The sequence below is a fragment of the Beta vulgaris genome, chromosome 4 (assembly GCF_026745355.1).
Source record: "Beta vulgaris subsp. vulgaris cultivar EL10 chromosome 4, EL10.2, whole genome shotgun sequence".
Classification (NCBI taxonomy): Eukaryota; Viridiplantae; Streptophyta; class Magnoliopsida; order Caryophyllales; family Amaranthaceae; genus Beta; species Beta vulgaris.
In genome coordinates this window covers 22,254,377-22,326,465 of record NC_079205.1, presented here as the reverse complement: position 1 = coordinate 22,326,465, position 72,089 = coordinate 22,254,377, and the positions used below count along the sequence as shown (strand labels likewise).

General features: G+C 36.9%; 2 protein-coding genes and 1 non-coding gene across 8 annotated transcripts; all 3 read left to right on the top strand.

The window, feature by feature from the left end:
- The first annotated feature begins 21,254 nt into the window (after positions 1 to 21,254).
- LOC104907358 (probable sugar phosphate/phosphate translocator At3g14410) lies at positions 21,255 to 44,021 on the top strand. Of its 4 annotated transcripts, XR_007273304.2 has the most exons (9): positions 21,255 to 21,484; positions 23,114 to 23,221; positions 23,321 to 23,358; positions 25,396 to 25,508; positions 26,861 to 27,122; positions 27,205 to 27,473; positions 27,851 to 27,991; positions 43,317 to 43,365; positions 43,488 to 44,021. XR_007273304.2 is itself a non-coding variant. In XM_010696276.4 (8 exons), exons 1-7 carry the CDS (start codon positions 21,383 to 21,385, stop codon positions 27,970 to 27,972), a joined length of 1,014 nt encoding a protein of 337 aa, XP_010694578.1. In that variant the 5' UTR covers positions 21,255 to 21,382; the 3' UTR covers positions 27,973 to 27,991; positions 43,551 to 44,021. The 4 variants fall into 4 exon arrangements, 3 of the variants coding, with proteins under 3 accessions (XP_010694578.1, XP_048498892.1, XP_010694577.1); XM_010696276.4 differs by lacking the exon at positions 43,317 to 43,365 and having other exon boundaries at positions 43,551 to 44,021; XM_048642935.2 differs by lacking the exons at positions 43,317 to 43,365; positions 43,488 to 44,021 and adding an exon at positions 41,343 to 43,104.
- On the top strand, positions 36,654 to 36,725 carry TRNAG-GCC (transfer RNA glycine (anticodon GCC)). Its single transcript has one exon. It is a non-coding gene; the product is annotated as a tRNA-Gly (tRNA).
- Positions 44,022 to 47,521: 3,500 nt separating the features above from the next.
- On the top strand, positions 47,522 to 54,327 carry LOC104907357 (glycolate oxidase). 3 transcript variants are annotated; one of them, XM_010696273.4, is made up of 12 exons: positions 47,522 to 47,760; positions 48,747 to 48,907; positions 48,992 to 49,116; positions 51,768 to 51,814; positions 52,502 to 52,579; positions 52,674 to 52,798; positions 52,884 to 52,950; positions 53,037 to 53,099; positions 53,273 to 53,342; positions 53,457 to 53,557; positions 53,676 to 53,780; positions 53,901 to 54,327. In XM_010696273.4, the coding sequence occupies exons 2-12, from the start codon at positions 48,771 to 48,773 to the stop codon at positions 54,093 to 54,095; spliced, it is 1,113 nt and encodes a 370-aa protein (XP_010694575.1). In that variant the 5' UTR covers positions 47,522 to 47,760; positions 48,747 to 48,770; the 3' UTR covers positions 54,096 to 54,327. The 3 variants fall into 3 exon arrangements, with proteins under 3 accessions (XP_010694575.1, XP_010694574.1, XP_010694576.1); XM_010696272.4 differs by having other exon boundaries at positions 47,526 to 47,760; positions 48,737 to 48,907; XM_010696274.2 differs by lacking the exon at positions 47,522 to 47,760 and having other exon boundaries at positions 48,796 to 48,911.
- The last annotated feature ends 17,762 nt before the right edge of the window (positions 54,328 to 72,089 follow it).

The following is a 72,089-nucleotide window of genomic DNA, read 5'->3' as shown; positions in this document are numbered from 1 at the left end:
CACAATCATAGCGTCGCACCACTTCGCTCGCACAAACACCCTCGACTTCGCACCTTCGCTCACGCAAACCCTCGACGCTCGATCTGGCGGTTCACCTCGAACACCCACGCATAAACTAGAGCACTCACCACTACTCGCACAACCTTCTCGCACCTCGAACTTCGTCGAAGGCGACGAACTTCAGAGGAGGGCGACAAGGGAGAAGGAGAGAGGAGAGAGAATTTGAGAGAGAGAAGAAACAGCTAAGAAAGAGAGAAATTGAGAGGGACGGCTGAGAGTAAGAGAGAGAGGGATTAGGGTTTTTCTTATTTTTTTCATTCTTTTCTTTTTTCTCTTTTCTTATTTATAGTGTGGCCATCCTAAGTCTAGTAGGACTTGGTTTATTTTATTTATTTCGAAATTAAAATAAACCGAACTATAATATAATTGCGTTATAGTTGTAAGTGTACCCAAACTGTATTATATTTTTTTTGTAAATAGTACTAAAATACTTTTCGATTCTATTCTTTGTATTTTCTTATTTATAAAGAATACCTGCAAAAATACGGAGTATTACAGGTCATTGGTGGAAGGAAAAAGGGCAAAGTTTATGGTTTGGGGAGTGCTTTAACTATGTTTTTCAAGCCTCCTATCTCTTCAAAATCTAAGGAGCCAACATGTAGCCCTTCCTTCATTTCTCAATTTAACTCTCAAATTGAAGAATGCAAAAAATAGTCGAGGAAAGTAAAAGAGTCGCATTATAAAGCCTAAAATTGGCTCAAGCTATCCAAGATAAGTATGATAGAGATAGTGCCGGGTGGATAAAGGAGAGAGAGGAGTACCGTGAGAGTATATTACAATTTGAAAAGAACATGATGGAGATGTCACAATATCTTCAACAAAATAATTCAACAAAATGAAGCCCACGAGAAGGAATATGTATTTTTAGGTTAGAAATTCATTTCATTTTTTTTTAGAAAAAGCCCATAAAGGGCTGCGTTTTTTAAAAAAACGCAGCCCTATAAGCCATAAAGGGTTGCGTTTTTTAAAAAACGCAACCCTTTATGGATAATAGGGCTGTGTTTTTAAAAAACGCAGCGCTTTATGGTTTATAGGGATGCGTTTTTTTAAAAAAACGCAGCCCTTTATGGCTTATAGGGCTGCGGTTTTTAAAAAAACGCAGCCCTTCACTAAAAGGGCTGCGGTTTTCTTTAAAAACGCAGCCCTTCCAGCGCAGTCCTTCCTTTTTTTTCCCCTAGTGATGCCTACTGGAGATATCATAAGGTGTACCAAGTTGTTTAGAGATCTACCTTTCAAGATAGGAGGCTGTATTTTTCCATCGGATTTAATAGAATTTAATTTGGGAGACCTAGATGTAATTCTTGGAATGAACTGGTTAAGTCCTTACAAGGCTAATATCGACTGTAAGATACATAAAGTAGTGTTGAGAAACCCTTTGGGAAAATTGACCTCCTATAGACGTTTTGGGAAACTAAAGAAGTTTGGAGTTATCTCTGCTATGCAAGTAAGGAAGTTGAATTAAAACTTGAGGATGTACCAATAGTGAACAAGTTTATGGATGTGGTTCCGAGTGATATTTCAGGTATGCCACCTGCTAGAGCTGTTGAGTTCACCATAGACTTAGTTCCTGGAACTGCACCTATATCTAAGACACCCTATAGAATGGCACCTTCTGAGATGAGTGAGCTGAAAATGCAATTGCAGGAGTTATTAGATAAAGATTGTATTAGACCTAGTGCATCACCTTGGGGAGCTCCTATGCTATTTGTGAAGAAAAAGGATGGAAGTATGAGGCTATGTATTGACTATAGGGAGTTGAATAATGTAACCATCATAAACAAATACCCTTTGCCTAGAATAGATGACCTATTCGACCAATTGAATGGAGCGAGTGTATTCTCAATGATTGACTTACGTTCAGAATATCATCAATTGAGGGTAGGTAATAAGGATATACCTAAGACTGCCTTTAGAATGCGTTATGGTCACTACGAGTTCACTGTAATGCCATTTGGGTTAAGCAATGCTCCTGCTATATTTATGGACTTAATGAATATAATCTTTCATGAGTTTCTAGATAAAATTTGTGGTGGTTTTCATTGATAACATTCTAATATATTCGAGGAATGAAGCTGACCATGACGAGCACTTGAGGATTATTTTGGAGACATTGAGGAAAAACCAATTATATGCCAAGTTCTCTAAGTGTGAGTTTCGATAGGAGAAAGTAGCGTTTTTGTGTCACTATGTGTCTAAGGAAGGAGTTTCAATAGATCCTGCTAAGATTCAAGCCGTGAGTGAGTGGCCTACTCCAAAGAGCGTATCAGATATTAGGAGTTTCTTAGGTCTAGCTGGCTATTATAAAAGATTTGTGAGAGATTTCTCGAAGATAGCGAGGCCTATGACCAACTTGATGAAAAAGGAGTCCAAGTTTGAGTGGAGTGAAAAGTGTGAGGAAGCTTTTCAGATTTTGAAGGATCATTTAACCTCTGCACCTGTTTTAACCCTACTTGATGGGACTGAGGGATTTGAGGTAGATAGTGATGCTTCGAAGAGTGGTCTAGGATGTGTGTTACAGCAGAATGGTAAGGTAATAGCGTATGCGTCATGTCAATTGAAACCTTATGAGGCAAATTATCCTACCCATGATCTAGAGTTAGCTGCCATAGTGTTTGCATTGAAAATTTGGAGACATTATCTTTATGGAGCAACTTGTAAGATATTTACAGACCATAAGAGCTTAAAGTACATTTTCACCCAAAAAGACCTGAATATGAGGCAAAGAAGATGGCTAGAGTTGATAAAGGACTATGACCCAGACATCCAATATCATGAGGGGAAAACAAATGTGGTTCTGACGCCTTGAGTAGGAAATCGAGTCATAGCTTGAGCGCTTGATAGTCCCTAAGGAGTTGTGTTGAGATATGCAAAGGTTGAGCCTAGAAATTTTAAATCCTGGGGAAAGTGGGGCAAGACTTAGTACCATTTCTTTAGGATTGTTAGTCTTCCACGAGATCATAGAGGGTCAAATTGGTGATGAGCACCTAGATAAGATCAAGGAGAAAATGAAGCAAGGTAAGGAATCTAATTTCAGGATTCATGATGAGGGAGTCTAAGGTTTAAAGGGAGATGGTGTGTACCACAGAAGTTTAATGACCTTAAGAGACGCCTTATGGATGAGGGGCATAATAGTCCATATTCTGTGCACCCTGGGGGTGATAAGTTGTATAAAGACCTTAAGGTTATCTATTGGTGGCCAAATATAAAGCGAGAGGTAGCTGAGTATGTGTCTAAGTGCCTAACATGTCAGAAGGTGAAGATAGACCATAAGAGACCTATGGGAAAGGTTCAATCTTTAGACGTCCCTGGATGGAAGTGGGATTCTATTTCTATGGACTTTGTGACTGTCTTACCTAAGACGAGGAGTGAAGATGACACCATTTGGGTTATTGTGGATAGATTGACCAAATCCGCCGTGTTTATACCTATTAAGGAGAAATGGAAAAAGAAGCAGCTCGCTAAGACCTACATTAAGCATGTGGTGAGACTACATGGAGTTCTAAAGGATATTATTTCTGACTGTGATTGGAAAAAGGTCCAATTAAATCTTGGGACAACATTGAAAAAGAGTAAAACCTTTCACCCTGCGACTAATGGCCAGACCGAGAGGATTAATCAAACTATGGAGGACATGTTGAGAGCATGTGCGATTGATTTTCAAGGTAGTTGGGAGGACCAATTAGATTTGATTGAGTTTTTTCAAAATAGTAACGCGAGCATCAAAAGGCACCTTTTGAGGCCTTATATGGATGGAAATGGAGAACTCCCATTTGTTGGAATGATTTTAGTGAGAATATCGTCTTGGGTACAGAATTCATTGAAGAGACTGTTAAGAATGTCAGATTAAGGGTGCGTTCTATGCAACTTATTGGACCTGAACTTATTGGAACTTATCTGAACTGAACTTATTGAACCTGAACTGAACTTATTGGAACTTATTAAACCTGATTGGACCTGATTCAACTTATTGGACCTGATTGGAACTTATTGGACCTGATTGAACATGATTGACCTTATTGGACCTTATTGGAACTTATTGACCCTGATTGAAACTTATTAGACCTTATTGGACCTGATTGAAACTTATTAGACCTTATTGGACCTGATTGAAACTTATTAGACCTTATTGAACCTGATTGAAACTTATTTGACCTTATTAGGCAAAAACTGACCATGAATAACATAAATATTACCACTAACGTAAATACTACCCCTCAAAAAATTTTATGGAATAATAATTATTATAATTCGTCCTTTAAAAAATAATGATTATTAATTATCTCTTATGATAATTAATTTAACAAAAAAATTACTATTTATATATTTGCCTATACATAACTATAATTATAATTATTATTATTATTATTATTATTGTTAACCTTAATTATTTGATCATGATTATAATATTATTCAATAGCAATATGAATAATCAAATAATAGACAATAATACAAGTATAACTATACATTGTGGTACTTTGACAAAAAATTCTAATAATAACATAGACAGCTAATAGTAATATGAATAATAAAATAATAGATATAATACAAATAAATAATAAAATAATGGACATAATACAAATAAATAATAAAATAATAGACACTAATACAAGTATAATTCTATATAATCATTATGGTACTTTAATTAAAATTCTAATAATAACATAATCCGCTAATAGTGATATGAAATTATGAATAAAAAATAGTGGACAATAACACAAATGTTTATTAAACATTGACTATTTGGACCTTATTGGACCTTATTAAACCTGATTGGAACTTATTGGACCTTGTTAAGGGTGTGTTCTATTCAACTTATTGGACCTGAACTTATTGGAACTTATCTGAACTGAACTTATTGAACCTGAACTGAACTTATTGGAACTTATTAAACCTGATTGGACCTGATTCAACTTATTGGACCTGATTGAACCTGATTGGAACTTATTGGACCTGATTGAACCTGATTGACCTTATTGGACCTTATTGGAATTTATTGACCCTGATTGAAACTTATTAGACTTTATTGGACCTGATTGAAACTTATTAGACCTTATTGAACCTGATTGAAACTTATTTGACCTTATTAGACAAAAACATTGACCATGAATAACATAAATATTACAACTAACGTAAATACTACCCCTCAAAATTTTTTATAGAATAATAATTATTATAATTCGTCCTTTAAAAACAAAAAAATTACTATTTATATATTTGCCTATACATAACATTCATCACTAATATATCTAATAGTGTTGTTTTAATTTTATAAAACACTAGTAGAAAACCAAAAAATTAATTTTATAATATACTAGTAGTTACTAATCTAAGCTGAGCAAAAGGCAATACAAAGGGAAGAATATTTACTTTACTAAAATAGGATGAAGAATATATGGGCATATATTCTATCAGTATATCCAAAATTGTTATTATTGTAAATTACGATTGTAGACAAATTGAGTTGTACAAACTCTTGAGTTCGGTTGAAAGCTTGGATTTGAGCTCAGTTTGTGCTCAACTCTTAAATAAGCTTGAATGTGAATTGTAAAGTACATAGCTCAGGACTACAAGGGATCGTTAGATTGTCTCTCCAACAAGGTTGTATTTTCCAGCGATATAAGCGGGAAATGTTCCACATTGCAAGATTTGTTTGACGATCGTAGTTTTTATGAAGGAAATTTTTGTTTGATTCAACTTATGTATTTGTTTGATTCGATTGCTTATGTAAATGTCGTATGACTTTTTATTAATTAATTAATTTTACTATTCAAAAAAAAAAAGTACATAGCTCAGATATGTCTGCCTCCTTTTACATTGCTAGTTATTGGTGATTTTGTTTGCATAAATTTTGTAGGGGTTGTTCTATGATGTAGAAGATGAAGAAAGATACTCCGATGAAGAAAGATACTCCAGTGATGATAATGAAGCAATCAATTGATAACATTTATATCTTTCATAGTTATTAGTAACGAAAACATGTTATCTCTTGTTATTTAAAGACGAATTGCAAAATATTGTAATTATAATAATTATTATTATTATTATTGTTAACCTTAATTATTTGACCATGATTATAATATTATTCAATAGCAATATGAATAATCAAATAATAGACAATAATACAAGTATAATACTATACATTGTGGTACTGTAATAAAAAATTCTAATAATAACATAATCAACTAATAGTAATATGAATAATAATATAATAGACATAATACAAATAAATAATAAAATAATAGACATAGTCCGCTAATAGTGATATGAAATTATGAATAACAAAATAGTGGACAATAATACAAATGTTTATTAAACATTGACTATTTGGACCTTATTGGACCTTATTAGACCTGATTGGAACTTATTGGACCTTATTAGACCTGATTGGAACTTATTGCACCTGATTGGAACTTATTGGACCTTATTAGACCTTATTGGAACTTATTGCACTTATTAGACCTTATTGTAACTTATCTGAACTTATCTGAACTTATCTGAACTTATCTGAACTTATTGGACCTGAAACTTAATTTTTTAAGTTGAACAGAACGCACCCTTAGACCTGATTGGAACTTATTGCACCTGATTGGAACTTATTGCACCTGATTGGAACTTATTGGACCTTATTAGACCTTATTGGAACTTATTGCACTTATTAGACCTTATTGCAACTTATCTGAACTTATCTGAACTTATCTGAACTTATCTGAACTTATCTGAACTTATTGGACCTGAAACTTAATTTTTTAAGTTGAACAGAACGCACCCTTAAATTCAGGCTAGAATTCAAGCTGCGCAAGATAGGCAGAAAAGTTATGCGGACTTGAAACGACGCGAGGATGAGTTCGCCATAGGTGATAAGGTGTTCTTGAAAGTATCACCCACTAAGGGCGTTATGAGATTTGGGAAAAAGGGCAAGCTAAGTGCCAAGTATGTAGGCCCATATGAGATTTTAGAGCGCATTGGAAAGGTAGCCTATCGATTGGCACTACCCATGGAGTTTCAAAAGATGCATGATGTATTCCATATTTTCCAACTTAAGCGCTATATCCCTGATGAGCGTCATATCCTAGAGCCTGAACGAGTTCAGATTGATAGTAGCCTCACATACGAGGAAAGCTTTTCAAGATTTCGACAGGAAAGTGCGTGGTACACGCAATCAGGATGTCCACATCGTGAAAGTCCTTTTGTCTAACCACGAGTCTGAAGAGGCAACGTGGGAAGCCGAAGATGAAATGAGAAAGAAGTATCCAGATCTATTCCTTGAGGTGAGTTACGAGGGCGTAACTCGTTTTCTTTAAGGGGGGTAGAATGCGATAAATTTCGCGCTTTTTGCGTAGGGTTTAATGAAATTTTCATTCATTTAAATTTGTATGCCTATGTTGGGCAATTTGCACATGTCAGTGCAAAAGAAGTAGATTCTCCGCATAAGAAAAGGTGTTCATAAGAACACAAGTGTTTTAACACTAGGAAAAGTGCACAAGTGGCACGATTTTTTTTTCCAACTTTCGAAGAGATGAGTTCAAACTTTTGAAAGTATGTGAGTTTTATGTCAAGTTTCGGGATGAAACTTCTTTTAAGGGGGGTAGACTGTAATCCCCCATAATTTTAAAGGATTTTATAAATATATTTGAGTATTTATATATTTATATTTAAACATAAATTAGTTTTAAAATGATTTGACTATTTAAAAAGGTTGACTATTTTAAAAGTCAAATGAAATTATTTTCGTGACTTAATAAAGTTGAAAATATTTTAATTAAGCATGTTTTGATAAAAGTTTTAAATACTAATTTATATTGAAAAAGAAGTCTAATTGAATTGAGGAACCTAAAAATCCTAAAAGGATAAAAGAAAAAAGAGTCATGTTGATGATTAAAGTCTCAAATTATTATCTTGTTCATCATCAAATTTCATTAAACCTTATCTCTTTTTCCTAAGCCCAAAAAGGAAGCCTTTTATAAATATCCTAATACCCAATTATTTTTCCCCACACAAGATTATTTTTCTCTTTCCTCCTTCCTCATCACACGGCATTCTCTCTCTTCTCTTTACACGTTCAATTCTCTCTCTCCTCTTCACCGGTTTTCAATTCTTCTCCCTCCCAAATCTTTTCTTCTTCATCAAGTAACGTTTCTTCTTCAACAAGAAACGTCACAAAGCCTTCAAACTTTTCAGAAAAGTTGTACGCCTGCTGCTGCCGTGGTCCTTGATTTCGGGCGCTTATCTTGTTCTCCTCTTTGTTGGTTGTTTTCTTTTCTTCTTCCTCAAGTTTCCATTAAAGACTATATTTTTATGTTTCTTTTGTTGTTAATCATGATTATTAGTTTAATTTATTGTTTCAATATGTAATCTTGATTTATATATAGTTTATATTATAAGAATTAAAAAAAATCAAATTTGCTATTATGATTAGATTGTAGTTTTAATCATGAAAACATGAATTTTTAGGGTTTTAAATTGCTAGAAAACCATAGTAGCATATTAGAAACTATGAGATTGACTTAGAATATGATTTTAAAGATGTCATATATGTTTAAAGGAGGTTTATTAATTTTTAAAGTTGCTGGAATATCAGGATGGTTTTTATTAATGGAGTTTTAAGAGTTTTAATTACTAGTATGGTAGTACTATGCTAGGAATCAAAAATAATTGAAGTTTTGATATTAAAATCAACTTTTAAACGTATTTAAAGGGGATTTTAAATATTTTAGAGCTGCTGTAATTTTTATTTAAGATTATTAATTTCGGTTATATTGATTTCTAGGCGGAGAATATTTCGTAGGGGACTTTTAAAGAGTTAAAAGTGGCCTACAGGCTAGTTTACACGAGGTACGTACATAATTGTGTGCTATGTGATTAGTATCATGTTTTAAGAAATTTTAGTATCAGGTATAGGAACTTATTATGTTCATATATATATATGATTTCTAGTATTTGATTGTTACATGTTTTATGCCTGTGTGCAAGCATGTGATTTGAGATTTATCATGAGTACTAGAATGTATGTTTGTGTGAAATAATTGATACAAGCATGAAAATGAAGTTTTATTTATTAATTCGCATGAGGAATTAATATATGTTATAGAGTTCGAATTATGTTATTCATGTATTCCCTGACAAGTTTTATTTTCACTATCTTATGAGGATTGTGGACCTTATTTGGTAAGTTGATAAGTTATGCCTTTGTAAAGGCAAGTTTTATTGTTGGCTAGGTTCAACAAATAAGAAAGTTCAGATTAAAAAGAAAATAAAGTCTTGGATTGTAAGTTGTGATCACTTATTAAATTCTAAGATAAAAGAAGTTCAGTTGTGACTGTTTGGTTATTATTTTTGTGTTGCTTGTATGTGAGTCATAACAAGTGATAACTGGAAATTTACGTAAAGTGTAACGAGAATAGTTATAGACTTTAGACTGGTGCACGTCTAGAGTTAGACATTAAGGGTTGGAGTACATGGTGGTAGCCCATGGCTTTTCCAGGAATGAATTGATCACCATCCCTCTTTTATTTCAAAGGTTCATCGATATTGCAGGTCATTTCTGGAATACGTGGTAGCTCCCGTATTTCGTCTTCTTAATGAAGGCATTAGTAGATAAGTCAACTCGTCCCAATAACTATTCCATTAAAGTAATAAAAAGATGTTTAGAGTTTAGTTCAGTAAGAGTTGTCTGCAGGATGTTATATGATTATATTATTATTTATCCCTGCACGTTATTATTTAGCATCATGTTAGGAATGCTTACGTTTTAGTATGTAGTACTCAGCTTTGCTAATTACGTGTTTTGTTTGTGATTGTGATCATGACTTTGCCTTATTGATCATGTGATGATCAATTTTGGTGAGCAGATTCAGTATAGCATTGACATTACAGGTTCGCATATATGCATCATTGGAAGCTGCAATGGAGAGAATGTGTAACTAGTATAGTTTGCTTTCTGGGTTTATTAAGAACATATTTTATTGAGTTTGTTTGAGTTGGTTAAATTAGATTGTTTAAGTTCTAAACACTTGTTTATTTATTTATTGAGTTATAATAAAGTTAATGTTTAGTTAATTATTTTCCGCTGCAAAATTCTGAATAAGTCGATACGTTATCACGCGGGCGATAATACTTGGGTAATTCTCTACTTGTACATTATAAAAGTATTTTCTAAAAGAGAGAATTATCAGGGCGTTACAACTTCAACCCTTGCACTGAATCATCACCACCAACAACATGAATTGACCAACTCATAAATAATAAGAGGATCGAGTTATCAACACAAAACTAAATACGAATAATTGAAGCAAAAGATATAAATTGAGTCAACAAAAAAAACATAAGAACAAAAATAAGGGACTTAGTTGGACTCCCTACAAGTGATGAACAATGGGGGGAGTGTGGGACTTGTTCTACACTCCTGTGCAGTCCTACTGTGACGACAGTAGTGTCCTTATAATTTTTGATAACTCAAGTTGGCGGAAGGTTTCGTATGATCTTGGGGGTATCCATACTAAGGTGATGGATGTGAGACGAAACGAAACTGTATTTGCATTTCATGTAATAGACTAAGTTGTCATTAAGGATTAAGTATCTCGTATGATTCTAGTAAGATGACGGTGCCCGTTCGCTGCCAACTAATAAAAAGTAAAGAATGTAATGCTATTGTAGTATCGTGTCTAGGATGATCCTTATTGCTCTGTTTATGCTTTACTATGTACTCAGCATAGCTGATTGTGTGTTACTGTATTGTTTGTTCACCTGTGATGAACCATTGATGTTACAATGGGGAGCAGACTAGGTATGATGGTGTTGCTGCATAAGGTTGAGCATTCGGGGGATAGTTACTAGTCTTAAAACTTTTAAGCGTTTTGGTTAAGCATTATAAGATTATTATGATTTACTTAGTTTGCGGTTTGAATAAAAAGGGGTCGATGATTCCCGAGTTGTAGTTACATCTTTATTTTCGCTGTAGTTCAGTTTTCGTCACAATGATTTAAGTTAACATTTCTTTTCCATAAGCCTTGCGTTTCACCGCGGCGGTAACACTCCCAAAGTTAATGTGACATAGTCATAGACGTGTATGGATTTTGGGGGTGTTACACAACCTCTGGCTACACATAGTTGGGATCCTTACAAATTCCTTAATTCTTCTCAAAGTCACTAATCTTCTTAGTACATTCACTTTGCACAGCCAACATGAATAATTAACTACTTCTTAGTTCACTTTATAAATCACATGTGGATATAATAAATTAAAATGTAATCACACCAAAAATTATGGTAGTTTCAAAGTTTTAGATAGACTTTCATGCCATAATTTTCACACTCCTGCATGCTGACCATTACACACAAATAGAGCATGTGTAGGCTCGTCTATGAGAACCGAATAACCAATATTATTCCTGCTATACATAGTGAGGAATTATAAAAAAAATTGAAAAGCAATATCAGGTGCAAAAATAAAACTTACACGCATAACCAACCAAAATCTATTTCTCAACACCTTAAAACAACACAAACTAACAAAACACTAACTTGAACTCCCTACTTCCTGCTCGTATTTATAGCAATTCCCAGGACTTGCACAACGATAAATCAAAATTGATTACATGCATGTCTAGAGACTATTCACCTTTAGTAATCACAAACTTAATTAATATTAATACAATATAAGTGTTTACCATAGTGTTTCTTCTCCTTTGACCAAGGATCTCAAGCAGACTTTTTGGTGGCCGCATATGAAGACGGATGTTGCTAAGTATGTCTCGAGATGCTTGACTTGTCAGAAGGTCAAGAGTGAGCACAAGAGGCCTCAGGGGATGATCCAGCCTTTAGAGGTTCCTACATGGAAATGGGACTCGATCTCAATGGATTTCGTTTGTGGACTTCCGAGGACACCAAAGGGGAATAATATGATCTGGGTTATTGTGGATCGTCTTACCAAGTCTGCTCATTTCGTTCCCATGAAAGATACTTGGAAGCATGAACGATTGGCTACTGCTTACAAATAGCACGTGATTAGACTTCATGGTGTTTCGAGTGATATTGTTTCGGACAGAGATCGCAGATTCTTGTCTAACTTTTGGCAGAAGCTTCAAGAAGCTTTGGGGACTAAGTTGAAGATGAGTACAACTTTTCATCCTGCTACGGATGGTCAGACGGAGCGCACTATTCAAACATTGGAAGATATGTTGAGAGCTTGTGCCTTAGAGTTTCAGGGCTCATGGGAGGATAAACTTGATTTTATTGAGTTCTCATATAATAACAGCTATCATTCTACCATTCAGATGGCACCATTTGAAACTTTGTATGGTAGGCGTTGTCGTACTCCTTTGTGTTGGAGTGATATTGGTGAGTCGGTTGTGATTGGTCTAGAGATGATTCAGGAGACTGTTGAGCAGGTCAAGCTCATCCAGCAGAAAATGAAGGCGGCGCAAGATAGACAGAAGAGCTATGGTGATAAGCATCGTCGCCATGGGGAGTTTTAGGTGGGAGAGAAGGTGTTGCTTAGGGTCTCTCCTATGAAAGGAGTTATGAGATTTGGGAAGAAGGGCAAGTTGAGCCCTAAGTTCATTGGTCCGTATGAGATTTTGGAGCGAATAGGAGAGGTGACTTATAGATTGGCATTGCCGCCAGGCGTTGATCGTGCGCATAACGTGTTCCATGTTTCTCAGTTGCGGCGATATATTAGTGACCCTTCGCATGTGCTACAGCCAGAGTCTCTCCAGTTAGATGATAACATGACTTATGAGGAGTTTCCAGTTCAGATTCTAGATCACAAAGTTCGTAAGACTCGCAAAGGTGAGACAAAGATTGTGAAGGTAACTCGGAGGAGTCTACTTGGGAAGCTGAGGATGCGATGCGTCTTAAGTATCCCTATCTCTTCACCCAGGTAAATTTTTAGTTACGAGGACGTAACTCCCTTTTTAAGGGGGGTAGAATTCATACTAATTCGTGCATATTATTATTGATGGTTTCTATATTAGTAAGTGTGAGTTTGGTCATTTGAGTTTATCTATTAATATGTGAAATGCTAGTTGAGGTTTTATACGTCAAGTGATGGTAGCTGACTAAAGTATATAATTGACTAAAGTATAGAGTCAATGTGTTATCTTAATGTAAAGGAGTATAGGCTTGTCTTTGGGTAATATTTTAAGTTTCGAGCCGAATATTTAAGTTTCGGGGCGAAACTTATTTTAAGGAGGGTAGATTGTAACACCCCGTATTTTACACCCGTTTAGTAATTATCTGTATTAATTTATTTGCTGAAAATAATTTCAGATTTCTGTTATTAAAAACATATTTTTTTTTACTAACTTTGACTTTACCTTTGAAGTGGTTAAAAAAAAAAAAACTAATTCCTAAATTTCCTAGGTTAATCAAGTCAAAAAGAAAAAGAAGAGAGAAAGTAAAACTTATAAGTTAGAAAGCCACGGTTCTTTTGTTTTCCTTCTGTACTACTTTCCTCTTCTTTCTCCTTCAACCTCTTGTTACACCCAAAAGAAAAAAAGAAAACAAACTCAATACTTCATCAAAGCTACTACTTTCACTATCAATCATCATCACACTTCAATTCTTGTTCGTCCCTGTAATAGTTCTCAATTCTTTTGTGGGTTTTTCAAAGAGATTAATATTGTGCTTCGGCTTGTGATTTTCGGGTCGAGATTGGATCAAAAGAATAGTTTTTCGGATCTTTTCTGGGTAATATTACTCTCATTATTTCCCTTTAATCAAGTAAGTTATAATTTCAAGTTATAATTTCGTATTTGGTTGATTATATGAATTTGGGGATTGTTAAATTAGGGTTCTTAGATAAATTGAATTGGGGGAAATTTATAGTACAGGAAATTAACATGATTGATTCATGTTTGGTGGTTGATATGACTTAGTTAACATGTTTTCAGATTTATTTTGCAATATTGTCGGTTTTGTAATTTACCCGAAAACTATTGTTATGTGGATTGTTTGCAGCTGTCGAATTTTTGGTACAATACTGTAGTTATTTGGTCAATGAAAGATATCAAAAATTAGCATGAGTGTATGTAGTAGTGTGATAGCTAACTTTGGGGATTATAGTTACGGTGTTGTGGTTGTGAATGATTATGCCTAATAGCTTTTGAATAATTGAAATTTAGTCTGTTTGGTATTGTTTTGTACCTCAATATTTAGGGGGCAGTAACCTTACTATAATGGTGGAATATTCATGTTTCTCTTTTTTTTCATTTGAAGCGTATAATGTTAAGTGGTAATGAGTAATGGACAGAATTAGCAAGATTTCACTCTAAAAGGATAATGTACTGATCATTTTAATGACAAGAAAATATAATTTGCTCTAGCACCTTCCATAGCATGCCTTCTTTTAATGCTAGGCATAGAATGATTGGATCATTGCCCCCTGCTAACCGTTCAAGCAAGTAAGCCATTTGATACTTTGCCCTCTCCTAGTAGTAGTGAAGTTGTACCTTGCATAAATACCACTTATATATATGAAGTTATGACTAAGCAGTAAGTTGTCCCTTACACATGTGGTATTGAATGGCATGATATCGTTTTTTTTTTTTATGATAAGCTTTTGCAGTATAGCTTTAATTAATGGGTGAAGTTTCTTAAGCCAAGACATTTAGGGTCAAGTCAAGCCTAGGCGTAACAATATGTGACTTATTGTTATATTATTATATTGTAGATTGTGGGTTCGTAGATGAACCTTTTTGACTCGATATTGAGATCCATTAATTGTGATTGCTGATAAGGTAAGATTTCTTACTGTGCTTGTACAGATGAGTTGAGAAACTGTTTTATAATGTTTGGAAATTTATTTTGACAATGAGATTGTTTTATGAAGTTTATACGTTGAGATTTAAATGATTTTCGATATTTATATTGAAAGAGTTTATGAGATTATTCATGAGATTTATATTAAAAGGAGGAAGTTCCTCAATGTTACCAAGTTGAGATTTTGAAAGGAGGAAGTTCCTCACCCTTACGAGGGTTTATAGAGTTTTATTGTGGGGTTGCCGGTAAACGGTATTCTCCGAGTTTGGAAGTATGTTGAGTTAACAGTGTCTCAACAATATATTTTAGTAGTTGGGTGTATGTTGATCAATACACTTGCCATTAGTCTTCCTTCTTGGTTCGTTATCAAGTCAATAAAACATGAGAGTAGTTGGGTTTATAGACTTTGGTGTTTACCTTGTCTAGTGAGCCTAGCTAGCTCATTGGATTTTTCTATACTTCCTACTCACAGATTATGAAAGATTATATTTGAAAGTTTTACATAATAGTTCAGAAAGAAAGAAAGATGGTTATTAGAAAGTTAATTTTATATATATAATCTGTACACCCTTTTAAATGAATTTGTAAGATATTCCCATATATCTTACCTGCACATTGAATAGTTTTGTTTTATTACAATATTAAATCTTGCTCAGCCTTTGACTGATATTACAGTGTTTAATGTGCAGGGACTTGAAGATAGTTAGCTCCAGTTAGGTTAAAGAGTGCGTTGGATCCCTTTTGATTTAATAGGACTTTAAAAGACTTCCACTGTTTTTTATTTATTCGACTATAAGATTTATGTTCTGGTTTGTAATAATTATTTTACATTCTATTTAGTTGGTCTATAATAATTAGTTAAAACTTTTGGTTATTGTTTTAGTTAGAACCATTAGCCTTGCGGTTATTATTAATAATTATTGCGGCGTAGCACCTTTGGATTTCCGAGTTTATTTTTATTAAGTTGATTTTAGAAGTATTGGAAATTCAGGGTTGTTACAAATAGATATTGTCCTCTTTGGGCCCTAGCCCACAAGGATTTGCTTTGACGCAGAACTGAAATCCTACCCAAAAGGCTTCTACTATGTTGAGGTGTCCACCTTAATATAAAGAAGGCTTCATTCTCCTCAACTTCCGATGTGGGTAGCCAAGATCTTAGGCACCTTTTCCCCTCCTTTAAACAGTTTGCGTCCCTGTAGGCACTACATGACACCGAAATGAGCCTTGACTTTAATACCATTTGTAACATCCCTGAGGCCCACTAGTAGATATTGTTCTCTTGAGGCCCTATCCCACAAGGAGCACATGACAACTTTGTCTCATCAACAAATCAAACAAAAAAGACAACGAAATTAAACTAGTTACCTCTTAAGACCAATGAAGAGCAATAAAGAGAGAAGAGATAGTTGGAACTTTATTTGTCTTTCTTAGCCTCTTCTTCCTACAATTAACAAAACCCACATTGAACATTAATCATTTAATTTAATTAACAAAAACAAAATAAACTTAAAAACAAGATTAATTCAAACTTAACTAAGCAAAAATTGACTAAACCCAAGAGTAATGAAGAAAGAGTAGGGCATTGGTGGTAGTGGTAGTTGCTGCCGCTTGTGGGTGGTGGTACTGCATAGTGGTGGAGGAGCTCCACACCCTAATCCCACTCAAATGGTGGAGAATAGAAGAGAAGAGAAGAAAGAGAAGGGTGGTGGTGGTGGTACGCAAGGTGGTATAGCTGCATGGTGGTGGAGCAATGATGGTGTGCAAATCCACTCGAATAAATGGAGGAGAGAATGAAGCAAGGTGATACGGCTGCGTGGTGGTGGAGCAAGGTGATACAGCTGCGTGGTGGTGGAGCAAGGTGATACAGCTGCGTGGTGGTGGAGCAAGGTGGTGCGCAAACCCACTCGAATGAATGGAGGAGAGAATGAAGCAAGGTGGTGTAGCTGCGTGGTGGTGGAGCAATGGTGGTGTGCAAACCCACTCGAATGAATGGAGGAGAGAATGAAGCATGGTGATGCAGCTGCGTGGTGGTGGAGCAAGGTGGTGTGCTGCATGGCCGTGGCTCTGGTGATGGGCCGGTGCTCCCGCGTTAGGGCTCCAATAAGCTCGATGCTCCGGTGTGTTAGGGTTGTGCGAGTGAGTGAGATGGAGGGGTTTCAAACTTCTTTCGAGGGATCAAGTAAAATTCGTGTCGTGAGAGAGAGGGATGAAAGCGTGAGCGCAATTAATTTTAGTAAAGGGAAGGGCTATGTTTAGCCCTTCACCGCAGCCCTTCGAAACCGAAGGACTGCGATTTTTGGGCTAACCGCAGCCATTCAAAGGGCTGCGGTTTTAAAAGGAATCGCAATACTTTAAGTGAAGGGATGCGATAACCACATCCCTTCACTCTTAAGAGCTACATTTTTTGAAAATCGCAGCCCTTACAACGCAACCCTTCCATTTTTTTTCCCACTAGTGTTATAAGCTAAAATTTCGGTTGCTATATGTACATAAGAGTAGTGCCCATCTCCTAGCAATTTCAAAAGTAGATGCATGAATATAACACCCAAATGCATTCCAAAAATTCAAGCTCTTGCATTAGTTCCTAGACAAACCACTTTGGGGAAATGAAGAATAACGATATGAACTGTTACTCCTTGAGAAATGTAGCTCGTGTATTTCAGCTTGGGCTCGTTTATGGACTGGAGAATCGAAGTGCTCGTCTAGTAAAATCTACTCACATCACCAAGGTTTTCTTTTCTCTCTCTCAAATAGTGAGCAAAGAAAGCTATTCGAGTGCTCAGATTACAAATAAACGAGCAAGTCTTTGAGTAACCTACTCGAGTCACTCACTTCTCCCTCGTCACGGAAATCATGAGGAACCTGCTCGAGCCACTCACTTCTCTCTCCTAATCGAAATCATATGGTCAAGTTCACAGTTGAATGAGTTGGCATCGACTCGGCTCGTCTTGTCAAAACTACATCTCCTGCTCGAAATCATGCGGGTAAGTCTGTACTCGACATCATCACATCATTCCCATGTTTTGAGCCTCCTCGACCGCTCTTTGTAACTCCCTCAGCCTTTCAGTTCTCGTTATTACATGGGATAACCACAACCTTAGCTTTGTTGAAGAAGTTATGTGAATATGAAACCAGACTAGCTTCTTCTCTCTCGAGGTGCTCGAAGAGGTTATAAAAGTTACGACTACTTTCCTTTGAAGGACAACCATCGAGCTTGTTAGAGGAAGTTTTGCATGACAATGGTTCTTCCTCGAATTCCAAGGAGACATGGTGTAACGCCCCGAAACTTCATAACCTTAATAAAACACAATTGCTCATACTTAGCAGCGGAAATGGAACTTAAGCCTGTGGGATATGACCCACTAATACAATGCAACCTTAAATAGTCCTTGATAACTATACATAAATACTCGACTCAAATAATAATAATAATTTCTCCAACACCAGATACCGCACACTTTCCCTTGAACATGTTCCTTTTTAACAGCGCACTTGCAATGGCTATGCTCATCAGCTCATACCTAAAACAGAAAACAAAACATCATGAGCCGAAGCTCAGTAACATACTACCCTAACAGCGTAAATTCATTTCAATTCATTTTATTTGCAAACAGGGAGAAGAGAATATAGTAAAACATAGTTCAAATTCATAATGAAATAATAGCAAAGTAAACAATTATAAATAGCATCTTGATACTTCATAAGTTCCCATTATCTTTTCATCTTTTAACATGGTAACTGGCGAGTATAGACATGTGGGACGTCTCCCACCATGTGATGACCCTCAAGGAGCCCAGCTCCCTTTTTGGGATACACCACCATGTGATGATCCTCAAGGAGCCCAGCTCCCTTTTTGGATACACCACCCTGCGATGATCCTCAAGGAGCCTCACTCCCTTTTTGGATACACCGCTCGCACCAAAATAGCATGCGGTACCCCTCAAGAAGCCCAACTCCCTTTTCGAGTGTACGGCGGGTGCGAAGGCACGTGCACGACCATAAAGTAGATACGCGTAACATTATACTGTCATAACCTCTTTCACTTTTATTTATCATGTTTCGTTTGTTTAGCATTCATTGGCATAAGCCGTAGATCTTTCATGAATCATACTTGAGCATCAATAACTCATAAGATCATCATTTACGAAACTCATTCGAAAACAATTTAATCCCACAATCCATATAAGAATCACATTGCAAAATTCTTAACATAATTATTATAAACATCTTTTCACAAACACATTTCGAAGGGGATCGTGGGTGTTAGCAATAGATGTTACCTCGATTCCTGCTTAATAACCTTGAAAGCCGGGGGAGGCTGTAATATCCTTTCCGTTTAATCTAATCATGAATGACGCAACAAAATATAAATATTCGATTTATTTTAACAACTGACCTTTATTTATTAGTGTTACTTTTATTATGGAGTATCGTTGGTGACGTTACAAAGATTCACTATTTAAGCTTTTATTATTAAATTTACTTACGTTACTATAATTAACAGAATTATAATTTAACTTATCATTTGTTTATACTACTAGGTACCTTATTCAATTCAATAAGTAAATTAGATTCAACAAGTTCTATAATAATTTAAGTTATCGTAGCCCAACTAATCATAAGTTACTAATATTCATTTATTATTTGCAAATTACAAGAGTAAATTGATAATTACTAGGTGATGTTATTGCTATGTTTTCTTGTCAATTCGTAATATTATACGTTTATCATCATAAATAATTGTCGTAAATTTATAATTTTATATACTAGCTTAAGTAAGTCTAATAATTTCATATTACAAAAATAAGGTGAACCATTGGTGATAATTAACTTTTATAGTTTAGGTCTTATTGCTTGATTAGAAAAATTAATTAAAGAAGTAACCTAATTAATTAGTCCATTAGACTTAATCAATATTAATTATATGGATTTTATTGGTTAGTTGAACTAAAACTAAAACCAGATTTTAGGCCCATAATAACTAACAATGACTTACACTTGGGCTCAAACTACAAAAGGAGCCAAAATTTAAAACAGAAGACGTGAAGAGGTATTTTCATACCTTGTGCTCATAGAGCAGTCACGAAAAACAGGGGAAAGAGGTTAGGTGCGGCGGTGGAGCTCCGGTAGCAGGTGGCGGCACAGAGGGTTCGTCGGCTTCCGTCAAGCAACTACGTCTGGTGCAGCAGTGGCTGCAGCTTGAAGACGACGAAGGTGGGGAGCGAGAGAGAGAAGAAAGAGAATGAAGGGGCGAGCGAGTGAGGGTGTAGGCGAGAGGAGAGAGGAGAGAGGAGAGAGAAGGCGGCGGTGAGGTGGTGCTATGGTGGTGCAGGAATGCGTGGCGCCGCGGTGGTACGAGGGTGGCTGACTTCGAAAACAGAGGAGAGAGAGAGGTGGTGTGGGGCGAAAATAACAGAGGTTTTAGGGTGGTTTTGGAGGCGTTTTTCTGGCGAAGGTGGTGGATTTCCGGCGATAACTCAGGAGGTTTGAGTGACTGGTTTGAGGGATAGACATGGCTATTTATAGCCATTGTTGAGCTTCAATTTCTGCCCAATTGGATTGATGAATTGAATGAGAATGAAATGGGTTATTGGGTGATTTGGTTTGATTAATGAATTTTATACGGTTTTTTCACCAAATACCCCCGAGTTTTCATGAAATTCACCGGGTACCCCTGCACTTTTGAAAATACACGGGGTACCCCTCAGTTTTTAAATATTACATCCAAATACCCTTAACAAACATCAAACACACCAGTGTACAAATATATGAAATTACTTACTTGACATATTTCGGTGTGGGACTGTAATTGTACATATTGAATTTCATTAGTGAACAAACATCAACACACCCAGTGTACAAAGATTGCAAATTACTCACTTGACATCAACTTCATGAATTGGGTTACTTTCAGCTGGGGGGTTGTCATTGTACAATTTGATTTTATTAATGAACAACCACGAAGCCAAGAATGTACAAGGAGGTTGAGTGTGTAAAAGAGGGAAGTGGTGGATTTCGGTATGAGACTGTAATTGTACATATTGAATTTCATTAGTGAACAAACATCAACACACCCAGTGTACAAAGATTGCAAATTACTCACTTGACATCAGCTTCAGGAATTGGGTTACTTTCAGCTAGGGGCAGTCATTGTACATTTGATTTTGTTAATGAAAAGAGAGAAGTGGTGAACAAATATATGGGGGACATCAAATCAGTTATTAAATGGTGAACAGTAATTGTCAAATCAATTACTTTTTGTATTTTCGACATATACACTGGATGTAATGGGAATGTATATTAACTGTCAAATCAATTACTTTCTTACCTTGCGTTTTGGAGCTGGTGTAGGATGTCTAGGATCTACTAATTGCCAAATTTCTCCCCGCGCGGACGCGTGAGGCGTGACAGTAAAACATGCAAATCACTCCTGCAAGAATAGAACGTAGTCAGTACTCACTAGTCAGTGTCTTAATATTCACTCCAGAAAGTAAAACCCGCTAGATTTTCTCACTACAAATGTAGTATCGACTTTCGTCCTTCAATTTCTCCAAAACCTCAATCAATGGCGGATCCAGTGAACAAATCTTCCAAAGAAGGAGCTTTAACGTACATCTACCTTCTCATTTACATCGCGCTTTCTAGTGGTCAGATCTTCTTCAACAAGGTTTTTCTTCTCTCTTTTTTTCGCTTTCTTTTTCTTTAATTGATTAGTTAATTAATTGATTTCTGTATTGATTTTCGATTTGTGGATCTGCCTAGGTTTGTTATTATTTAATTTGCAATTGCAATTGCTGATATGATTTCCTGAGTTTGCACAATTAGGAACTTTCTGGTTTACGGAATTTGATATTTTAGGACAAAATCCAGCTTGCGAGTTCATTTGGATTGTTTAGTTGAAGCTACAAGTATTTTTGAGTTTTTTTTGAGGATATGAAATGAAAGGAAGTGAACAATTTAGTTTCTAGAATTTTATTTTTTTTTAAAAGAATTGAACTGAGGGTTTTTATGAGGGTTTTTGGTTGGCAGAGGACGTTCAAGCCGGTAATATGGAGACATTCTTGTCCTTCACAACATTTCAGTGTCATTTGAATTTCAGGAGTGTTTGTGATGTTTGGGTGTTCGCAACGGGTTAAAGGAAAACCATTTTCAGGGTTTATAGAGGTGTTGATGTATGCAATCTTACCTATAATAAGTTGGGATTGCATTTTAAGGCTCCATGTATTGTAATTGGGGAGTGCGGGATTTTATGTATTTATAGACGTCGTTATTATATGTATTGGTTGTTGTTATTAAGTTGCTAGTTTCCTGAATTTTAATAGCGGTGTGATTAATGTACTTAGATGTTATTCTTAAACTAGACCAAAGTCACTAGGAAGTATAAGCCCTTAATAGTTAATTGGAGACTTTTTCTCCATGTTTCCATCTCCATTTTCTAAACTTTTCATGAAATGTTTTTGGACTTTGATTTACGAAATCACAGTGTGAAATGGACAGAAAAAGCTCAGAAAGGGCTAGCACAAAAACAACCCACTATATTAATGAGAAACTAATGGAAAGATACCAGGTTAGATAACGAAAAGTACAGAGAAAAGCAGCCCTCCCCTGAAATAGGTGTTTCATGATTTATTGTACTAGGTCCTTCACCATGTTTTGTGATGCTATGACGCAGTTGTGAATAAAAATTTCATAAAATATGCAATTCAAACTCCTGTTGCTCCTGTATATCAAAAGATCATAGGAAGGCAGGAAGCTACGGGGAGGGTGCTTGTTCATATCTTTTCTGGGCATATTGGACCTTACAACATCACAAGTTATGTTTAACACATGATCCTGGAACCTGATCTGGAATACAATCAAGCAGCCCTCCTGCTCCAGCCAATGTAATTGGTCAGAAAGAATGTGCAGGTCTTGGTAGAGATTTTTCATGGATTCAACTCCACTAAACCTGGTTTCTATAGTCTATAGCATGCTAACATTTGAAACTCCACCTCATGTAGTCATGCTGAGTTCTTGATACTCTCACATGGTCTGGATACATATTCAGGAGATGCTCGAGTGGATGGTTGGATATGTATCGGTTTTTGCCACTTGCGGCCAGATCTCACCTTAGCACGAAATAAACCTTTTAGAGTGTTTATGTCAAAGAACAATTAATTTGTAGGAGTCTATGGCTCCACTGCTTTTTATAATATTGCTTATAATACCCATGTGTGCACAATTTTATTCGACATCTTTGCAGTTGATTTAGCTTGAAAAGCTGAGTCTGAGATTTGTCTTAAATTTTTATATGCAGTGGGTTTTGTCATCAAAAGAATTGAACTTCCCATACCCTCTTGGGTTGACTCTTCTTCACATGGTCTTCTCCTCAGTTTTATGTTTTGTGCTCACAAAGGTTTTTAAGGTACTTTTCTTGTATAATTTTCTGAGTTTATCTCCATGTTTGAATTTTGATCAAATTCTTTTCACTTGTCTTTCTGGCTGAATAATTGTCTCCTTCCAGATCCTGAAAGTTGAAGAAGGGGGCATGACCATGGAAATGTAAGAATAAATTGTACATATTTACTACTTCAATTTAATGTATTGCTATTCGTTTTTATTTTATTTCCTATGCTGTAGAATAATGTTGGTGTTGGTGGTTAAATCAAAGAGAGAGAACAACATTTAGTTAACCCTGAAAAAAAGATATTACTAGACTTCCATTTCTAATTTTGGCACTATTCATAAGTAAATAAAATCTTCCAAAACATTATCCAATATATAAGAAAAAATATAGTCATATGGGGTTTTGTTTGATTCGTCTCATTCTGTACATTACGAAAATCAAACTTTTATAATTTTTTCTAATATATAATTAAAAATATTAATGATACAAAACGTGCATTGCCAAACGTGAAAAGGAGAAATGGAAACTCTATTAGGGGACGGAGGGAGTACTTCTAAAATTGGTTAAGAATTGTCAACATCACCTCCCATGGCATGCCTCTTCATGTGTGGCCTAACAATTCAAAATTATGACTAGATCACACGCAATGTTTGTATTTGGCTGTCAATAGTAAGAATATTGACTTGCACTTGCGCGCATGCGTATTATTATGATGAGCAGCAGCCAGCAGGAGTGTAGACACTTGAGAATGACAAGTTATCTCATTCATGAACAACGATTACAAGTGATCTAGTCAATATAGAAAGCTCAATTTATCCAAAACAATCTTTTGATGAACACTGCATGAGTTCTTCAAGTTTCTTTACGGATTAGATGTGCAATGCAAATGTCATCAAAGCATTGTGTCACTACAGCTTCTTCATGCCCCCTCAATCCTGAAAACGTTTCCCTTCCAACTCCAAAAAGTTACAAGTCAAATTTAATTCAGTGCATACGATGTTCTCGAAAGAAATTGTGTTGTGCCACACTGTTACTTGACGATGAAGTAATATATGCGAGTGAGAATGACAATTGACCCTTTACATAAATCTGGTAAGATAGCTAATCATGTCCTCCGTATTTGGAGCATGTCACTTGTATTGATATTGTCCGAACCTGGTCTTTACGCAAAGTTCTGTGTAAAAAGAATCCTAGCCTTCCCGAGGAGGTTGGCGATAGACGTGCTATGAACTCAGATCAAACTTTGATAAATAACAGCAAAATAAGTCCAAGGAGGGTAGATAGTATTGCATTCAATCGATGGCCAACAACTTCACACAATGCTCATCATTTGAGAGGATGAGTGCTCTCCCAAGGTTTTCTATCTTTCAGTACTTTTCCCAATCAATTCCCCCTGGTACAGTTTCTCCCTTTTTATTCCAAAGCACACCCACTACCGACAACAGAAATATTAAGTAAAAGACAAGCGTGCCCTTTTTTTGAAGGTGGTAAGATATTTCCAGCACTCCTCTGCTCATTCTCCAGCTCAGTACTGCTGGGAATATTCCCCAGCTCAGCGTCACCTCTTTTTGCATTGTTTCTTCTCTTGTAAGTCATCAGCACAGGTTGTTTAGGGTGAGTCACAGCAAGAGGTGGAGAAGTTATTCAACTAAAAAGGATTCGCACGAAACCACTCCTGAAGAGCCTCTCACCAACACCCTAGAATCAATTATTTTGTGTTCTCATATAAAATTGCAAAATCATAGCGCCACCATGTATAATTTTTCTCTTTTGTGTATCTATACTTGCACTCTGATTCCTTTATTCTATTTTCTTTTTTAGTGCTTATCGGTTGGTTTATATGAATCTATGATTCTTCACTATAGACCTTTACAATAGGCCTTTTTTCTCAAATAAGCTTTTACTTGTTTGACAATCTCCATAATAACCTTAAACTTAACAAAAAAAATTAGCTCATGACCCTTCTCCTTTTTATGACAGAAGACTGATGCCTGTAAGTTTTGACCTTAGAATTCTCTTGATTTCAGGTCACAAGTATTTCATACAATCTTCTATGTTGAGTTGAACAATTAGCATCTTGTATCAAGCTTTTGCTTTGTCTACATTGATCTTCTGTTTCCTGTGGTAGGATCTGTGTTTCATTGGACCTTATCGTACCACGTTTATGTAATATTGAAGTTTCTGTACTACAGATATACTACATCAGTCATTCCGATCGGTGCTATGTTTGCAATGACACTTTGGTTGGGAAATACAGCATACCTATATATTTCTGTTGCATTTGCGCAAATGCTGAAAGCCATTAGTAAGTCTATCATATTTTGATCTTGTAGACCTTTTGACATGCTGCTATTCGTATGAATTTTAATCTTGCAAAAAAAGTATCCAATATCTTTTCTTAAAACTATGGCTATTAAGTTTTTGTCAACCTTTTGATTGTCATTCTTTTAATTAATATAGTGTTTACACGTGAATGCATCTTTGTGTCCACATGGAGTCTTCGACCTGGGGTCACCTTGTCGAAGACCCTGTGCCTCCAATAATTAGCCATTTAGTTCCTCTTTAGCACCGGTACTTCTTCTTGGTCACGTATCCGTACCCAATACGATATGTTTCCTATACGGATTACGCATACCCATGTCTTAAAATGTCAAAATTTTGCCGTTTTCCGTCCCCGTACCCGAATTTGAACCCGGTACCGTCTATGTGCAAATTATTAGTTCCCCTACGGGTGAAGTCTGAACTGGTGACAAACTTTATCATCCAAGAATCTTCTTAACATTATCTTTGAAGCGCGACCGAACCTTGTCGAGACCACTTTTAGAGGACTTTTGGGGTGCCCTTAAACCGATTTCATTTACTTCCTTTAGAAGCTTATGGGAGATTTTTTGACAAGATAATTCTAACTGGCTGATGGGGGTAACAAATGGGCAATGCGGGTGCTGAGCTACTCCCCCCCCCCCCCAGGACCTACACACTTACCCATGGAGGATACAGAGTCTTAACATCCATGTCTTCACCGGCGAGTAGATACCTGCAACGATATTTGCCCCACCTCCCAATTGGAATCCATTACCCTTTTATATCCACCTAACCGCATTAGAAGTTAATTACCCATGGGAGTGGGCTTGGCTGGGTCTGTAAACTATCGTTAGCGATGCAATATTACGAAGTTAAAGACTAGATGCATATCTTAGAGAAATGACTTTTGTTATGTATATAGGCGGTGTGGGTCGATGCGCTGGAGGACGGTTGAATGTGGTGTTAGGTGGGTGTATATGGGGAAAGTAAATTCTCAAATCCAGATGTTACACAATCCCATGCCAAGTATAACTTCTGACCTCCATACCTGCTCACAACCAACCAAATTTTTGTTCCTTGCCATTCTCATGCACAAGTGCCTGCAAATATATAGGGTCAGTAAGTGTGAGGCTTGGAAAAGTTGGTGTCGGAGGCGGTAGTTTTGCTATCAAAGGCGAGGAGAATCCAGCATGCTTTGATCATGCTGCGAGCATCCTGTTTTGGTCTTTCTTATATAACTGTGAGGATGTGCATTCCATCCTAATTCAGTCCCTTCCCTCCGGCCCCAAAAGGATTAAACCACAAATAATCTGCTAGTGGTTTGTGATGCTGAAAATTTATACATGAATCATGCAGTGCCAGTAGCTGTGTTCATCCTTGGAGTGGCTGCTGGGCTTGAAGTCATGAGCTGTAGAATGCTGTTGATAATGTCAGTCATAAGTCTTGGTGTTGTAGTTGCTTCGTATGGGGAAATAAGTATCAGCTGGATTGGTGTTGTTTACCAAATGGGAGGTGTAGTTGGAGAAGCCCTGAGGCTGATCTTTATGGAGATACTGGTGAAAAGAAAGGGTTTGAAGCTGAATCCTATATCTATCATGTACTATGTCAGTCCCTGCAGGTACGTCTATCTCCAGAAAGCTTGTATTTTGTCATTTATTAATTGTCCTGTGTTTGTTTACCTGAATTTTCTTTTTGGGCAGTGCTGTTTGCCTATTCATTCCATGGATATTCCTTGAAAAGCCAAAGATGGATGCAAGTGGAACATGGGATTTTCCACCTCTTGTGCTCATACTCAACTGCCTTTGTACTTTTGCCCTCAATCTCTCAGTTTTCCTTGTCATCTCTCATACTAGTGCACTCACCATTCGAGTTGCTGGGGTGGTGAAGGATTGGGTGGTTGTGCTACTGTCTGCTCTGCTTTTTGCTGACACGAAGTTGACACTTATCAATTTGTTTGGCTATGGAATTGGTAAAGTCTCAGTCTTCTGTCTATCTGATTGGTTGCTGCTGATAATAACATATATGTGGGCTGCATTTATTTAGAGTATTTTGCTTATATCTAATGTTCCTTAAGCTTGCCTAATTCAAAGCACGTGTGTGCTTCCCTTCGTCGTAAATCTGTACCAAACTAGCTTCCTGAGTCCTGACTTTCGAATTGAAGAACACTAATGTTAATGAATTTCCAGCTTGCTTTGTAATTGTATTCTTTTTTTTTTTTTTGAATAGTTTGTAATTGTATTCTTGATCAAGTAGTATGAGTAATTCAAGTTCCCTTATTCAGGGCAATATTTATTTTGGTGCTCCTAATGTGCATACAACAGTGCTAAGAAGATTTTTTTTGTGTAGCTATTGCTGGTGTCGCGGCATATAACAATCATAAATTGAAAAAAGAAGCTACTCGAGGAAGTTCAAAAGAGTTGCAAAGTGAAGAATCAATACCAATGGTCTCTTCATCCTCTAACAAATAGCCATATGAGCTGTGGCTTGGTAAGTGATTTAAACTTTTGTACTAATTACTAGATTTGCCAAACCATGCACAGCCATATCATTTTCATTATAATTAGTATCTCTTTCTTTTTAGCGGGAAAAATGAGCATAATTCAAAATGCTGTTTTGTATGCAATGAATAATTCTTCCTCCGTTTCATCATTATTGCAACATACTCCTTGGCACATTTTTAAAGAAAGCTATGGGAAGAGGAGAGAGATATAGATAAAATTGGGATCCATGTGATTAGGGAGAGATAGAGAGAAGATATTGGGGGTGTTTGGCAATTAGAGTTTTGGAGCAAAAGGAGAGGTTTGGACCATTTTTAGAGTTTTGACTAGTCAAAAACTCTAAAAGGGGTGTTTGGTAAAAGAGAGTTTTAGAGAGAGTTTCGGAATGAAAACTCTCAAAATGAAAAAGCTCCTATTAGGAGCTTTTTCTTTAGAGGATTAGGTAGAAATATGTTTAATGACTTTTTTGCCCCTAATAATAATACTACACATATATTAAAATGTCTATAAATGTCATTTTACACAAACAAATGGCAATAAGCTTTTAGTAATCAGTTTATTTTTACCAAACACATTTATAAAAAAAGTTGTCAAATCACCAGTCAAATCTGCTGAACAAAAAGTTAAAACTCTAACATCAAACTCTAAACTCTAATATCTAAACTCTAAACTCTATTTGCCAAACAGGGCCATTATTAAATCAAGAAATGTTGCAATTAATGTTACTTCCAAATGAGAGAAACATTGTAACTAAAAACGAATAGTGGAAGTATATAATAAAAAAATAGTATCTGAAAAGTGAAAATACGAGTGAATAGTAAGGTTATATGTAGTTAGTGCTCTAAATTTTCTCAATGTTATGCATTATTGAATTTCTCGTATATTCTGTAGCATTTACCATAATTTCATCATTGAGTACTGGCTATCTTGATCACTCTTTAGATTTCATCAAATGGAACTTAAAATGCTACACTAAACTTTAGGTGCATGTTTTTACTTTGGTAAACACTAATTATATAGTCTTGACCTATGTTACTCCGACGCATTCATTTACCTCAAAAATCGGGTGTCGTGTCCGACACTTTACTTCACTTCACTTCACTTCACTTGGATGCTTCATTTTAAACTAAAAACTTGTCTTTTTTCTACAAAATAGCCGAGTCGGACACTTCGACACCCGTATCCGAGTAGATACTTAATCCTTATCTGAGCAATATAGGTCTTGACTTTTGATACAATCCTGGTACCCCGTTTCACAAATGTTCCTATTTTTATCTTCGAATGTCTCGACTTAAAAATTTGATATTTAAACATCTAGTAATGTCTTCATTTCATAAGCGGGTTCTCACCATAATTGCGGTTCTCATATGAACTTAAACCGATGCGTGTGTGATTTAGCATGTCTGATTTTGTTGAAATTTTCTACATAATCGTCGTTCATTACATTGGGTTAAAAATTTGCGTGATAAATTTTTGTGAAAACCTACTCGTATGATATAAGTGTATAACTATATCTCTATGGATAATGAATAAGGATCAGATAGAAAATTTCAATTATTACTTTGAGAGTTGTACATGTTTCTTTTGTTTTTAAAAATTTTGAAGTTAATTTTCACTCAAAAAAATCTTGAGTTACATTAGGGTTTCTTTTGTTAAAAATTCCATGACTTTTTTGCCCTCTTTAATTATATTGGAATAACTAATACATAAAGGGTATTTAAAGAATTTCAGGTGGATACCAAATTCCTCTAGAGTTCCCATATATAAACACTAGTCTTATATGCACGCAATGAAAGCATATAAAAATTTAAATTAATTGTGTAGAAGAACTGTCTTTGCATTTGGTTTTTTTTCAAAGAAATTGATGTTCAGTCTAAATGTGGTTTATTTTTCCGTTTTTCCATTTAAATGAAGCAGTTAATTATCCCCCTATTTTTTTTCCTTTTTCTATTTTTGGGTGTACCCATGTATTGCCATATATATATATTCATGAGAATGCTCCTTACATGAGAATGCTCCTTACATGAGAAATGAGAATGAATTTCAACCACACGATTGGATAAGAGTTACAACACTTATTCATTAGAGTTATATCCCTCAAAAAAAATTTGAATTCAAAAAAAAAATTGTTTTTTTTTGAATTTTTTTTTCAAATATTTTGTTTTTGGAGTTACATCACTTTTTCATTAGAGTTTCATCACTTATTCATAAGAATTATAGCGTGTAAACTTCATTCTCATTTCTCATATAAATATGCATTCTCATATGAACTCACTTCTATATATATATATATATATATATATATATATATATATATATATATATATATTAATGGTGATAGTCGTGTATCGACAAGCGTAAGATATTATATGTTGCAATAGAAAAATAATGTAGGAAGTATTAAGTTAAGATGTGCTCCCGACTCCCGACCCAAAAAAGCAAATTGGCAAAGTAATTTGAAGAGATCTCAAAATGGAAAACGAAAGATTTCATGAAATCATACATTTGAGTTATAAACTTAGCTAGTTCTATGATGAGCTAAAGCTGATTGTAAGAAAGAAGAGAGAGAGAGTTTGAGACAGAGGAAAAGAACAGAGAGAAGAATATTATTGATTGAATAATTAATTATTACAAGTTAATCATCTCTTTATATATACAGACAGAGAAAGCAATAAACTGAATAACAGAATGTAAGAATCTGTTAGAGTTTGTTATGCTGATGTGTCACTAATGTTGTTGTCATTAGTTGAATGTATGAGAAGTTTAGCAGGAGAATCAGTATGCTTAACATCCCCCCTCAAGCTTGGCAGGTTTGGAAACATGCGAAGCTTGATAGTAATTTGCTGAAATTGTGCAGAAGGGAGGACTTTTGTAAATGTATGAGCTAGCTGTTGACCAGTACGCAAGTACGCAAGCTTAAGTAACCCTTCCATGACTTTGTCTCTTGTTTAGTCCGTTCATGGAATACAGGATTCCTAGCTACTACCTTCGTTTCCTAAAGATCTTCCTTGTTACTGTTCCTACAAATACCAAGGAGGATCCATTTGTGTGGGTGTGGGGTGGGTAAAGTAAGAGAGAGAAAAGGGTTAAGATAAATAAACAAATAAAAAGGGGTTGAAGTAGGAGAGAAAAAGGGAATAAAATTGAATTAATAATGTAATTAATGGTGGACCATATGACAGGGACATGAGAGGGTAAAAAGGGGAAAACAAATTCCAAATAAGGAATAACGTAAAAGAGGGAAGATCTTTTGGAAACGTACTTAAACGGAAAGAGGGAAGATCTTTAGGAAACGGAGGGAGTATGTGTAAGGCTGATTGATTGTCACAATGAAGAGTGATAGGAGTGAGATCAAGCACCTGAGCAATCTAACCATCCTGCAGCTGGCCATGGCTCTATATTCTGCTTCAGAGGATGACCTGGATATGGTAGCTTGTGTCTTACTTTTCCAACTAACTGGAGAATCACCCAAACATTAAGAGATAACCTGATAAACCAGTCAAAAATAGTTGAAGCTTGAGTGTAGGTGAGCCTTTTAACAAGATGCCTTGACGAAGTGTATGAGAAACAGAAAAAAGAACATGATGAAGTGCATCTATGTGAGGTTGTCTGGGGCTTTGTATAAACTGGCTTAACACGGACTGAATAAGAAAGAGTTTGTAAGTAAGTTCAATTTCCCAACTAGGCACCTGTATGAACTAGGACCAGGTAGAAGATCTAGCTGCATATAACTTATGATTCAAAGGAAGAGGTGTGACAACAGGTTTGAATTTGGTAATACCAAAGGATGAAAGAAGTTCCCTAGTGAATTTCTTTTGTGTCATAGTGATCCCCTTGGGAAGGTAGCTAATTTCCAAATCAAGGAAGAAACTGAGCTCTCCAAGGTCTTTAATGTTGAAGGCTGCATCAAGATGTTTGAGAGCAGGAATACTGAAGAGATCATTGCTTGTTATGATCATAACATCAACATACATAGCAGCAATGGTGATGAGGGAGCCATTGTGTTTGATAGAGGCTATAATCATTCTTGGACTGAGTAAAGCCATCAAACAAGAGTGCTTTAACTAGCTTTATAAACCATTGTCTTGATGCTTGTTTTAGTCCATATAAGGACTTTTTAAGCTTGCAAACCTGATTTCTAGGATTTGGAGTGCCTTTAGATTACTTCATGTAAACTTCTTCATGGAGGTCTCCATGAAGAAAAGGCATTAGGTGTCTCGATTGTAGGTGACAAGGTTTCCATTTAATCAATGCCATACTTTTGGTTGAAGCCCTTGGCTACCAACCTAGCTCTTTGAGCTTATGCTTAGTCAGCCGAATTTGCCCAGAATTTATGAAATATGCCTCCATAATCAGGGAGATATCCGAAAGGAGGCCGACGATCGGGAAAATAACAAACAAGAAAAATTAGATGGGAGATTTTAGTGGGACAATGCGCCTTCGTATGCGGTCGCACCAAGAGCTAGGTTTTAAAGGTACTTCAGCATGTATAAAAGCAAAAATAGGAGTAGAGGAAGGAGCCGGTTTTCAAAGAAGTCAATCGGATCATTCAATGTTTATAAGGAGGTCGAAGCCAGAGGCTCCCTTCTTCTGAAGAAGACTGAAGTCTCTACTTTTGTCAACTTCATCCATCAAAAGGATGCATTAATAGCCATGGGAGTTATTTCTAAATTGTATGAGGTAAATGAACCTATTTACACCCCAAAAAGGTAAAAAGATGTGTCTGTCAGGTTCGGTTCTTCTTAGTTAAGTTGGGCGGGTTCGACCAGAAATGCTATGCTTACGCACAAGACTACCCCTCTTCCCGAAAGCTTCGCGGAGACTACTTTACGACGACGGACGACCGCCCGTAGGGGGTTTACTGCACAAGCCTGGCCCAAACATGCCTGGTCTCCCGGGTCCCTCTGAGCCAACAGCCCTAAAATCTCCTGCATACTAGCCTTCTCAGCTTCACAAAGACCACCAACAAAACTTTTATCTAGGTTAGCTTCTAGTCCTTCGCATATACTATACTCAGCTCTTCGCTCCAGAGGCTTCAGAGAACTTTGAAAAGCTTGATATAGCAGTATAACTGAGCGAGTATCCGCCCTAGAAAAGAGCAAAAGATCAGATGCAAACATCATATGAGTTATGGCTAATTTCTCTTAAATCTCACATTTCGATGTCACTGCTGAATGTGGTTGCTTGAAAGGCCTAGCTCCAATAATTTGGACTTCTTACTTCTTCTCACTCAACTTCCTTAGAGAACAGCGAGAACTCTAAAGAAATAACAACCCTAATGGGTTCACCCATCAACTGCTAGAAAACCTTTTTTTTCAACAACGAAGTAGCAACTACCTTAAATCAGCTATTAATACGGTTAGCCCCCTCGGGAAGAACCCAGAGAAAAGAGCTATACAAGAGACATTGTCCATACAAAGACTTGAGGTGACTAGCCTTAGCTAACAGCAGAGGTATTCTCAACCGGTTACGATCACAGTAAGAGTTCAACTAATCTTATTTATATACACGATTTCTTGCATTCAGTTGAATGTGCGAATTCCCTCTCATCTCATCTGTGGATTCAATGACAACAAGTTTTAAATCTTAATGCAGGCAAGGGAATGCCAATTCACTTACTTGAACAAGTAAGGAAACATTTTTTCAATTATGACTTTATGGGTCGGAGCGTAGACGGGCGAGGTGTTGCTGCGTCTTGAAATCCTAATTGCCATGGTTCCGCTGCGTCACAAAGAGCCATTGTGAAGAATAGCCATTCTCGAACAATCATTTGGACCCAAAGCGGCGAAGAACAAATAGAATTTACTACAAAAGCCGGCTAACGGGGGTATTCCTGCGTATGAGAACATAGTAATAGAGAAGGTAATAGCCGAAATAGGATTCGTTTTGGCTAGAGCGCCCAAATCCGCTATATATTAGGTTTGACACATCTATTATCATTCTCTTCTCTTGCCGATATCGACCAATCCATCCCGAACTTGGTGGTTAAACTCTACTGCGGTGACGATACTGTAGGGGAGGTCCTGCGGAAAAATAGCTCGACGCCAGGATGATAAAAAGCTTAACACCTCTCATTCTTATTACTTTTCAAAAAGAAAAAAAAAACGCTATTTCGACGCTCACACTATACAGGTGCTCAGCAACCACCCGTTAGAAAAAGCATTGCAGAAGCTGGACACGTCGGGTAGGCTGCTCAGGTGGGCGGTAGAGCTCTCCGAATTTGAAGTAGAGTACAAGCCAAGGACAACGATCAAAGCTCAAGCCTTGGCGGATTTTCAAAACAATTGGCCGAATCCCGTAAAACCATTTCATAGAAGTTCATTGATATCTTCTTTTTATAAAGCAAATCGACTCCGATTCTTGAATAACCCCAAACTCAGAAGATATCCCAAACTTCTCTCTCCCTACCGCTACCGGTCAAGCTTCTTTTGTTTGATATGGAGCTTTCCCCGGATTTTAAGGAGGGAGGGCTTGAAGAATCTGGGTACTCAACAATGGGTTAAGCCTTTAGCTACGGCTGTTGGGGGCAAGTAAGTCTGACGCAGCCTAAACTAAAACTAAACAAACCTTACTGCCTTCAGGAAGGAGTCTTCCCCATCGAAATAGTTATTATCGGAAGGAGGGGACTGATTATGGAATCCGAAAGGATTTTTCGGCTGTCGGTTTGGTAGAGTACAAAGAGGCGACAAAACCCTTGACCTCTGGTTTCGAAATAAGCGATCTTCTTCTTCTATAATTCACTTACACTTTCTTAGCCGATGAGTCCTCGACAGACAAAGCATTAAGGTTGTTTACATGCTTACATGCTAATAAGAATATGCTTAAGACAGGCAAGTCGTTCATGAAGAACCTTAGTTTTGGACCTTTGCAAGAGGATTTCCCTGCTTTTTTTTGTTATTTCTGCGCTTATTGACGCGTTTTGGGCCCCTTTTTTGTTAAAGGACTATTAACGTCATCTAATTGTGTTGTGCTGCCCTTATTAGCGCAGTTGCAAGGCTTTCTTTCGTGAACTCAAAGAATAAGAATACCAGCGAGTTCCTCTTTCTATCGCTTTAAAGGCTTTTTTTAGGTCGTGTAAGAGGTGTAAGCCTCGAAAGCCTTTGGTACTTCGGTAGAGCGAGCAGCCCTTAAACCAAAAAAGATTTATAGTACCTTCCCCTATTTCTGCATTTCATTCTTTATTTGGCCCGCTTCAAACAAAATGAGAAAAAGGGGGAGGCCCATTGATTCGAAGTCACCACAAAAAAAAAAGAAAAAAAAAACAGGTTTACCATTCAACAAAATGGAATAGGAAACAATTGTCACACACTCCATTATCCAGGTAATAAACTGACTAGGAAAGCCCAATTCAGAAAGCATGCATTGAAGAAACTACAACTAACACAGGATAGCTTGCACTGGGCTAAAGAAAGGACTGAAATTGGATGCGTTTACAAAAGGACTACAGAACTTAGAAGGGGTGCCCTTGCCCATTGATCAATCAGTCGAGTCAGCCCCGGGTCTTCTATAGCTGAAAGAAAACAGTGTAAGCAACTCCAGAGTGAGTGGGATCAGTGGACGGCTCCAATAAAAATTCTTTTTAGCCCTAACAAGCTCTTTCAAAATGAGAAAAGGTTATCTCATATAGCTGACAAATGATAGATTTGGTTGAACTATCTAGAGTCCCGTTCTTCGATTTCTTTCCCTGATTTGCTCTCTTGCTAACTCTGGTTCGTCCGACCGTACTTCAACAGGAAGATCAGGTTGGGCGGGCTCTTGATCATCGTAAAGAGATCTATCAATTGAGTGGCTATCTGTATTGGCTTCGCCACCAGCCCAAACAGGACGATCGAATCGAACTTCCGTAAGTTCTCCGGCAGCAGGTATGTAGTTGCTTAAGCATAAGAAGCTTGAAAACAATTGGGTGTTATGGTACCATAACAATATGGAGGAGGGCGAGGATCGGTGGGATCCACCGCAGAACTCAGCAGTTTATTTAGCTGCTGCTATCACCGCCAGTGCTAGGATCTATATGTATCCTTTCATTTCAAGAGAAGACTGCTACTACACGGACACAGACTCCGTTGTTCTAGGCAGTCCTCTTCCTCCTGAGTTAATCTCAGGCACTATACTAGGTAAGTTTAAGTTGGAGGAAAGGGTAGAAAAAGGAATGTCCCCCCCTAAGAACTGTATATGAGACTTTCATCTCGTACAGCTCAAGCAGATACACCCAAATATCCAAACTTCCCTTCAAGGTAGGGAGTGAGCCTCGGGGGAGGAATATTCGAATTGAAATGAAGGTGGTTAGCTTTTTTTTCGACCTGATTTGACTCTTGAAGGTGAATCAGAAGCCGAAGCAGAATCTGGTTTCGACCAGGCATTCTGCCCCTGTCGAATCGGAACCAACTACCACTGCATTGCGCTCGAACAGTTGAGCGGCCGCCGGCCAGCAACTTCCGTGCACAGATATAGATTCATTCTTCGTACCTGGTTCAGTCTCTCACAACCCTTCACGGGTTGGTAAGAAGTCCGTCTTGTCTGGTAAGACGGAATTAGACAAAGAAAGGAGAGTGCTCGGCCGGAACAACGGCCGACAAAGGCGGAAAAACAGAAGTCGTCCGTATCAAGTGATACGTGAATTGCTCAGTAGTGCTTCGCCACTACCGTAGCTGGCGGAAATAGCTTAATGGTAGAGCATAGCCTTGCCAAGGCTGAGGTTGAGGGTTCAAGTCCCTCCTTCCGCTCCTGGCTTCGTCGTTTAGTGGTAAGGAGTGGAGTAGGCGGCGAGTAGAGTGCATAAGTTTTAGAGTTAGAGAGAGGCAATGAAATTTCTCGTTAAAAAGACTAAAAGAACGAGATAGCGATGACCCTCCATAGCATCGGGTGACCAAGTATGCGATCCTATCTGTGCAGATTTTCCAACAGCACCAATAAAAAGTAAAATACAAATAAGAGTTATGGCATTCCCAATATTTTTATTTTATTTTTATTTTGGTGAATAGAGACTAAACCCAAAAATGAAAAAGAGAAGAAGTAAACCAAAAATGACTAGATTGTGAACTGAAAGCGGAGAGGTCCAAGTTTTCTCCCAACCAATGCCTTAAGCCACTCAGCCATCGCTTTAGAGAAGACAGTTCGAGCAGAAGAATAAGAAGAAGAAAGGGCTAGGGCCATCTAATCGCACTGCATCTGTCAGACCATTTCCCTATGCCGATGAAACAACTCTTTCAGCAAAAGAGAATTAAATCATCCCAGGGGTTCAAGGGCAGGCTATACTAAACTCTTTCATGTTATCTTATCGTCAATAGGCACGCACCTCTTTTTTTTAGTCAAGGAAAGGCGCTTAAAGCAGCTTTTGGAAGATAAGAACTGACTTGCTATCTGCATATTAAACTAAAGCATTCGACGTTGGCGGCCCCTTTCTTTCCCCGGATCGATGGCTCGCTTGTTCAGTACTGCTAACTATTATAGGTATAGGAGGATGCCGTCCCCTCGGGACTATCAGTAGCTTCGGTTGTTGAATCTCGTGCAAGTTAGGTTGTGGTTGTATTGGCCGCAAGTCAAAATTCTCTTTCTCTTTCTTTTACGTAAGAGCCTCTTATTAGTGAAGCTCAGCTGGAAGAGATTCTAAGCGGGGGACAGTACTGAACCCTATCCTTTCCACAACCATATGGCAGTAAGTTGGCCCAGTCTCTTGCCCAGCCCTCGCCTTCTTCAGTGGCCAAGTTGAAGCGTTCAACGGTTCTTCGGTCTACCACCGCCTTCTTCTTGACTTTACGGTTAGGTGTCCATGCCACCAACCAACTCCTGAAAGAAAACAAGAGCTTCTCCGTCCGGCAAACCACTAGAAGTACCCATCGAGCCGAGCAATGATCCAATGAAGCAAGCTGCTCTTTGTCACCCCATTTTCCCCGGAAACCAAGAGCAGGAGCAGCCCATTCAGGCTTCCGATGCTTTGTCTCTTGTTGCTGCTTCGGCGGATGCACTTTGTCTAGGAACCTCTTTTTTTATTAAGTATCAACCAATGGAACGGGGTCATATCACTGAACACTTTATAGATATCTGTCTTCCTTATAAGCTGCATGCTATCGGAGAGAGAGCAATGGGAGGTTCAGTCAAAACAAAAGCATTTACCACGCACTCAATGCAATGATCAAGCAAGCCCCACTAGCTTGGGCACCTATCTGTCCGGGTAGATAAGGCCCGGAAGGACCCGGATCCCCCTCAGTGGATCCACTGCAAGGGTAGGGATTCCGCCGTAGATCGAGTTCTGGCTGGGACGAAGGTCTGATCCCAGTCTATCTCAATTCCGTAAGAGCTTCTTTAGATAGCCACTTGATGGTTTGAAAAGCCCACGTCCGAGTCCAAAATGGAATGGAATTACTTGGGAAGAGTTGATGGGGGACACGCAAATTTCCAAGGAAAGCCCAAATGAAAACAAATAAGAGGGGTCGTGGAGAAGGGGACTCATTGTACTGAAAAAGCTATTGCTAGTGCTAGTGCTGTACTGACTTACTCTATACCGGTCTTAGTGAGCTGGAAAGGGGCTTTTCCGGAAGATTCCATATCATTCCTGGTGTACAACACCTCAAAGAAAGCAGGCGCAAAAGAAACTGCCTTTTCTTTTTTTTATTCGGATAGGATTTCTGTTGGCTTCGCTGGGAGGCTCGCGTAGTTTGTTACGTCTTTTTTTTATCTTCACTTCATCTATTTCATTATTTTTCATTTACTAAAAGTAGTAATTCAATTACCAGTCGAGTTCTGATCAGCTAATTACTGTGAAATCGAAAAAAAAAACCGTACGTGCGGGTCTCCCCGCATGCGGCTCACGCCATTCGAGGTGGCCCAGCCCAGCATTCCTACGGACCTGTAGTCAAATTAATTGAGACTGCTCGACCTCGGAAGCAAATTCGCGTGTAGGCAGCGCTGTCTGTTGTACCGAATCCATAAAATCTTTTCAAATGGCTCATGGGATACCGGTGGTGAACTAGAGAAGTAGGCAGCCCTCGCGGGGGACTTTGCTGCATTGCATTTTAATAGGAAGTTAGAGCATTAAATTACAGTTATAAACTACAAAACCAAGAGCAACATTAACTACATAAGGATAAGATAAAGGTCCCCTTACTCTATTCCCCTCCTAAGGTCCGGGAATAGAACGGGGTTAAATAGCAACATTAGCTACAGGAAAGGAACGCGGGAGGATTCGACAGAAGTACGAAATTCCGATTGTTCAGAGAATCAGATCGGTTCTATTAAAGACAAGTCGTATTGATGACCAAGAAAACTCTGGAGAAGAAGAAAGCTTCAACGCTCCACAAGACAACAGAGCCGGTCTTGCCCACTTCTCACTGTACATGCCAGTCTTGAATGCCAGGACAAAAAAGCTTTTTAGGAAGAGTGAATAGCACTTCCCGGTCAGTTTCCTTTTCCGTTCTTTTTCGCTTTCCGTCGGGCAAGTCTCAGTCTTTTATTGGGGGTTGGTCAGAGTGCTGGCCCATGGTCGGCGGATCATAGCCTTGTACCTTTTAATCTGCCCATTAGCTTTTAATTTGATCTTGAAAACCCATTTGGGCCCAATAGGTTTTTTACCTTTTGGTAAATCAACAACATCCCATGTATGGTTAGCATCTAAGGCATTGAGTTCTTTAGTCATAGCTTCTACCTAGAGTGGATCAAGAAGTAGGTTCAATAAGGTCAGAAGAGTGTGCAATAAGAGCTTGAGAAGTATGAGAAAGAGAAGAGAAGGAAACAAGGTTGCACTAGTGAGCAACAGTAGTATTACAAACATAATCATGCATCCAAGCAGGAGGTTTAAGAAAACTAGAAGATTGTCTTGGTGGAGGTGGAAATGTTTGAGAAGGTATATCAGAAGGTGAGATGACAGGAGATGATTGTGGTGAGGGGGAAGAAGGAGATGAAGGTTGTACAATGTTTAGAGAATCAGGTTCAGGTGAATCAAGAGAAGAAATATAATTAAGCTCAAAAGGATCATAAAAGATATGATCACTATTGTTTGTAGGGAGAAAGAATTGAAATAGAGGTGTAGTAGAAGAAAAATTTGTGATATGAGAAATGTTGTTCATAGAAAACAACATCTCCCGAAACACAGATTTTATTAGTGGAAGGGTTGTATACTTTGTGGAGGCCTTTTGGTTGGATGAGTAACCTATAAAAACACATGATTCTGCCCTTGGATCCAGCTTTGTTCTCCCAGCTTTATAGGTAGACACATAGCATAAGCTACCAAATACTATGAAATGAGAAACATCAAGGAGCAACATTGTATAATTTCTAATAAGGTGAGACATGGTTGAGCATAGATAATGGCATTTTGTTAATAATATGTTTGTTGTAACCACACATTCACCCCACAATGATCCTGATATTTTAGATTGAAAATAGAGAGCTCTAGCATATTCCAAGAGATACGTATGTTATCTTTCAACTAGGCCATTATGTTGAGGTGTGTGTGGACAAATTTTTCTGATGGAATATGCCTTTAGAGTGATAGAACTCCAGTGCATCTCCTTCACATAATTCCTTGGTATTGTCACTTCTAATGGTGTTAACAATGCCTACATAAGCCACAAAATGAATTAGAATAGGAATAGCATCAGACTTATATTTGATGAAACAAACCAAGTGTATCCGGTGAAATCATCCACAATAGTGAGGGAAAATTTGCATCTAGTGATAGTAACATGTTTATATGCTCCCCAAATATCAACATGTAGCAACTGAAATGGTCTGTTACTTTTAGAAATACTACGAGGGAAACTAAGTCTACATTGCTTAGCTTTAGGACAAATCTGACATACACAATCCATGTCATGCTTAACATTCGTATCAGGCAAAAACATGTTTATGCTGATTAAAAGGAAGGTGTCCCATTCTCAAGTGCCATAATTTGGCATTATTATCAACAACAACACAAGCAGAAGTTATATGCACATCAACAGTTACATTAGAGATAGAAGAGTGAGAACCAGGTGATTGAATGTCACCATAGCAGAGTCCATTGTGAAATTTACTTATGTATTTACGGAAGCTTAAATCAATAACAAGAAGAATTGGTGTTGTCAGTAGGAGACAAGAATCATATGTAAACTTCATGACACAGGACATATCAGCATAAATCCTGAGCACATATATCAAATTAAACTGAAATTCAGGAACATAGAGAACATTTTTCAGAGTGATATGATCATTCAGCTTCAGTGTCCCAATATGAGTGGTAAGAGCTTTGCTACCATCAGGGATGGTAATATGTGTATTATGAGAATTGGCCAACACCTTGTACTCGAAAATGATTAAAGATTATAGCATATGATCTGAAGCTTCACTATCCACAATCCATCCAGAATTCAAAGAAGAAAGCAAGCAAAGCTTACAAGCAAACAAGGCGGTAGATGCAGGTGTTTCAGTAATTTTGTGATCACCAAGGAGAGTTAACAAGTGTTGATATTGTTCCATTGAAATAGAAGAAGAAATCTCCTTAGCAGAAGGAACTAATTCTGACAGTAGCAGCAACAAACTTCTAGTGAGGCTTTCAGTTTGCAGGGTAAGCAAGGGTAACCATGAATCTTGAGGCATCTCTATAGTCTTGGCACCTTATAATGAGTGCAATAGTAGTGATATCCTCTTTTGTTGCCTGAGTTATTTCCAGAATCTCCTCCATGCTGAAATTTGTGAGGACTGTTGAACCTGTTGTCAGCAGCTAAGGCCATAAGTTCAATATTTTGATTATTCAGAATAGTCAAATCCTTGTGTTTTTGCTCTTGAAGCAAAAGTCTGTAAGCCTGTGTGATAGGAGGTAGTTTATCTATCATCATTCATCAGGATGTTAGTTCTGACTTGTTAAAATGCTTCTTTCAACTTCTAAGGGAATGAGCCAGCCTTTGATCTTGCTGTATCTTTGGAAATTGTTTTGCAAGATTACAAGAACACTGTCCACATTCACAATAAGGAATAGGTATAGCTTCATCAAGTTGATCCCATGGGACCTTCATTTTAGTAAAGAATGATGAAACATCATCATTTTCTTGACTTAGATTAGCAAGTTCCTGTAAGAAAACAGTTGTGCCACATAAGAGTGACCAAACCTTTCTTCAATATCTTGCCATATAGCTCTTGCTGTAGGTAAGTGTAAAACACTTTTCACCATATTAGGTCCTAAAGACTTCAAGATCCATCCACAGACCATGTTATCTGCACGATCCCAAGCCTTTGCTTCTTTCTCACCACTAGGCTTAGGTAGAGTTCCATCAACAAAACTCATCCTATTTTTAGAAGATAATCCAATTATCATCATTCTTTTCCAGTCTGTGTAACCTTCTCCATCAAAAATTGTATTGACTAATTGCTGAGAAGTGCTATCAGCAGGATGAAGAAAATAGACAGAACATGGATTCTGAGTGAGTTCAAGTGTACTAGATGTAGTAGATGATGACATTTTGAGATGAATTTTGTGCAGATTTAGGAAATTTCAGATGAATTAATCACAACACTCAATTGTGATTAATAGAATCAACAGAAGAGTTTCGTTTCAACAAAACAATCAACAGGATTGAATCAATCAAGTAGATAACTGATCAATTCAGAAAGATTCAAAGAAAAATTTAGCCAGAATTTCAGAAATTGCATAAACTTTCAGATAAGAGAAATTCACTCCTTAGAACAACAAAATTCCGAGAAATTTGAAGAAGATCTAACCTCATGACAATAGATTTCAGGGAGAAATACGATCAAAATTCAGGAATTGAAATTTAGAAGATATTCAGAGAAATTTCAGCGAACCAGGAATTCTTCAGGAATTGTATGATTTACCTCACGAACATTTGAATTGCGGAATCAATTGAGCAAAACCTGCTCTGATACCATGAAAGATTTCATGAAATCAATACATTTCAGTTATAAACTCAGCTAGTTCAATGATGAACTAAAGCCGATTGTAAGAAAGAAGAGAGACAATTTGAGAGAGAGGAAAAGATCAGCGAGAAGAATAGTATTGAATGAATAACTAATTATTACGAGCTAATCATCTCTTTATATATATAGAGAGAGAAAGCAATAAACTGAATAACAGAATGCAGCGTTACTCCGACACCTTCATTTACCTCAAAATCGGGGTATTGTGTCGTGTCCGACACGACACTTTACTTGGATACTTCATTTTAAACTAAAAACTTGACTTTTTTCTATAAAATAGCCGAGTCGGACACTTGGACACCCGTATCCGAGTAGATACTCAATCTGTGTCTGAGTAACATAGACAGAATGTAAGAATATGTTAGAGTTTGTTATGCTGATGTGTCACTAATGCTTTCTTTCATTAGTTGACTGTATGAGAAGTCGAGCAGGAGAATGAATATGCTTAACAGAAAAGTGAGTAATTAAGAGTATTAAAATGCTTGACAATTTCTTTATCCTTTTCCTATTACATCTAATTTGATTTAGCATACTTGATTTTATCATTTGCTGCCATTTAATGGTCATATAACATGCAGGACCAGGTACCTTGGGGAATGTGCTTGTTTAACTAAAAATTTTATGGTCATATTTCATGTTAGATGCACTAACAGCAGAGAAATACATGGTCTCTTGCATACCCATTAGAAGAGAACCATAGCAATTAGCGTGGATTGTGGGAACACTTTAAGTTCCGAGCCATTTGCACCGAAGAAGACCGCAACATGATTCCTTGTTTAGAGTGGAACTCCTATTACAGGTTTCAGAGTGCATAATTCAGTCGTGGAATCGTGATAATTCTGTTTGATTCTTCCGTTCCATTGATAAGTTGTATTATAATGTCATCATTGAATACATTCTTGTAAAAGGGACTCGAATCTACTCTTGTCTCAATATATAAGTTTTTTTTCAGAAGATAACATGCTATTTTTTGTCAAAATGTAGTTGTTTTGGGTTGAAAACAATCACCAGGAATTTGTATTGGAAATAAACGCACATAAGTTGCCTTATAGAAAACTGATGAAATCTTTCCTATGCCTAAGTTTGGACTGGCTGGATTGATTTTTTTGCAATTCGTCATCTTTCTAGAGTGTTCAGGAAAATGATATGACTTGTGCTGTTGTGCATGGTATCTAAGTTTGACTTGGATTGAATTAGAGTTTAGATGTTTTGCAATATGTTTGCACCCCTAGTAAGTTTAGTTTGAATGGAATGAGATGGATATGAGATGGATGTGATAATGTTAATGATGGAAATGTTGTTTGGTTGAGCTAATTTGGGTATGGATATATTCATAGGTTTATTATCCCCCTTAACCCCTTTAATAATATCCCCAACTTATGGGTTGGATTCCCATATAACCCACTAGTAATAGATTCTAAATTCATTCTTCGAGTGAACCATATATACAACTAAAAAAAAAAGTGATGAATTTAGAGAGATGTACATGTATATGATAATTGATATACCTCCTCTCTTTTGCTGGTTGGCTATTCATAAGTTGTGTGATTGTCAAGTCCCTCAGGGGTATTTATGGGCTTTACTGGCAGTTGAATTCAGTTGCTTCACTTTGGCCTAGTTATTTTTAGATCATCCACATGGCTAAGCTTGCTTATATGGCTGCTCTCCACTCTTTTTTCTACCTCATTTTCTCCTTTCTACACCTTATTTTCCACTAACTTTATTCGTTAATATCCTTTTAAATTAATTTTACTCCCATATTGCTAGGCTTGCCAAAGCATTTTATCTCTCCTATTTTTTCTCTACCCCATCATTGTTTTTTTTATATTTCATATCTAGAAAAATTATAATATAAAAATTGCTTTATACTAACCACATGCCATATTATCGGTTTTTATTGCGTAAGGTGCCTACCTTTTTTGACATCTACAATAATGGATAAAACTTTCTGTATTTGGAAGAAAGCCCTATTAGAGAGGAGAAAGCGGAATGGGGAGGGGGATGCTCAACAATGTTGTGCTCTCATGTCGGTGTTTACAATGAGCTCGAATAAATAGCTATTTGGACACCGAAACATTAATGTTCTCTAATTAATCTCATATCCACCTATGAACAAAACCTAGTAGTAAATCATGCCAAACTCATAATACTATGTCAATTATTGTGTTTGATAAATAGTTTATTACAAAAAAAACATTTAGATTGAATCATATAACACATTATCTCCATTGTGAAGCATCATAAGCTCAAATGACGATGCAACATCATCAATAATCTTATTAAGACATTATCAATTAATCCACTATAGTAACACATTACAATATTGCTTGTCAATAATCCTAATTTTACATATATTTTGTTATTTCATTTATGCATTGTCAACAATAAGCAATACAATATCAACTAATGGTATCATGAGTCTTATATAAGAATTTGTAATTATATAATTTTTTTTTTTGAGAGAAGATTAAAAATTAAACCAGTTTATCTATATTATTATATTTACAAATATTACTTTTAACAAAACTTTGCCATATAGTGCCTTCACTTGACTAATATAGTTTTCAATCATTTTCCAATATGCCACAAAATATGCTAATAATGTCGTAAATGTTGCTAAGATACTTGCATTTAGGCCCTTTTTTTTGGATTGAATTAATGAAAATTTAGTTTAATTTAATTCATCTCATTTCAGACAAATTTAATTCAAACGAATTCAGTTTAGTTTAGATAAATTTCTTTTCTAATTTTTTTTCAGTTCGATTCAAAAAAATAATTCCTTACCCACTACAAAATAAATTGCAAAGTCATAAGTAGGGTGTTCATGAGTGGTTAACTGTCTCGAAATAAAATTCCGGTTCGGTAACCGAAAGTTTTGGTTCGCTCTTTTTGCGAACCGTAACCGTTTAGATCGATCACAACCTAAGCAGTTAACCGTTTTTTCGCTACGGTTTTTCGGGTAATCATTTATCACTATTTAGGTTATATTATTATATTTTACTTAATGTACATATATATTTTCTTTTTTTTTTGTGCATATACTTTAATATTATATATACTCTACTATAAAATGTATTATAAAGTGAAAACAGATCCATTGTAAAACATAACACTAAAAATTTAGTCCATTTCCTAATTATGGTGTTTATATTAATATTAGATTTTTCAAATAATCACATACTTTCTCTAATTGTTGTGACTTAATAACAAATATTAGAATTAATGTAATGTTTTAATATAAAAATGTATTATAAAGTGAAAAATAAATCCATTAAAAAACATAACTAACACTAAAAATTCACTCCATATTCTTAATATAGTGTTTATATTAGTAGTTGAGTTTTCGAATAACTTCTTCTAATTGTTATAACATAGTAACAAATATTTAAATTAATGTAATTCTTGGAAAATGTTAAATAAGAGAAAAAATATTTCAATATTTCGGTTAACCATATACTCGAAAAATCATAACAGTAATCATAACGTTTAACTAGAGCTGATCATTTTGGCCTGGTCCAACCTGTTTTTTGGGCATAATATCCCGATCCGAATTATTTTGGCTTTGGGCAAGCTAAAAACGACTTTTTAGTCTAGTCCGTTTTTGCCCCGAAATAGCGGGCTTTCGGCACAAAAATTCGGCCCGAATTTAGGCCCAACCCGTTTAATGGGCAAATTTTTTTGGCCGCGACCCGGCCCATGATCACCTCTACGTTTAACCGTTACTTTTATCGGTTCGGTAAATTTATCGTTAAAGATTTTTTTATCGGTATGTTTACTACCCATTTAGATCGATTTTTCGATACGGTTTTTTGATTTCGGTTTTTTTATTAGCACCACAAGCATAGTTAAATACTTCATATACGCACTACATTACATTTTATTTCACCTAATTTCAGAATATTCACACATGGAATATTTTCTATTAGTGCCCAAGGCCATAGTGTGGAGTTTGTCTTGTAAGAGATCGCCTACTTTTAAATTAAAATTAGGCAATGGCAAATCCAATATCAAAAAGAGAATAAGCCCAATAGTGCCTAATTTAAGTTCTTTCGATGACTAGTTTAATTTATTCAGTGACTAGATCTACTTTTATATTAAAATTAGACCGTTTCTTTTAATAATTTTTGCAGAGTGTGTTAGTAACTTGGCAAACTGCCCCGGTTTATTATTAAATCTTGACTAGTAGCTGACTAGCTGCCCAAAAGAAAATTTTAGTTTTCACAGAATATCTAAAACTGAGTTTCCGTTTTTTTTAGGGGAAAATAGAGTTGCACTTCAAAATATTTCTCAAAATAGGGGAAAATTACAACTTAGAAAAGAAATTGGTGAATTTTTTATTTTTTTTAAAAAAGAATTTGCTCCATTAAGTATATATTGTCTTGTCATGTGACGTCTAGTTCAGTTGTATATCTTGTCTAGAGGTTGAGGGAAGAAGAGAAACAACACACCTGTGAACCAAATCTTTTGTAACTTTCCCAACTTCTATTTATCATCCTAAATAATTCCAATATTTTAACTAAAATTATCCTCTCTTTTTTATTTAAGTATTTTATGTTGTTTTGATAATTCAAGTGGGAAAAAAACTCTGAAACACACATTAGTTTATGTGGAAGAGAAATACCCAGTTTCAAATTTAAAAGATTCTGCTTCAAATTCCCACCCTTCAATTTCCATAATCTCATCCTCATCCATGCTTTTTTGTCTTTATTATTGAATTATCATCAGTTTTCTACTACACCTATTTTATCACCACAATCTTTTCTCTCCTTCAGTTATATCCCCAATCATTTCTTTTGGGGTGCACTGACTAGTTACTACCCAGAGAACTTCAAGAATTCTAAAAAGTTCAAGGTTTGTTTATTTAATTACCCATTATTATTTTTTGCTCTCTTTCAACATTTGATCATAGTTTTAGTTTAGTTGTTACAGTCCAGATAATAAGGAACATCTGTTCATGTTTGCCGACCCCAAATTATTTTGGGAGTAAGGCTTTGTTGTTGTTGTTTTAGATGATTTTGATACATGATTTTGCTATCACATTCAAATGATTAGTTGTGAAATCTTATTTGACGGCCTTTTTTTCATGTAAAAATTTTCTTTTACGTTTATTATAAAGGTTTGTATAGTTTTGATATCAATTTTTTGGGTTGATGGGATTAACTCATTTTTATTTTTTGAAAAATGGATTGATGGGATTTTTAGTGAAGGCTGTGCTTTTGATTGAGATTGATGATTTGTGTTAAGGTTTGTGTTTACTTATGCAAGTTTATAGTTTTTGCATGGAGAGTAGTGAAATCACTTTTTGGGTTGATGAGATTTAACTTAGGCTGTGTTAATCTTTGTACTTGGCTTCTCTTGACTGCTCTTTAATTTGCATTATGATCTTTCAAGTTCATCGTATCAATTATTGCATGTTGAAATGCTTTTTGTTTTGTTCCGAAGATTGTTGAAATTTGAGACACTAAAATTATTTGTGTGTTATGAAGCAATGAACTAAGGGTGCCTTCTCTTCAACTTGAAAAATTATGTTCTAGGTAGATAAGATCAGATGAGTTCCAATAAGTTCTAGTAAGTTCAGATAAGTTAGAAGAAAAGGGCACCGTAACTATACTATTTGCATAGTAGTGCTAGAATATTTCTGTACATATATGATTATTGGCTTTATTTTATTGTGTTATATGGCGATTTTTGGTAACTCATTTCATTCTGGTAATCAATTAATGATACATGTCTATTTTATGGTGTACTTATGATTGATGGAAATTAGACCTTCAACTCTTCTTGTCAATCACTTGAAATTGAATTTGATAGATTGTAATTTGTGTAGGATTTTGTAGGGCACCACTATCCTTTTAATTGAGATGGAGGTCACCAATGTCAACGAGTATGAAGCCATCGCGAAGCAGAAACTGCCCAAGATGGCGTATGACTACTATGCATCTGGTGCAGAGGACCAGTGGACTTTGGCTGAGAACAGAAATGCTTTCTCCAGGATCCTGTGAGCCTTTCTGTTTTGCAGCTTTTATTGGTCTCATGTGTATGTGTCCGTTTCTTTGTAGTAATAATCTGCACATTAATACAGGTTTCGCCCACGAATTCTTATTGATGTAACCAACATTGACATGACTACAACTGTCTTGGGTTTTAAGATCTCAATGCCTATCATGATTGCCCCAACTGCCTTTCAAAAGATGGCGCACCCTGAAGGTATACGGAAACATCTGAATTAGTGGAACCTAAAGCTTTGATGATGTTAGATTTCCCATGGTTTGTTGTTAAGCTGTACTGATGTTAGCCTAAAGGTGGCGTAATCTTTCAAGGTCTGTTGTGCGTTGAAGTGTTTTGCAACGTGACCTACTGGCTTACAATCAATTTTTTTTTTTCAACTCACATACTTCCTCTGTTTCTTTTTACTTGCAATAGTTTAACTTTCACGTTTGACAATGCATAATTTCAACCATCAATATCTTTAATTACTGATAAGCAAAAATTATAAAAGTAGATATTCGGAAAATATACATTCAGACGAATCTAACAAGATTCCATATGAATATGTTTTTCCTTAATTATAAATCACCAATCAGGTTCAATCAGGTCCAATAAGTTGAATTGGGTCCAATAAGTCCAATCAGGTCCAATAAGTTCAGTTCAGATAAGTTCATTTTAGTTCCGGGTTATTCAAGTGAAGAAAACGCACCCTAAGTAGAGTGTGAATAGTGTAAAGGTCAAACCGTTGCAAGTAAAAAGAAATGGAGTAAGTATTTTATTAAATTATGTATGCTGTATCAATTATAGCTAACTCATAATGTTAGATAAAAATTGTTCCTCATCTTTTGTCAGTCGTAATATGTTCATGCAATTCCCTCTAAATTTCATTTTTGTAGTGAATGAGCGATATAAACTTCTTCCAGAAGTCTGGACTTAGGTGCCCACATCTTCTTCTTTTCTTGATGGCTTCTGGTATGAGGTCATAAAGTAAAGAAATAGTTAACAGAGTAGGTGATTTCACATGTGATGTTATACCTGTCGTGCATCTCCACTACTAGTAAATGTTTATGTTTAGATCAGAGGACTTGAAGGGAAGGGAAGGGAAGGAAAGGGAAGGAGGGGAGAGGAAGAGTGATCAATTCAATTTCTTTGTTTGAATTCAATTTTTATGCACATATTAAAAGTAAATAGACTTTGATGAAAAATGCACACTTGCTTCTCTCTTCTTCATCCTTGTCCTCTTCCCTCCATCATCACTACCAAAGCACATTGTAGGTGTTTGTCTTCATTTATATTCTTAGCACTCATACGGAAACCTGTAGATGGTCATAGGTAATAATGAAATTTAATGAAGAGAAAATACCTCTAGGGGATATGCATTACCATTGATGTTTTACTGAGGCATCTCATGTTTACACAAAAAGTTATTACTATGTTCGTGCTAAGTCCCCTACCAGATCCATTCCCCCAATTATACACACCTATTCTAGAAGGAGAGGGAAACTTACTAAGGGCACAGGAGTCATTACCACTCACAGGACAGCTGGCGCTACTGGAGAGGATTAGAGGAATTATTTCCTGACTCTAGCTATAACAGATTCTGTTAGGAAAAGTTATGAGGTGGCAGGTGCCTTAGATATTTTGTACTACTGTGTATATAAATAGGAGCTGAGCTCACAGCAAGGGGTATCCAGAAATTAAGTGAGAGAAAGTTTGTTGTGTAATGGGAGAGACCTTGCCTCTCGAATGCAAGGGTTGTATCTGAGAGCTTTTCTTAATACAATCTATCTTTAGTGCTAATTTTGCTGTTTGTTCTTGCCTAATTGTTTGCCTATTAATCTGGGTCTTAGTAGTTCGCTTAATGTGTTTCCTTGTACTATGTTTAGCACTCATACAGAAACCTCTAGATGGTCATAGATAATAATGAAATTTAATGAAGAGAAAATACCTCTAGGGGATATGCATTACCATTGACGTTTTACTGAGGCATCTCATGTTTACACAAAAAGTTATTACTATTTTCGCTTAATGTGTTTCCTTGTACCAAAAAGGCTAGACGTCAGTTTCTTTTAAGGGGAGGGCAGGCTGGAGAGGAGGGAATGCCTTGCCTTTTCCTTCTACTTTCAAACATTGTAAAGATGTAGTCTACTAAAAGATAAGGAAAATGGATTGGTCCAATCTCCTTTGTACCCTTCAATTTCTATATCCAGACAAGAGAATAGGGATACCTCACACTTTCTTCACTCCTCTTCCCTCCAGATTCCGTGATCCAAACAGATGTTTAGGATCATTCTTCCAAGTTGGTTGGTTTTAGCAATCTAACTGTAATATGTCTTGCTTGCTCCTTGGGAAGCTGAGGGCTTATTTCTTATCCATTGTTAAAGTCACACAGTACATCCTGTAGCTGCTGAGCTGATCATTAGGATCTTCGTGGTGCCTGCTGATGTAGAAGCGTTGACATGCTTGTTATTCCTCCCACAATTTCTTTTAGGTGGATCTTTTATTATATTAAATTTATGGTCACGTAGGCTTCCATCTTCAAGATGTTGGTTGGCTAGTTCTCTTCCAGCTAAATGCCAGAGCTTTTGAGATAGTTTCATTCATCCATTTCATTGCTTAAGCAGCATGGTATATCAAAGATATTTAATTTATCCTCCTCGAATCTGGGTTCTTGCAGAGGATATTCAGCACCAATGTTGTTTTCATCATATTATTTCATTGAGTAAAGTGTTGCGGGTGAAGTGACTCACTCATTGCATTTTTGATGAACGTGGATTAGAGTTTCTAGATCTGCTTGTGCTAAATGTAAAGTGTAATTTCTTATGAATTGAATAACCTTACTAATGTTATCATTTCTATTGCTCGTACAGGAGAGTATGCAACGGCCAGAGCAGCATCAGCAGCTGGAACCATCATGGTTTGACTTAATCCTATTACTTCACTTAAACGTGGATTAATTTCTGTGTTACTCTAACTGATAATATAGACCTTAATTGAACTCTGATGATAACCAAAATGACATAAATTTATCTTTGGATTCCTTCGTATCTAAAGAATTGCCCACTGGTTGAAAAGTGTTGCCCTCACTCATATATTATCTTGTTGCTATGATTGATCCGAGATAACTGTAGCAGCACTAAGGAAGCTAAATATATCATTATTAATCGTCTTAATTCAGTATTGAAGAAAACAACAAGAGTTCTGATAATATATTAACTGCTAAATAAACTGCAATCAGTTTGAAAACAATTTCCTATTTTTTTCGGACTCGCGTAATCGTGCCACACTGGCATGTCTCCAAGTGCCTGGCACTGCTATAACGAATTGTCGAAATCATGTTGGAGTATCGAGGATCCTGACATAGCTGCTTGAGGGAAAATGAGAACCCTGAAAATAACATAGGTCATTTCCCACCCTTTTGAAAATTTCCAAAGCCTACATATTATGTTACTTTCTACAGTAAAATGGGAAAATAACGTAACTATATTTTCTTTAGGCATACGCACTGACATTCCGACATCTAAGTCATCATATAACTTATTTTGGAGGCCACCTGTAAGGACCTGTTTACCAATGGTTTATTTTCCCCTGCTTGTTTTTTCAGACACTGTCTTCCTGGGCTACATCAAGTGTGGAAGAGGTTGCTTCAACTGGCCCAGGCATCCGGTTTTTCCAGCTTTACGTAAGCTTACAACATCCAGCACTTACTTTATATCTGCTGTTAACTAAATTGAACATGCTTTTAAAATTAATTTCTTTGCTCATGCTACATCTAGGTATATAAGGACAGGAATGTAGTTGCTCAACTTGTGAGAAGAGCTGAAAAGGCCGGCTTTAAGGCTATTGCCCTTACTGTTGACACTCCCCGATTGGGACGTAGAGAAGCTGATATCAAGAACAGGTCCGAGATTAGGAATCATATTTTCAGTTCCAAAGCACTCCTGTCTCAGGGTCTTTTGTGATGTTATTGTTTTATGTTCTTTCAGGTTTGTTCTACCACCTTTTCTAACATTGAAGAATTTTGAGGGTCTTAACCTTGGCAAGATGGACCAAGTAAGTGTAAACATAACAACATAATTGGAATTGAAGCACCTTGATGTTATTCTAAGAATTCTCTCTAATCTTCCATCATTGTGCAGGCAAATGACTCTGGCCTTGCTTCATATGTTGCTGGTCAGATTGATCGATCCCTGAGCTGGAAGGTAATGTGGGATGAGGTTTAAGTTTTTTTTAACAACTTTAAGTGGTTGTATTTCCCTGCTGCTGGAGTGGTAGCTGAGAAGCTGAAAATATTCCTAGGAGATGGATTAAACTCAAGATAACTTAAAATTAGTTATCTGATGACTGATCTGATCATTGTGTTGAAAATAAATAGGACGTGAAGTGGCTTCAGACAATCACCAGCCTCCCCATCCTTGTGAAGGGTGTGATTACTGCTGAGGATGGTAGGTTTGGACCTCTTTTTCATCCTTTTCTTCCCCCACATTGTTTCTTCTCCATATCCATACTCTATGGTTCGTAGCATGTTTATAAGTGTTCTTATGTTCCTTATCTTTTAGCAAGACTCGCCGTCCAACATGGGGCAGCTGGAATTATTGTATCCAACCATGGAGCTCGCCAGCTTGATTATGTTCCTGCTACTATAATGGCTCTTGAAGAGGTACTTTTGTACACTTGAATTTTAGATGTATTGGTTCTCGATCTGAAATCATGCTATGCTGTAGTTGAACTAATCATTTGAAACTTTGATGTTTTATAAAACTACTTGTACTCTTTAGGTTGTCACAGCAGTGCAAGGTCGTCTTCCTGTGTTCTTGGATGGTGGTGTCCGTCGTGGAACCGACGTTTTTAAAGCATTGGCCCTCGGTGCAGCTGGTGTATTTGTAAGTATAATTAGATGGCCTAGTTAGAAGCTGCTGACAGCTTCTTTCTTCTCTTTTTTCTACGGTTCAGTTCTACATTAGTACAAAAAGTATTGATTCAGGGATGTTTGGTGTACCTAGATTGGAAGGCCAGTGGTGTTTTCCCTTGCTGCAGAAGGAGAGGCTGGTGTTAGAAAGGTTCTGCAGATGATGCGTGAGGAGTTCGAGTTAACCATGGCACTGAGCGGTTGTCGTTCGATCAGTGAAATCAAGCGTGATCATATTGTTGCCGACTGGGATGCTCCTCGCTCTTCTCGCGCGGTGGCCAGATTATAAGTATACTGTGCACAAATAATGGAAGCTATAATTTGAGCAACGGAAATGAAATAGTGTATTATCAAGTTTTTTTTTTTACTTAAAAGTGCTTCTTTTTCGTTGAAGAACTTTCAGTTTTGAATTGCGATACTCATTGGATGCTTATGTATTGTTTGAATGGCTACTCTGCCTTCATTGTATATTCTTCGTATTTTCCCTTTTAAATAATAACTCATATATATGTATCTGCTTAGCAATGGTTGTTATTAGGCATCCAAATGGTTAAGATGGCTCAATGGCTCGCGTAAATTCTGCCAGAATGAGCCTAGATGCCTGAGTAAACTAGAGCCACACAGATCTAGTGGTTAACTTGAAATACTCAACCTTGTACAATTTAACTTAAAAGGACATCTACCACATAGCATGCTTAGGTATTTAGGTGGTGCGCTTAAATGAAGAGACATCTACAATGAATTTAAGTTATAACGTATAGCTCGAACATTGATATTTGGCAACAACATAACTCGAGTTTCGATCTACATGAAAAAAAGATGGCATTTATATGAAAAAAAGAACTGTTAATACGTCTATCTTCCGATTAAATAATGACTTGGATAAATGGATTGACATTTTAGAAGGTATTAATTCACTCCTCCTAAGTTCTTTTAAAACAAGATTTGCCTCGGCAAGCCCTGGTCATAGGGTTCTGGACTTGTTCTTCATCCTACCTATCCTTAATGATCAAGATGGTTACACCTTGCTTGCCCCTTTTTCAGATGAAGAGATTAAAAATGTTTTTCTAGACATGAATCCCCACAAAGCGCTAGGATCCGATGGGTTTGGGCCAAAATTCTTCCAAGCCTATTGGCCTATAGTTGGGCCGGAGGTATGCCTGGCTATACATGGCTTTTTTCACCATGGATGTTTGCCGCCATTCTTAAATCATACGATGATTGCTCCCATCCCTAAGCAATCCTCTCCTGAAACGCCCAACCATTTTAGACCTATCAGTCTAATCAATTCGATTTACAAAGCAATCTCCAAACTTATGGTCCAAAGATTGTGTCCTATTCTAAAAAATGCACATCAGCCCGCCTGCAAAATGCTTTCACTCCGGACAGGTCCATTCACGACAACATTCTAATTGTCCAAGAAATTTTAACTTCTTTCCAAAAGTCATCAAGCAAAATTGGATGGTGTGCTCTTGAACTGGATATGGAAAAAGCTTATGACCATACCGAATGGGACTTCTTATGGAAAACTCTATCCAATCTAGCCTTCCCACCTAGATGGATACACTGGGTTAAGCAAACTGTTACTACAGTTTCCTACTCCCTAAAAGTCAATGGGCAAACAATCGAATGGTTTAAACCCTCTAGAGGGCTTAGACAAGGGGACCCACTCTCTCCATTATTTGCATGGATGTACATATGTAAAAGCTCACACTAGAAAGCTCCAAGCCAAATTCAGGGTTGGGGTTCAAACTTTGCCCGAGAGGGTGCATCATTCCATGCTTAATGTTTGCGGATGATAGTCTTGTCTTTTGCAAAGCCACAACCTCTGCTTGTGCCAAATTGAAAAACATCTTAGATGGCTTCGGTGTTACTTCTAGCCAACTTATCAATTTCCATAAATCGACCCTCATGTTATCCAAGAAAGTGCCAAATTCTAAAAAAGCACAATTGGCTAGTCACTTTCAAATGACCCAAAAGCTTATCTAGGACGATATCTGGGAGTTTTCTTCAGCTCCTACTTCCTGACAAAACAAGATCATGCTCACCTACTGTCCAAAACAGCTGAATGTATCCAGCTATGGGAATTGGGATTCCTTTCAAAAGTTGGGCGGCACACTCTGATTCAGTCTAACCTAGAAGTCCTCCCAGCATACTTATCACTAGCAGAATAATTGCTTATTGTCGCGGTCATTAAGTGGCCTATTGCGGCGATTTTGACCGCGCAACAATTAAGGGTGCAATAATAGGTAATAAACCTATTGCTGCGGTTTTTGACGGCAACAATAGGGCAAGTTATTGCTACGGTTCCTAGCCAAAACCACAACAATATGTTACACCTATTGCTGCGGTTTGTACCCAAAATTGCATTAATAGGTCATATTTTTTTTTAATTTTTTTTTGGGAAAAATGTTAGACTAGAACTAACATTATGAGTGAGAAACAGAAAAATGGAGGAAGAGTCATGACATCACAACTCACAGTAATATGGCGAAGTAAAACATATTTTAAAATGTAATTCGATCATCAAGGTTAATTACATCAAACTAATATAACTCTATATCATAATTTTCCATAATTGCAAACAATAACTGATTGTAACAAAAAGAATCAAAACTAAGAAAAACAAGAACAAGATGGAAAAATGCAAATAAAATTAAAGGTTACAAAATAATAAGAAATACAAAATTCAGATCTGGCGGTTGGCAAATTCGCCAGTTTGATTCTCGTTGTCGCCGGAGTTTTAACCCCCCATTGTGCCGCGCCTCCACAACCGAACTCTTCTCTCTCCGTCGATATACTTCAACAAATCCAGATCTACTCATTTTACCTCTAAGATTGAAAGAAGAATGACAGAAACTCATCCACATAACAACAAACTCCGATGGAACATTCACTCGTTCGCCGAAGCTCCACCATTGTGAGGAGAGGATCGGAGTTCGGTTTTGCTAGGGTTTCCTTCGAACCACTTCTTTTTCTCTTTCCTTCGAACCACTTCATTGCTCAATGGTGAAGGAAGAGGGGTTAGAGGGAACGAAGAGGGCTTTGCGAGCGATCGAGTGATAGCGCTGGGCTTCGCGAGCGAGGACTGTCGGTCGTGTATTTCTGGCGAAGAAAGAGGAGAGAGATGTCGTTGTATTTCTAGGTTGTTGCCTTCCCGTGTATTTCCGGCAAAGAAAGAGGGGAGAGAGTGAAGGAGGGTGAATGGTGAAGGAGTGAGACACTAAGGAAGAGAAGGTGAAGGAGGGTGAATGAGAAAGGGAGCATTAGGAGATCTACGAAAATGAGAGAGGAAAGAGTAGGAGTGAGAGGGAGAAGTGAGAGCGAGGTAGGAGCAGTAATTTATGTTAGATTTAGGGTTTTGTAACATCTAAGGGCTGCGATTCAACTGATAAAATATTGAGCCTTTTTATTGTTGTTGCGGTTGTTTATAAAAACCGCAACAATAGATTAAAATATTAATATTTCAATCTATTATTGCAGTTTTGTGTAGAAACCGCAACAATAGCTCTGGTCAAACCGGTCAAATAATTTTGAAAATCTCCCACTGACATCTATTGTTGCGGTTTTCACCCAGAACCGCAGCAATAGGTAAAACCGCAACAATAAGCAATTACTCTACTAGTGCATGCTCTTCAGCTCTCATTCCCTAAGACATCTACAAAGCTATAGATACTTTGCACCGTCAGTTTTTTTCGCGTCAAGTCAAAGATAAAAATAGCACTCCGCTTATTGCGTGGCACAAAATCTGTACCAAGAAGTCAAAAAGTGGCGTAGGCCTCAGATGTACAAAATCGTTAAACCAAGCTTTTCTCGCTAAACTTGGGTGGAACTAGTGTTTCTTCGAATATAAGCCTAAACCTAATGAGTCTGTTATTTGGAAGAAACTGTTACCTCAAAGAGAACTTTTGAGGACAGGAATGAGATGAAAAATTAGAAATGGACAAAAGATTCTTTTTTGCTTGACAATTGGATAGGCCAAGGAAACCTCTGTTATCTCCTCAAACGCGACATTCCTACAATAAATCCAGATCTAAATCTAGCTCATTTTCTTTCTACAGGGCCTTCGTGGGATTTGTCAAAACTTTCTCAAGTTCTCCCCCAGTTCCTAATTGACAAAATTAAAGGCATTCCGCTGCCGACACATAACTTGTCAGATGCCTTTCAGGCTCAACTTCCAATGGGGAATTCACGGTCAAGTCAGCCTCTTGGCTTGCTCATAATTTACCCTCTCTTCCGCCGTGGCCTTTTAGGGGGATATGGAAACTAGACATACCACCAAAACTGCAAAATTTTACTTGGAAAATTTGTCATAACAATTTGACTGTTCGGGACATACTGTTTAAATGCAAAATTATACCAACTTCTGTCTGCCCTAGTTGTAACAACCCTCCTAAAACTATTGACCACTTGTTTTTTATCTGTGTTCATATACGTGACTTATAGTCTTTGGCAGAAGTAACAGCTTGGTGCCCGGTGCCAACGCCCTTCCCAACAATGCTCCAATTTCTGCAAGACTATAAAGGACAAAAATATTTAACAAAATGTATTATGCTCCTTTGGAGTATCTGGAAAGAGAGGAATAACATTATCTTTAAAAATGAACATTGGTGTAATCGCGTCATCTATCGTGCTATCTTTTCTCACGAGGAATGGATTACCTGCATTAATGTGGATACATGTCATTATATAGGCTATCCCTTAGGGGGGAACGTCCATCCATTCTCTCACCACTCATCCAACCATCCTCGTTGCTTGGGAGCCACCTCCTTGGGCTTATTCCAAGCTAATCTTTGACAGTTCCGTCCGGGACTCGTCCGCACCCTGCGACATCATCATCAAAGACCACAAAGGTACACTCATTCAAGCAACATCTTTCAACCTTGGGAGCTCCTCCGTCATCATTGCAGAAGCCTCAGCTCTTCATCAAGGTATTCAAATTGCAAAGACTGAGAATCACAAACCTTATTATCGAAGGCGACAACCTCCTAGTAATTAAATCTCTCCAAGATCTATGGTCCATCCCCTTGGAAAATCGCTACTATCATTGGAGACGCGAAGCTCATGCTCCACCATTTCACGTCATTCCAAATTTGTCATTTCTTTCGCGAAGCTAACAGAGCTGCGGACTGGATCGTTAATGTGGACTCAGTTAGCTCCTCTTATGATATTACTGCATGCACTAATTCTTTTCTTTCATCTATTCTTGTATCCGATACATTAGGTGTTCCTCTCGAGAGGAGGGTAGCCTAATGTTCTTTTTTCTTACCTATATATATATATAAGAAAAAGCTAGAGTTTCGATCTTGTTGTGAGAATTCTTCAATGACGACAAACTCCCTAAAATTCTTGAACCTAAAAGATAAGAAACTCATTTTGTAAAATAGAGAAAAGCCCTCGATCAAAAGAGGAAGAAATTTCACCTTGTAAGACGAGAAATTTATTATATAAAAATTACGTTAAGTCCTACCAGATTTTTTTTGTTTTGGAACTTAAATTTGTAGAACAATTTTTAAAGGTCCTTGAGTTAAGGTTCAGACCTAATGAAAGTCAAGTTCAAAAGAGAAATATCAGGAGGTCAAACTTCACAAGTCTTAGTGTCCAAATACAGTGCAAGAAGGTGGTTCTATTTGTAATACTCCGTATTTTTGGGATTTATTTTTTATAAATAAGAAAATATAAAGAATAAAGTTGAAAGTATTTTTAATATTATTTACAAAAAATATAGTTTGGGTAAGCCTACAATTATAATTTAACTATACAACCTATTTTTGTATCTAATTATTTTACTTCGATTTTGTTTTATTTTCTAAATAAATAAAATAAGAAATCGGAATTTAATTTAGAAACAAATCCTAGTTAACATACGTTTCTCATGCTGTAAATAAGATAAGGAAAAAAAAAAGGATTAACAGACAAGAATAATCCCACCTTTGCGCAATTTTCTGAAAATAGTCCAACCTTTTAATAATCTCAAAATAATCCCACCTTGTCGTCTAATCTTCTTATACCAGATCATAACCTGATAGTAACTTGAATAAAAGGTAATAGTTGAGAGGCATCTAATTCTAGTTAATCTAGAGTTTTTTTTTTATTTTTTTTTTAAATCTTATTACATGACTCTCTTCTCTCCTCTCTCCTCCTCTTTGTTATTATCCCCCACTAAACATCCATCTTCTCTAATTCTCTTGAGTCATCACACCACCACTGTTGGGCCATGAGTCCCTCCTGTGTGGAAAAACTCATTATGTTTGGATTATTTAACCCAAAATTATCAAGCTTTAGAAGTTAAACTTTTGGGGCACAACTCACATGGATGTGAGGGAGCCATAATGGACTTTGGCTTGCTTCATAAAAGTGTGACAGTATTCAACTTGGACTGAGCAAGGGTGTGTTGAATACGCAAGAGAAAAAACATAGTGAGAGAAGAAAAGAGAGAAAATAGAAGAAAAGAGTGTAGCCCCCTTTCTCGGTTTTCTGGGCACAATTTTACAAAATACCTCCGATCGAAGGTTGTTCGTGGTCCGATTTGGCTGAAATTTTGATAGCTTATCCGGGACATCTTGGGCTACATTATGGATGGTGGGATTGTCTTTTGGTGCTCTGGTTCGTGAGATATTGCTGCTGTATTGAGCTCTGTTTTTCTGGTGATATTTCTCAATCTTCCCTTTTGTAAGTTGCTAATTATGATGTCTATTGTTGGGTAATTTGTATAACCTTCCTTTTATCATAATAAGAGCAATTGGGTGGACTCCTAATCGTCCCGTGGTTTTTACTCTTCTCATTGAAGGGGTTTTCCACGTAAAAATTTGTGTGTCTTTGTTTGATTGTTGATATTGTTGAATTGCTTATCTTGTTGTGGTTTTTGGCTTATATTATTGGAGAATTCTGATTTTGGGAGATAGAACAAGTTTATGGTAATTTGGGTGTGACTTCGAACATACTAGAAGTAGGAACTTGCTAGTTGTGTTTGTTCTTGTCACTTGAGTAATTCCGCAAGGAGGTGTATTTACCTCAACATTTTAGTATAAGAGCTACGGTATATTGTTTGTTGATTTCTCCATAGGTTCTAATAATACCAACGGTAGTAGAATGGTCAGTTTGAATGGTACTAACTATCACCTTTGGAAATGAAAGATGAAAGATTTGGTGTATGTCAAAAGTTGGCATTTACCTGTGTTTAGTACCGAGAAACCTGAAGGTAAAATTGACGAGCAATGGAAATTTGAGCATGAACAAGTTTGTGGGTTTATTCGTCAATGGGTTGATGATAATGTTCTTAACCACATTAATGACGAAGTTCTTGCAAGGTCTCTTTGGCAAAAACTTGATTCCCTTTATGCTAGCAAGTCGGGAAATAATAAATTATACTTGATTAAGCAATTGATGGGATTGAAGTATAAAGAAAGCAAGGCTTTGTCTGATCACTTGAATGATTTTCATGGCATTATCCAACAATTGTCTGCCATGGATATAAAGTTTGATGATGAGATTCATGGTTTTTTATTGCTTGGTACTCTTCCTGATTCATGGGATACTTTTAGAATGACACTTTGTAACTCGGCACCAAATGATAAAGTCACCTTGGATTTTGCTAAGGTTGGTATCTTGAATGAGGAGATGCGAAAGGAATCTCATGGTGTATCATCTTTGCCCGAAGAAGCATATGTTGCTGAGAACAGAGGTAGAGGTAAGAGCAGGGCTCCTAGTGGCAGAGATAAAGGTAGGAGAAAGTCTCGTGGGAGATATAAGAATTTGAAGTGCCATTCTTGTGATAAAACGGGTCATATACAGAAGTACTGCTACAAGATGAAAAGAGATAACAAGGGTGGCAATGGCAAACAAGATAAGAAGCAAGATCAGAAAGACCAAGATAATGATGATCGAGCTGCAGCTGCAACTTTGAAGATCTTATCATTGTGCATGATGAGAGTTTGGTGAACCTAGCTAACTATGAGACAAGTTGGGTGATTGATAGTGGAGCCTCATTTCATGTGACATCAAGGAAGGAATTCTTTACTCTTATACACCAGGTGACTATGGGGTATTGAAGATGGGTAATGATGGTTTGGCTCAAGTTGTAGGTGTTGGAGATGTTTGCTTGGTGACTGACATTGAAAAGTTAGTGCTCAAGAATGTTGACATGTCCCAGACATTCGATTGAACTTGATCTCCACCGGCAAGCTCGATGATGAAGGCTTTTGTAGTACCTTTTATAGTGGTTAGTGAAAACTCACTAAAGGTAGTTTTTACTGCTAGCTCGCGGAAAGAAGCACACAAGCCTGTATTTGTTGCATGCCACAATTTCCACAGATCGTGTAAATAATGTAGCAGATGATGATCCAGCAAGGCTATGGCATAAAAGGTGCATATGAGTGAAAAAGGGCTAAGTTGTCTGATCAAGAAGAATGCACTACCTGATTTGAAGAGTGCAAAATTGACAAGTGTTCACATTGTTTCGCTGGAAAACAAAACAGAGTCTCATTTAAGAGACATCCTCCATCGAGGAAATCAGGTTTGCTTGACCTTGTTCATTCTGATGTTTGTGGTCCTTTGAAAGTTAAAACTTTTAGTGGTGCACTTTACTTTTAACCTTTATTGATGATTGTTCAAGAAAGCTGTGGGTGTATGCTTTAAAACAAAGATCAAGTACTTGATGTGTTCAAGCAATTTCAAGCTTTGGTTGAAAGGCAAAGGTAAGAAGCTAAAGTGTCTCCGTTCTGATAATGGTGGTGAGTACATTGGACCTTTGGATGACTACTGCAATCATTGGGTATTAGACATCAGAGAACTCCGAAGAAAATCCACAGTTGAATGGCGTGGCCGAGAGAATGAACAGAACTTTGTTAGAGAGAATGAGGTGCATGCTTTCCGAGGCAAAGTTACCAAGACACTTTTGGGGTGAAGCTTTATTCACTGCTTTCATGTGATTAATATGTCTCCTTGTGTTTTCTTTGAATGGTGATGTTCCAGATAAGGTCTGGTTCGGCAAGGAGGTTTCTTACAATCACTTACGTGTCTTTGGGTGTAAGGCATATGTGCATGTTCCGAATGATGAAAGATCAAAGTTGGATTCTAAGACTCGCCAATGCATTTTTGTGGGTTATGGTCAAGACCAGTTTGGCTACAGGTTTTATGATCCTGTAGAGAAGAAATTATTCGTAGTAGGGATGTAGTGTTTATTGAAGATCAGACTATTGAAGATATTCAGAAGGCCCAAGAGACTACATCTTATAATGGTTATGATCTGGTTGATTTGGATCTACCCCCTTTAACTTCTGCACCTGCACCAGCTGAGGAAGTGCAAGGTAATGGAAATGATGAAAATGTTCCCCATGTAGATGATCCTGTTGATGACGATGTTGATGATGATGCTATTGAGATAGATCATCATGGCTCTCTTGAAGTTCAACTAGTTCCTGTAAGACGGTCTATCAGAGACCGGAACCTTCTATGAGGTACCCTTCTTCTGATTATGTTCTCCTAACTGACGGGGGAGAACCTGAGTCTTTTGAGGAAGCTATGGATAGTGATGACAAGCAGTGTTGGTTGATGCAATGGAAGATGAAATGAAATCATTGCATGATAATCACACTTTTGATCTTGTGAAGCTACCAAAGGGAAAGAAAGCTTTGAGGAATCGGTGGGTATACAAGCAAAAACAAGATGAGAATGCGAAGAAACCACGATACAAAGCTAGACTTGTTGTTAAGGGTTGCAATCAGAGGAAAGAATAGACTTTGAAGAAATTTTTGCACCGGTTGTCAAGAGTCATCTATTAGAGTTGTTTTGGTCTTGCTGCTAGCCTTGATTTGGAGATTGAGCAGCTAGATGTGAAGACTGCCTTCCTTCACGGTGACCTTGAAGAAGACATCTAATGGAACAACCAGAGGGCTTCAAAGTCAAGGGAAAAAAGATTATGTGTGCAAATTGAAGAAGAGCTTGTATGGCCTAAAAAAGCTCCGAGACAATGGTATCGCAAGTTTGACTCCTTTATGGGGAGCAAGGCTACAAAAGAAGACTTCTTGCGATCATTGTGTTTTCTTGAAAAGGTTTTCTGACAATGACTTTAGCATTTTCTTCTTTATGTCGATGACATGCTGATTGTAGGGCAAAATGTGGCTAGAATTGTTAGCTTGAAGCAACAGTTGAGTAAGACTTTCTCTATGAAAGAACTCAAGCCTGCAACACATTTTAGGCATGCAGATCATCCGTGATCGAAAGGCTCGAAGGTTATGGTTGTCTCAAGAAGAATATATTGAAAAGGTGCTTCAAAGGTTCAATATGGAGAAAGCAAAACCACTGAGTACTCCTCTTGCTTTGCATTTTAAATTGAGTGCCCAACAAAGTCCTTCTACTACTCAAGAGAAGGAAAGTATGCAGCATATACCTTATGCTTCAGCAGTGGGCAGTTTGATGTAGCAATGGTTTGTACGAGGCCTGATATAGCACATGCAGTTGGTTTGGTAAGTAGATTTCTCTCTATGTGGGAAAAGAGCACTGGAATGCAGTTAAATGATTATGAGATACCTACGAGGCACTGCAGATATGAAGCTTTGTTTTGGAAGTGACAAGGCTATTCTTGTCGGCTATTCAGATTCTGACATGGCGGGTGATATTGACTCGAGGAAGTCTACCTCGGGTTATATGATCACTTTTGCAGGGGGAGCAGTATCTTGGCAATCTAGGTTGCAGAAATGTGTGGCGTTGTCCACTACGGAGTCGGAGTTTATTGCAGCGACAGAGGCATGTAAGGAATTGCTTTGGATGAAGAGATTTGTCTGTCAACTTGGATTTACACAAAAGAGGTATGTGTTGTATTGTGACAGTCAAAGTGCAATTCATCTTGCTAAGAATTCCACTTTTCATGCTAAGTCGAAACATATTGATGTGAGGTATCATTGGATACGTGATGTTCTTGATGCTAAGCTCGTTGAGCTTGAGAAGATCTATACCGATGACAATGGTTCCGACATGATGACTAAGGGTGCGTTCTCTTCAACTTATTGGCCCTGAACTTATTGGACCTTATCTGAACTGAACTTATTGAACCTGAACTGAACTTATTGAACTTATTAACCTGATTGGACCCGATTCAACTTATTGGACCTGATTGGACCCGATTGAACTTATTGGACCTTATTGGAACTTATTGACCTTATTTGAAACTTATTAGACCTTATTGACCCTGATTGAAACTTATTAGACCTTATTGGACCTGATTGAAACTTATTAGACCTTATTGGACTTGATTGAAACTTATTTGACCTTATTAGACAAAAAAATTGACCATTAATAACATAAATATTACCCCTAACGTAAATACTACCCCTCAAAATTTATTATGAATTAATAATTATTAAAATTCGTCCTTTAAAAAAATAATAATTATTAATTATCTCTTGTGATAATTAATTTAACAAAAAAAATTTATTATTTATATATTTGCATATACATAACTTTGACCACTAATATATCTAATACTCTTGTTTTGATTTTATAAAGCACTATAGTGGAAAATCAAAAGTTGATTAACATTTATTGCTAACAAGTTAAAATTGACACATATGAAAAATTCTCACCCCACTTTTATTTATGTGAATGTAGTAGAATGCATTAACTCCTTATCTCTCACTCTACATTTATATCTTTCATTGTTATTAGTAACGAAAACATGTTATCTCTAGTTATTTAAAGACGAATTGCAAAATATTATAATTATAATGATTATTATTATTAACCTTAATTATTTGACCATGATTATAATATTATTTAATAATAATATAATCACCTAATAGTAATATGAATAATCAAATAATAGACAATAATACAAGTATAATACTATACATTGTGGTACTTTAATAAAAAATTCTAATAATAACATAATAAGCTAATAGTAATATGAATAACAAAATAATAGACAATAATATAAATATTTAATAAAAGAATAGACACTAATACAAGTATAATACTATATAATAATTGTGGTACTTTAATTAAAATTCTAATAATAACATAATGGACAATAATACAAATGTTTATTGAACATTGACTATTTGGACCTTATTGGACCTTATTAGACCTTATTGGACCTTATTAGACCTGATTGGAACTTATTGCACCTGATTGGAACTTATTGGACCTTATTAGACCTGATTGGAACTTATTGCCCTTATTGGACCTTATTGCAACTTATCTGAACTTATCTGAAACGTAATTTTTTAAGTTGAGGAGAATGCACCCTAAAGCATTGCCAAGAGGCAAGTTTGAGACTTGTCGTTTGATTCCGGAATGACAACCACCTTCACATAGTTGGGAAGGGGAGATTTGTTGGGCCATAAGTCCCCCCCTATGTGGAAAAACTCATTATGTTTGGATTATTTAACCCAAAGTTATCAAGCTTTATAAGTTTGACTTTTGAAGCACAACTCACATGGATGTGAGGGAGCCAAAATGGACTTTGGCTTGCTTCATAAAAGTGTGGCAGTATTCAACTCGGACTGAGCAAGGGTGTGTTGAATATGCAAGAGAAAAAACATAGTGAGAGAAGAAAAGAGAGAAAACAGAAGAAAAGAGTGTAGCCCCCTTTCTCGGTTTTCTGGGCACAGTTTTACAAAACACCTTCGATCAAAGGTCGTTCATGGTCCGATTTGGCTGAAATTTTGACAGCTTATCCGAGGCTACATTATAGGCGGTGGGATTGTCTTTTGATGCTCTGATTCGTGAGATAATACTTGCTGTACTGAGCTCTGTTTTTTTGGTGATATTTCTCAATCTTCCTCTTTTATAAGTTGCTAATTATGATGTCTATTGTTGGGTAATTTGTGTACCCATTTGAGGACTTGGAATTGGATTTGTGTAACCTTCCTTTGATCATAATAAGAGCAATTGGGTGGACTCCTAATCGTCCCGTGGTTTTTACCCTTCTCATTGAAGGAGTTTTCCACGTAAAAATTTGTGTGTCTTTGTTTGATTGTTGATATTGTTGAATTGCTTCTCTTGTTGTGGTTGTTGGTTGATATTTTTGGAGAATTCTGATTTTGGGTGATAGAACAAGTTTATGGTAATTTGGGTGTATGTGACTTCGAACATACTAGAAGTAGGAACTTGCTAGTTGTGTTTGTTCTTGTCACTTGAGTAATTCCGCAAGGAGGTGTATTTACCTCAACAACCATGACAATCTCCCATCCAATCACCACATCTCCCCTCAACAACTTGTGCGATTGTGCCAAATACAACGACCTAGTACCCGACCATTCTAACCAACTGCTACACTTAACTAATTCAACCACCACCCAAATACCAATAATCTACGGCCATGACCAATTGTACCCCCACCATTACTTACCACATCCCACCTAAGCACCAATAATAATCATCACCAACATTTGCCACCCATCACCACCCAAAACACCAACTATAAAATACCAACACCCAACTTATTTTTCCTTCTCTTTTCACAGACCGTGATTGTCTAAGCAAAACCAGTAAACTGTCTTCAGTCAGATTTACATAATGAAGTAATAAATTGCCTTATTTTAGTGGAGCTATACAAAAATCAAATGCATGTCAATCCAACACTTGTTTTCGTTGCATAATTGAAGGAAAACTTACCAAAAGTAGTGTGTTAAATCAACTGAAAGACTTCCCATTATGACATATGTTGATTTATTATCAGGGTGAGGGAGTCAAATCAAGAAGCAAAAATAGAAAAGTGGGGATACATCAATCAAGGTCTGTTTTGAAAATCTTTCTAGGGGCTTAAATTTAATTTGTAAGTTCAAATATTTCTCATGTGTCTAGAACATAGTTGTGAATGTATTTCTCATGTGTGGCAAGAACAGTGGCTTCACATGCAAATGCCTAAACATTGCTTCAATTGGTTTATTATCATATAGGTTGCACAAATTCCCTTGCAGATTTTCATATTCATCATTCAAAATTGAAGAAGACAAACCCCAAAATCCTCTCTTTCGTTTGTACGATCTTTTTCTCTCACCTCGACTAGCCATTCCAAAGTTGGGTCTGCCGCATCCGCCGTGAGAGTCGAGACACTACGCCAGTATTGCTGCTGCTTTTGTTTCTTCTTCCCTTCTTTAATTTGTTATTTTTATAGTGCGTCTCTGTTGGTGTTGCGCCACCTATTGTTATCGTGGTTGACAACCTCAAACTTCGCGGATGTTATGTTTCTTTTCAACTTTCTACTGGGTTGGTGTTTCGGTGCTCGGGTGCTGTGTCGAGTCGCTGATGCTGAGCTACTTGATTTGGTCGGTGTTGTTGGTGGGTGGCTGGTTTTTGTAGGTTTTAGTGGGACTTCAAGAATGTGGTGGGTGGTAGTGTTGGCGGAGGAGTAAAGTGGAGGAGGGTGAAAATGGTTGTGAAGGAGGTAGAATAGGAGATTTTTGAAAAAATAAGTTGAAGAAAAAGGTAAGTGAATATAACCTGTTCAACAGGTTCCAAGTAAAAAGACCCATTTAAAGAAGATTAGGTGTCAAGATGGGCTTGTTTTGGAATTATTAAAAGGTTGGACTTTTTTCAGAAGATCACGTAAAGGTGGGATTATTTCTGTCAATTAATTTGAAAAAAAAGGAATTAAAACCCTAACTTTTACTAAATCAGCTGTGATTTTACCCAAGAAAAATTTCTCTCTCCTCTTACTTCTTCTCCAGCGTTCTTTCTTTCCTTCTCTCCTCGACTTTTCTCTTTCTTCTTCTGGTGCACTCCCCTCGCTGGCGCTCTCCGCCGGAGCTCGTGCACGAGGCTTCGTGGCTGGGATCGTTCGTGCAGGTTCGCGTCTGGTGGATCGAGTGTGGAGGTTCGCGTGGGAAAGATCGAGTGTGAAGATTGAGTGGGCTACTCGTTAAGGTTCGCAAGTCGTGCGACGATGCTGCACGTCTAGTCGGGTTCGCGAGTCGTGCGGTGGTTCTGCCAGAGTTCGCAGGTCGAGGGGCGCTGTCGTTGTCGCCGGAGACATCAAGCACTCCGGTATACTTTAATAAAAAAAAGATTTTTCTTGTTTTCTACTTTAAATTAAGTTATGAAATCTGATTTTGTTATTCTTATGTATCTTTAATTAAGTTTTGTGATTATTGATAAGTCATTTTTATATATAGTTTTTAGATGCATTTAGGTTGCATTTTAGAGCATTTAGTTTCATATTTAGGTTCATTGTTGCATTATATTCTTAAGTTATGCTTTTCTATTCCTATTCGGTATGTTTTCTTGTTTTTGATGAATTTCAGGCATTGAAGACTTATTTGGAGTATGATTAGCTAAGCTTGAGGATTAGGAGCACTTGGAAAGGAGTTACAATGCATAAGGATCGTATGGATATGTCATAGTACGAGTTTGAGCAAAAACGAAGCGGAAAATCATTAGAAGAAATGTGAAAAAGAGTCATGTCTACTCTTCTGATCATAAATTTCGATGTGATTCTTAGAACCGAGTAATTCCACCAGTTTTGGAAACTAGACTTGAATATCTTCCCAACGATAGGTGGCACGCCCCAAGGAGACTTCTGGTCAAGGAGTTATGCCTTTCGGAAGATTGCACTGTTTCTGCTGGAATCTGCCACGCGTACGCGCGGATCACTAATCCGCCTATTAATGATTTATTTAATACTTTCCTTATCTTGTAAATTACTTTCCAAGTCATATTAGGTTATTGAATATTTATTTAGATAGGTTTTCATTCTTTCTCTCTCCTCCCCCTCTCACGTTATTTTTCTAGGTTTTAGGTTTAGTCTTCTCTCATCTCTTTCTCTCTAGTTTTTAGTGTAAACCTTTATTTTTATTCTTTTTCATTAATTCATGAATTCTATTAGTTTCTTTCATTGATTTCTTTAATTATGTTTTCTTTTATAGTTTTAGATTTCATTATTTATTTCATGATAGAGTAGTTTCTTTTATCTATGGTTAAGTTGAACCCTAGTATGTTTAATTCATGATTGTTTCTTTGAATTCTCATATTAATTATTAATTGTTCTTGCTTAATTGATTGTGCATATGCCAATACTAGATTAGGGATAAATAGTATTGTTACGATTCCATTGTCTTGATCGCAACGGGAGTTGGATTTTGACGGATGTGAGTATTTCAATTAAGGACACGAAGTTCTCCACGGGAGTAGGTAGAATGGATTGTTAGGAAGTTAAAGTGCCGTGTTTATTGTCTTTAATTTGCATGATTCCACGGGAGTAGGCTTGAATGCATATTAGAGAAGCCATAGATACTCGGGAGAGGTTTATGGTACTTTATAGGGTGTACTTTTCCTTGTGAACATTTAATTTATTAGTTTGAGGTAGAAATTATTTTGTATTATTTCGTGCTAGTGGGGATACTTAACTGTAGAGTCTTTTATTTATATATTGATTAGTATAGTTTAATTCCACCATTATTCTTGATATTAATCTCCTTTAGTCTTACCATTATTTAAGGACTAATCATAAAACAACTTTCTCTCTTTGGGATTGACTCTGACTTACCCTACTACATAGTTAGGAGGATTAGTTAGGTTATTTATTTTTGTTAGGTGCGCGACACGCCTATCAAATTTTGGCGCCGTTGCCGGGGAGACGGTATTGTTTTAGTTAGTTTTTATTGTTGGTGAGATTAAATTGTATATATTTTTTTCCCTTTTTGTGAATATTTTTATTTAATTTTTTTTAAAATTTTTTTTGTATCATGGAGTCATGCTAGTTTGATGATGGGGATAATTATTTTGCTAGGCAACATAGTAATAATTTTTGGAATTCTCATGTTCACAGTTTTGATGCATCATATCAAAATCCTCCCAATTTTTGCATGAGTTCTCCTGAATTACCTCATATGTTCTGTGAACCCCAACATGTTAGTAATTCTAGAGCAATTTTTTCTTTTCCTCAGTATGAAAATGAAGTGTTTTGGAAGTATTATCATAGACTTGGTGATTTTATTGGTCCTAATCATGGAATTGAACTGTGGGATATGTGTCTAGTGATTTATGAGGGGTTAAATGAAGAAACAAGGATGGTAGTAGAATCTATGTGTAATGGAGGATTTCTATTCCAATCGCCTGATTATTGTTGGGATTTAATTGAGTGGTTGGCTAGGGATACTTATGAGTGGGAAATGTCTTTATCTGCTTTTTTACCCCAAACTAACATGACACCACCATTAGTAGATGGGTTTGACCTCTCTTCCCAATTTGAATGTCAATCTGCTCAGAATTCTAGCCCCAATTCGTTTATTTATGATGATAATGAGGGGTGGATAATAAATGAGAGCTATTGGGATGATGAAAAAATTGAAAGAACGACTAATGTGATGGATGTTTTGCAGGAGGAAGAAGTCGTGGTTGAAATTTCCTCTTTGGAGGAAACTCAAGTTGAGCGTGAGGTGATTTATGAGTCTTTATCGGTATCACCTATTGTTTTTGAGTCTCATGTTCCATTCTCTGAGAAACTTGATATTATATCTTCTTCCCCTATATTATATCCTCCATCGTTCCTTCTTTCTCCCCTTTTGAATGACTTTCATGATAATGTAAATAATGTACAATTCGTTTCTTTTCCTTCTTTTGAGTCATGTAAAAAGACTAACGATTTTTCTTTTTCTTCTTGTAAATATAACTTTTCGTTTGATTTTTCTTTTTGTAGTTTTAATAATTTTTTAGGACTAACATTTTTCATTTTTCCTTTTCACTGTTATATAATAAGCTCTGAGATGTTTGCAGGAACATATGATAAGCTTTTTCGAGCATTGAACTATTATGAGTGGTCTACTAATCTTAAACGGTCAAGCAAGACCTTAAAGTTGCGCTTCTCGGGAGGCAACCCGAGTTTTGACTTATTTTCTCTTCTCTTTTCTTTATTTTTTTATTTTGATTTTTGACTTTGTTTCATCTTTGTTTCTAGTGTTTTTACCCACTTTGATGTGTTTTTTTAGGTGGAGCGAGTAAAAAAAAAAAAAACTGCTTCTTCCCCGACGCCATTGTCCGCTTCTGCACGTCACCATCATCGACGACCACCAAGAACTAACACACACCCGCACCACCAGCGCATCCCGCACCACCGCCAACCTTCCCAACACCTTATCCCTCTTACCGCCCAACACCGTCACCTTTACCGGACCCACCCGCACCACCTCTGTTTCCTTCAGATTTTTGCCGGCTACTGCTCACCGCCGGCCACCGATCTCCGCCTCACCCAGCAGCGCACTGACGCAACACCACTGACCCCCGCACACCAGCCTCCTCGCACCAGCCTCATCCACCAGCGCGACACCAATCACCGCACACGACCCAC

Bases quoted from the DNA above. Each gene is read 5' to 3' on its own strand.
- LOC104907358 (XM_010696276.4), top strand. From the start codon at position 21,383: ATGGCGGATCCAGTGAACAAATCTTCCAAAGAAGGAGCTTTAACGTAC. The intron at 21,485-23,113 runs GTTTTTCTTCTC...TTTTATATGCAG, and splicing joins GTCAGATCTTCTTCAACAAG to TGGGTTTTGTCATCAAAAGA. The intron at 25,509-26,860 runs GTAAGTCTATCA...TGAATCATGCAG, and splicing joins GCAAATGCTGAAAGCCATTA to TGCCAGTAGCTGTGTTCATC.
- LOC104907357 (XM_010696273.4), top strand. From the start codon at position 48,771: ATGGAGGTCACCAATGTCAACGAGTATGAAGCCATCGCGAAGCAGAAA. The intron at 53,100-53,272 runs GTAATGTGGGAT...GAAAATAAATAG, and splicing joins ATCGATCCCTGAGCTGGAAG to GACGTGAAGTGGCTTCAGAC. The intron at 53,343-53,456 runs GTAGGTTTGGAC...CTTATCTTTTAG, and splicing joins TGTGATTACTGCTGAGGATG to CAAGACTCGCCGTCCAACAT.